Source organism: Lissotriton helveticus, chromosome 7 (genome assembly GCF_964261635.1).
Source record: "Lissotriton helveticus chromosome 7, aLisHel1.1, whole genome shotgun sequence".
NCBI classification, from domain to species: Eukaryota; Metazoa; Chordata; class Amphibia; order Caudata; family Salamandridae; genus Lissotriton; species Lissotriton helveticus.
The window spans coordinates 727,083,892-727,155,980 of NC_136068.1; positions in this window are offsets into that span (position 1 = coordinate 727,083,892).

The following is a 72,089-nucleotide window of genomic DNA, read 5'->3' on the forward strand; positions in this document are numbered from 1 at the left end:
TTCATGTGAGCTTTTGTTCACCCTTCTCCCTATCAGGCAGTGTAGTTTACACTTCTATGCTTGTTCAGTGGTGTGATGTTGGCGGGTTGTGTGACTTGTACTCCTTGTTGGTGTGTTTCATTTTGGCCATGGTTTGTCTGTAGTTGTGCTGTACTTAATTGTGCATGTGTGCCACTGGGGCCATCTCCCCCCTTCCCCTACTCCCTGCTTGTTCCTCTACGCGGTGCTGTTGTGTCTGTAATTTTGTTCCTCCACACATAAATATATGTAAAGAACAAATTAGAATAATTTCTTGATCCTTTATATTGCAAAACTTCTCTCTATTGTTTTTTTTAAATTTCCCATATAAACAGTTTTTTAAATATTCAAGGACACAGAAGTCAGAGTGCAACGTATTCTACCAACACACTTCTAGAACATTCTACAGGTGCAGGTTAAAAGTTCATCAATTTTTTTAAACCTAACAATATTTTTTTGCAACATTTTCTCGAACATTTAACGGCGCATGCAGGTTAAAAGTTCACTATTGTTTTAGGTTTGAACAGTGCCTTCCAAATACAACTAGCAATATGGTTGAGTTGAGCAAATTTTATCCTATGATATGTACTCCACATTTAAACAGCTTTTTCTTAACCAATCACAAAGATGCTTTTCCACAATAGGAATGTGCGAGCAACGATTGCAAACTGTTGCAGATAGGAGAAAGATGGCGGCCGGTCAGTGAGCCCGGTCGGGAGCTCCGTGCTGCTCCACGCCAAAATGACCTAATACTCTGTAAGGAATCATGCACACAGACTCATCCGAGTGACAGCATGCCGCAATAAGGGTCACGTATCTCTACAGAATCTTTCGTTCTTTTTTTTCCATTGCATATCGGGATGACTGGCTGCCTGAATTAAGGGATTTTCACCCGGACCACCGCCAAACATTGTGAGCGGAGCCGCCGCCTTCCGCCGCCACTTCCTATCTACACATCACCCTGAGGACCACAGAGGATCGCACAAAAGGGGGATGGCAAAAAAAACATTGGACCTACCTGCCGTGTCTGTGCTCCGTTGGATAAGTCCGCCGCTGCCTGGTCCCGGACTCCAAACGCACGCTGGCCGGTGGGAGGCGGCATCTGAGGCAAACAGGAACTGCCGGAGGGCAGTGCAAAGAATAGCCGTCTTCTTCCGGGGGAAAGGAGGAGGTGACAGCACACACAGCGGCGAGAGCGGAGGGAATACAGCAAGACCGGAGCCCTATGTGGGGGTGAAAGGCTGCAAAATTGACTCGAAGGGCCGGGTCAGAGTATCACAGACAGCGGACACGGAGAAGAAGAGCCCCTGGGGTCCGGTAGCCCAGTACATGAACCGGGTAAGCCAGGGACAAGGTCGGAAGGTGGAGGGAGGAGTGGGGGCAGAAGACGAAGAGAGTAAGGTCGAAAAGCGTGGTTCCCAGGAGGGAAACAAGAAACAAAGCATACAACAACAAGCTATCTGCTTTAGGTCTGACCCCTGTTTACCTGGCGAAAAGGAGGGGGAGACAGCTCTTGGGGTGACAGGAAAACCGGAAGAGCCAGGTCTGACCCCAGATTCTAAGGGGAGATCCACTTACTGCCTAAGAAATAGGCAGTTCTTTAAAACAAACCAGCCTCCAACCACTAAACATCCTATTGCCCCCCGAAGCACAAAAAGAAAACCCAAGAAACCCCCTAAGGTGCAAGTAAAGGCAGGAAAAACACTAAAAAAAACGGGGGGTACAGCAGACGTGCGGGAGGGGCCAGACAGTGCGAAGATTAAAATAACTCCATCGTTAAGATCTTTCTTTAAATTACAAGAGCAAGGCCAGGAAAAGAAACGGGAACAAGATTCACAACCAAAATTACCTGGTCCTGAGCAGAAGAGGTTGGGAGACCCCCTTATCTCTACGCATACTCTACCCAAACCGACAACAGGCCCAACTATGCCAGCAACGGGGGAAGCAGACGCAACCAGCCAAGCCCAACGTCCAGACCAAACCGAGACTCCAACCCCAACCTTAACCCAAACTCTAAGTCAGACGAGAACCTCCACCGATATACTCCTAGAAAAAATGCTAGAAGAAATTAGGTCGAGATTTGAGATTTCAGAAGGAAACCAAAGCAAGATCCAGGAGGCATGCAAACTTCTAGATACAAAACTAAATGCCTTAGGAAAAAGAGTAACAGCAGTGGAGGCAGAAGTGGTCTCACTAAGCAGAAGAGTTGAGTCCAATCAGAAAGAAATTAGAACGCTGAGAGAAACAGATAAAACCATCACCGATAAGCTCGAAACATTGGAAAACCACTCCAGACGAAGTAACTTCAGAGTCTTAAATGTACCAGAAGGCAGGGAAGGTACGGCATGAAGAAATTCATCGTCTCACTTCTGGAGGAATTCTTTCCATGGAGCAAAGGCCTTGGTTTAGAAGACGACATTCAGAGGGTACACAGAGACCCATTTGGAAAAAGTAAGGAAAGGAAAAATCCGAGGAAAATATTGGTAAATTTTCGAACATATTCTCTCAAAGAAAGACTCCTAAGTGAAGCTTTAAAAACTGGATCATATAATAAAGATGACTGGTCCTTCAGGATACGCTCTGATATATCAAAAGCAACACAAGATAGGCAGTGGGAGTTGGGGCAGATGATGCCTGAGTTGAAAGCACTTGGTGCTACAGTCCAGATGAAATTCCCGGCCTCCCTCCGGATCATGTTGAGGAATAACATGCATAATATCAGGGACCCTAAAGAAGTCGAATCTTTCCTAGAACAGCTTCGCGACCAGACGCAGAAATAAACATCACTGGATAATTACGCCAGAGTATTCTCAGTTTAAAATAAACAAGGCACGGAGCTCAAAGAGGGCTATCAACAAAGCCCAAGTGAAGAAAACGGGAGGTTTCTCAAGGGTAGGGGGGACTTTTTAATTTTAACTCACACACTATGGGAACAAAAAAAAAAGAGAAACAGAAAATAATCATGCACGGGAGATGGGAGCAAGTTAGGGGAAAAAAGCAGAAATATGTCCTTAGCAACACACAGAGTAAAAAAAAGAAGGGGAACTCGGAGGCCGGCAAAAAGAAAAAATGCAGAAAAAAATGAAAAAAGATAAAACACATGTGAAAATAACCTCCTGGAATGTAAACGGATTAAGAACCAAGAGTAGGAGAAGGAGAATACTAGAATACTTAACAACAATAGACAGCCAAGTTATAATCCTCCAGGAAACACATCTGCTAAAAAAGGAGTGGGACGACATTATGAAAAAATTACATTGGGTAGACTTGTACATCTGCACAGACCAGGAGTGTGTTGTTGAGGGGGTTGTCATCCTTTTTACAAAGTCTTTAAAAGCGAAAGTGGAATCAATAGAAACAGACCCAAAGGGGAGATGGGCACTGGCTAAAGTGAGGATATGTAACAATGTCCTAACAGTGGCAGGTTATTATGGTCCAAACACGGACGACCCAGTCCCCTTACAAACTCTGTATTCACAATTGCTCTCAGTTTCGTCACCCATCATTCTGGGCGGAGACTTCAATATTATACTCGATCCAAAAAGGACCATCTCCCCAGTAGAAGACAAACAAGCCTACCAAAAATGAGAGACTCGTTAGGGGTGTACAAAAGGGATCTGTGCTTAGTGGACATTTGGAAAGAAAAGGGTGATAAACAAAACAATTTCACTTTCAAAAATAAAAAACTTGGAATTCAATCAAGAATAGACTTCCTCCTCGTAGATCAAGGGCTAGTCGAAAAAACAGTAAAAGTAGAACATATTCCTGCCCATCTCTCAGATCACTCAGCGGTCCTGATCACCTTGAAACTAAAAGTTGGTATGGAAGGTTCAAGATGGACCATGGATCGCACAATCCTCCTAGACCCCCAGATTGCTGAGCAGCTCAAAGAACAGACCGAGTTCTTCTTTGAAGATAATAAGGACGGCACCTCAATACAGACAACCTGGGATGCATATAAAGCGGTGATTAGGGGGAATAGTCTCAGCCTAGCAGCACATAAATCAAGGGGAATAAAAGAAGCGATCCAAAAACTGGAAGATAAGATTAAAAATCTTGACCTACAAATAGCTGCGGCAACATCTCCTTCTCGCAAAGAGCAACTGGAGGCAGATAGATCGAGTCAAAAAGAAAGTATAGTAGAAATCTTGGAAAATAAAGTTAGAGAAAAATGGGAAGCTAGCAAACTCGCCCACTACGAATATGGGGAGGGCTGTGGCAAGATGCTTGCATGGAAAGTCAAGACAGATCAAGTCAGGAACAAAGTTGCCTGTATTGACCCTCGAAACCCATCTGAGAATGGATCAGAAGAAGCTATAATAAAACAAGAATTTCTCGCTTTCTTCGCAGATCTCTACGAGGAAGATTGCAAACCCGAAATTGGAGAAATAAAGCATTTCTTAGGGGTCCTAAACCTTCCAACCCTGACACCAGAATTGAGAGAGGAATTAAATGCAGAAATTACAACCCAGGAAGTAGAAGAAGTATTAAAAAAACCTCAAGAGAGGCAAAGCAGCTGGTCCTGACGCTTTGCCAAACAAATTCTACACAAAATTAAGGGAGCCACTAGTTTCCCCTTTAACAACTCTGATGAATAAAATCTTCTTGGAAAGAGGTTACCTCCCAGAATCATGGAACAAAGCCACAATTTCTATCCTTCTAAAACAAGGTAAAAGCCCAAAAAAATGCGAATCATACCGCCCAATCTCCATCTTGAACTATGATTACAAGATCTTTACACAGATTATGGCTAAGAGATTGGGGAAAATAGCAGGGCTACTAATAAATAGCAACCAAAAGGGATTCATACCCGGAAGACAAATACAAGATCTAACACAAGAACTGTTTGGCGCCATAGATATAGCCACCAACGAGAAACTTCCTCTATCAATAAATACCATCGACGCAGCCAAAGCGTTTGATAGAGTTAACTGGGTATACCTGAATGAAGTACTGAAAAAATTCAATCTGGGTACAAATATCCTGAATATGGTGGCAAAAATCTATACTTCCCCTAGAGCACAAATCTTAATAATGGCAACCTTACCACAAACATCCAGATAAAGAGAGGAACGAGGCAAGGATGCCCCCTCTCCCCCCTGCTTTTCAATTTTTATATTGAACCAATGGCAGAGTGTCTAAGAAAAGATCCATCAATATCCCCCTTCTCCTTCCAAGACTGGACCAAGAAGATAGCCCTGTATGCAGACGATCTGATGATCTTCACAGATAACCTAAGTAGGTCCCTAACAAAAATAGAAGAGACCCTGACCAAATTTGGAAGAATCTCTGGCTACCAAATCAATCAAGCCAAAACGGAAACTATGAGCTGGATTGACAACACTACCAGCCCCTACAATGAGGATAAAATTAGATACCTAGGTATAGACCTTGTCAAAGACTTAGACAAAGTAACACAAATCAATATCTAAAGAATTGAAAAGGAAGTTAAGAAGCTATTGAAAGTGTGGGGAGGACTACCTCTGACTCTACTAGGCAAATCCAATATAATAAAAATGGTAATTATACCGAAATTTACCTTCGCTTTTGGTACCATCCCTTTGGAGTTCAAGAGAGAATCAATAAAAAAAATCCAGGGAGAAATCTCAAGCTTTATCTGGTCTTCAAAAAACCCTAGAATCGCTTGGAGTAAGCTAAGAAGGAAAAAAAACCAGGGGGGAATTGCCAGTCCCGACCTCTTCGAGTACTGCAGAGCATTCCAATTTAAATCAAGCAGGAAGTTGCTAAGTACATTCGAAAGTTACCCGCCATACCTCCAAACAATGACCAATAAAACTAGCCATTTCTTATACAAATTTGGGCACCCAAAATTTTTCAAAAAAATCAAACTTAAGATGCTGAAGTCAGCGGCTAAATCTTGGTACAGCATAAGATGTACTCTAAATATCCCCTATTACAGTGATTTGGCCCCAATATAGGGCTCCCCAGGCACTCCCGAGTGTCTCAAAGATAAACTAGCACTCCCGATAAAAATAGCAGGAATAACAGAGTGGGGACAACTCCTGTCTCGGAACAACATAATGGATTGGGAGACTCTATCTTCAATAACAAATGCCTCCATAGCAAAATTCAAATACTACCAGCTCTCAAGTTGGGCAAAATCTCTAAAAGAAGTCAGAGCGGGAAACATAACTCTGGAAAAAGAGATGCTGAAAAAGGACGCTGTACGCAAAGAAATCTCGTATTGGTACTGGGCCTTGATCCTAGCAGGGGAGGAAGAATTCCAGATACCTGAGAGAGTATAGGGGAAAGATCTGCCGACGCTGGATTTAAAAAACCAATGGCAAGTATCTATGAGCAAATGCTGGACAATTGTAACATCAGCTGCCCTAAAGAGAAACCATTTATTTACATCTCACAGAGTTTACTGGACCCCGAAAAAGTTGTCAAAATTCACTGGGGCAGCAGTGAAGGCTTGCCTGAAATGTGGACTGGAAAACGCCGATGACCTCCACATGTTTCGGCAGTGCCCCATTCTCGATGGTTTCTGGAATGATGTGGGTAAGACACTAGATGGGGTGCTAGGAAGACATCTAAATGTGAGTATGGACCTAATTATTTTTGGGGTAAAGAGTTCAAGTGTCCCAGAAAAACTCACTAAAGTACAGGATAATCTACTCTTCTTATTAATATTATTAGCTAGGAGAGAGATCTGTGTGAAATGGGTAAGTCCAGTCCCCCCGCTACACAGTGAGTGGCTGATTTCAATATTAAGAATATACAAACTGGACAAAAGAAAAGCATCTAGCAAAAAGTTTAAATTCTGGGAGATTTGGGAAAACTACCACCTAGGACTAACCTAGACTGTTTTGTGGGATAAACCGCATGGGCAATGTCTCAATGGTGGGGCCAGAACAGATCCGTCATGCACAGTCCAATGATTATGTGTGAGCAATAAAAAGTCAGGAGAAGGCCTGCATGAGTAGCCAGAATGGCTAGCTCCCCCCCACTCACTAAATCCTTCAACAGAGTAATGGAAACAAGGGGACCCTCCTTTCTTTCAAAACAACACAGGGGTACTGTCCAGATCCGCTCGTTTAGTTTACATGGCAGTGAAGGCAAAGAATAAAGAGAGAATGGGGCACCGAAAACTCCTTACTAACAATATTGCACAAATGAGGACTAAAAAAAAGAAAGAAAAAAAAAAGGAATGTGCACCCTACTTTTAAAAAACAATGCTTTTCATCTCCCAGTCAGTTATCATTTTTTATGGGGAAAAAAAGAAGTTCCCCATCTTTAAACATATCTCTTATTCTACAAACGGACTGCATGAGCTACAGACATCTATCCATACCTCCCAGCCTTCAAAATGCTAGTGTGGATCGTAGGACATAGCTATGTTTTCTGGTGCAAAAGGTATGCAGAACAGAGACGTATTGACTTAGACCTAGGTTTACAAAATGTGGACATTAAATGGTTTGGACAGAGAGAATTGAAATGGCACCAATTGTTGCCTTTGGTTAAAACCTGTTTGCATCTACAACACCCTGACCTCATGATTGTGTACTATGGTGGAAACGACCTAAGCACATAGACATAGAGGGTAGGTTTAGAAATGCTAATGAAGGACACCTTTAGATAATTGATGTTGCGTTTGCCTCAAACTGTCTTTGTATATTCCAATATATGCCAAAGCCAGAAGTGGAAATGGTCAAACCAATTTTGTCTTCAGATTGCAAAATCGAGAAAGAATGTCAATAAAGCTGTGTCTGCATACCTCAGAGACCATAGAATGGGGTCGATCTACAACAACAACATACGTTTTGATATGGCTGATATCTACAGAAGTGATGGAGTACACTTCACATATCAGGGAAATCGAGTTATTCTGAATAACCTGAAGCTGTGCATCTGCACTTATATGTAGCTCCATCTAATAAACACAAGGGCTCTTTTTTAGAGCCGCCTTATACTCCCAATATCGGTTCGCAGAGTGACAGCAGCAATCCGGCTAGCACAGGCAGACCTGCGGGCCATCAAGCAGGCTGGCAGAGAGAGAGCTGTGGCCCGTGGGCTTGGCCCGCACAGTGTAAGCTACAGGCCGTCAGCTCGCAAACGCACACCAGCGTGCTGTCTCGCAGAGGGAGGCAATAACACGAGTCTAACTCGCAAAGGGACACCAACGGGCCAACGGCCCTGCTAACAGACTGACTTGCACATGTACAGCTAGGGACACCACAGCTTGCAGACGCACAGCTGCAAGCCGACAGACTGGTACTGTTTTATGCTTTAGGGTAGTACAATAGTGTTTGTGTACTGTAGGGGGTTTGGATAGTGTAAGAATCATGCTGGAGGTAGTGTTGTATAGTTTACAACAATGTACTAATGTTTGGGCAGTGTAATGGGTCATGCTAGGAGTACTGTTTTGGGGTTAAGGGTAGTGTAGCGGTGTTTGTGTAGTGTAGGGGTCATGCTGGAAGTAGTGTTTAAGAGTTTACAACAGTACAGTGGTGTTTGGGTGGGAAACATCCTTAACAACGAAGTGTTTATCACTACTTACCTGAACAACGAATCCTGAACCACGACTTTTTTAAAGCACAACTTTCCTAAAGCACGACTTTCCTAAAACACGAGTCTCTCCCCTCCGCTCCTTCTGCCAAGCGATCTTCGCCCCCTTCATCCTGCCAGCTTGGTAATAAGTGGCACGTATCTGCAGAGGCATTGCCCATAAATCATCCCATGAACTTTGGTCTTCAGGGTTATGTAGAGGCTATGCTGGTCACAGAAAAGCAAAGTCAATTGTATGTGTTTAAAGGAGGAAGGCGCAGTTCGTAAAAAGAAATGAATCGGTGAGAAATGGTCTGAGGGGGGCCAAAAGAAGGATGTTCGTCAGTTTATTCTTGTTGTTTGAGAGAAGATTTCATCCCAAGCTCTTCGGAAAAACAAGCCAATAAAAGAATGCTTTTGGCAGAAGCTGATTGGTAGAGCTAGTTTATATTTCCATATATCCCTGGTCAGTGCCATAACACGAGTAAAAAAGCAATTTGAACTGAATTCTTGAGCACACACTACAAAGTAACATTTAAATAAATATTCCATTAATAAACGTTATCATCTTCAAAACAACCCTCATAAATTGTGATTTAAATGTTTCAATTTAAAAAAAGAAATGTTTTAAAGTGATTGTATCATATATTATTAAAACATATGTTTTACAGAACACATCACATCATTAGGGCATTATTCTTATATCTGTATAAACATTTAAAGGCAGTTCTGAGAAAAGTGAAAAAGAAAAAGAACTCTTAGCACAAAACAAATCAAATACTACAATTTTTTAATCACACACAGAAGTATTGTTATTACAATAGTGCCATCTATTGGCCAGTCACGAGGTGGATTAATTCGTGGTTTAGGAACTCGTTGTAAAAAATGTAGTGATTTGACATTGGTAGTTGTTAAGCCTTCGTGGTTAAGGTATTCGTGGTTTAGGAAGTAGTTGTTAAAACATACATCCATTTGGGTAGTGTAGGGGGTCATGCTGGGAGTAGTGTTTTAGGGTTTATGGCAGTGCAGTGGTGATTGTGTAGTGTAGGGGGTCATGCTGAGAGTAGTGTTTTTAGAATTTAGGGTACTGCAGTGGTGTTTGGGTAGTGTAGGGTGTCCTGATAGGGGTAGTATTTTAGGGTTTATGACAATGCAGTGGTGTTTGTGTAGTGTAGGAGGTTGTGCTGCCGGCAGTATTTTAGGGTTTAGGGTAGTGCAGTGTTGTTTGTGTAGAGTAGGGGGTCCTGATGAGGGCAGTGTTTTAGAGTTTACAACAATGCAGTGGTGTTTGAGTAGTCTTTGGGTAGTGTAGGGGATCGTACCGACAATCTGGCTCACAGAGCTCCGAGCCGACGGACGGGCTTCTAAAGGCATACCCGTGACCTAGTGATATGAGGAGAGGCAGCGTGAAAGGCATATCTCACACAGACACAGATGCCAGTGTTGCCTCGCACAGGTAAAACTGCGGACCCAATGGCTTATACACGGAGAATTGCAAGCTGACAGAGTAAATCACAAATTGGCTGCCAACACTTCCTGGTTTCAACCATTCACAGCCAATAAGCCACACACTGGTGCTTGTAACCCCTCAGCCAATTACATGTCAGAATTTCCAAATATTGATATCTGTCAAATTTGATATTTCTCAAAAACGATTTACTCCATTTAAGCAAAAGCATGCTTTATGGACCATCACCTTTCTCCCTGCCAAATTTGGCGTAATTCTGTTCAGCAATTTCCCCTGTAGTCTTCTGAAAAGTTTTGTATGAAAATTGCATAAAGGAAACACGTTTTAGGACCCTCTTTTTTCTCAGCCCTTCCTACACCATTCACCCCCAAACGTTCAATATAGAAGCTAATAAAAAAAAGGCAAACTTTTTGGATAATTTCATAAAGATTCGTCAAACGATGCCAAAGTTACAAGTGCATAGAAGACTCCAGAAGGGGGGCAGCGCTACACCCCTCCCAACATAAGTGAAGCCCCGGGGCTGTGCGGACCCCAGCGGACCTCCACAACTCCTGCGAGCCCCTGCTATTATTTTTTAAGAAATACCCCGGAACCTTTCCCACCCAAGGGCCTCATTAAAATAAAATGCGAGAACCCGTGACCCCAGCGCACATTTTTGCCGATTTTGTATTTTTTTTAATGATTTTTTGGGACCCCCTGAGCAGACCTAGGGTGTCAGGGTGTTTCTACCATGCCCACTTCTCTTGTTTTGTACCTTTATTTCTCTGTTTTTGTGTGACTCGCTTCTACCGAGCCACAAGATGGCTGGCAACACTTCCTGGTTTGGAATGCTGGCAGCCAATCACAGTGAAGTTCGTACATGCGACTTAGCCTCCGCCCAGATATCAAAACCTTTATTTTTCAAATTTCTCAGCAACTTCTGAACAGATTTACACCATTTTTAAAAAGGTAACTTTCTGGCCCAAGCACTTCCGTTCTGCAAAATTTGAAGTCATTCTGTTCTGTAGTTGCGGCTGTAGCCTTGCACAAAGTTTCCTATGGGAAATTGATTTTTTCACTCTTATTTTTTGAATTTCTCAAAAACTACTGAACTGATTTACACCATTTAAAAAAAAGGTCGCTTTCTGACCCAAGCTCTACCCTTCTGCTCAATTTGGGGAAATTCCGTTCAGCAGTTCGGGCTGTAGCTCGTCGCAAAATTTTCTCTTGAAATTAACATGGGGAAAACACGTTTTGGGCCCCTCTTTTTTCTCAGACCCTGCTTGACAAATCACCCCCAAACTTTCCGGATAGGAGCTGAAGTGGATGGACTATTTTCTTGAAGAATTTCACAAAGATTCGTCAAATGACGCCAAAGTTATTAGCAAATCAAAAAAATGGTTTTCCTATGGAAACTAGGTTCTAACTGTCAGGTTGTGCTCGGCAGGATCCGGTTGATGTAAGTAAGGGTTCACCTCCAGATGTTACCAACACCCTGCTTATACATACAGGGTATTTGAACCATCAGGTGAGGGAAAGGAAAGGGAAGGAACAGCAGGGAAGGAGACCTGAAACATCAAAAGACAAAAATATAACCAGTGCATAAGATAAGTGGCTCCTCTCATTTGATCTCACTAAGCTCACGTATACCTGTATTATAAACAGACTCAGTATTCAACATGATCTACGGCCAAGACTGTTTTCATGGTTCTATAAGCAATCTGAAATAAACAAAAGAGGGTCTGAGAATCTCACCAGCACTTTAACCTTTATACACAGCCACAGCACTTGCAAACCACAAACATACCATAGACTCTAATCAAGCCTTTTTCGTATACTGGTGTATAGTCTCTTTTGATAGTCCTTTCCCTTTCTTTATTGGCCAATGAAATTATATAACAGGATTGTTTGATCATCCCTAACGTATAAAATCAAGCAATAAAAGGTTAGTTGTTCGAAATGAAAAAATCCCAAATATGGTGTACTGAAAGCAAAGTAGTCTGGCCAAATAATTGGTTCAAGTCACCGATTCTACAACCCTTCCTTGGTTATTTCAGTATCCTAGAATACTGTAACGCGTGGCAGCCACCACAACACTCAGCTTCTTATGCCAGAACAGAAAACACACAGAATAGGGTAACACGTGGCTTCCTACCACCGTGCTCTCATTAATCATCACCAATACTTCTTCCACAAATAATAAAGCCGGTAACGCGTGGCTGCGACTGCCACCGCGTTCCGTTTTATGCTCAAAAACAGGATAATCCACAAGAAAAGACAGCAGCACGTAGTTAATAAATCACTACTGCGCTCTGCCTCATAAATCAGGAAGCAATGTGGTCTCAAACGATAATCACAAAGGAAAAACGGCAGTGCGTGGCTTCCTACCACAGCGCTCCGCTTCTGAGCTCTCCTACCATGTATCTCCAACGTCGGTCACAGCTTCGCTTTGGAACAGGAAACAAGCTCGGGAAACAAACACACGGGGCAAACAATCCTGCCGGCACTCCGACCTTCAAAGCAGAACTGGAGCCATGAAATGAACAAAATTAAATGCATCCTCCGATGCGCTGTTCTCGCCTAAGTACTTCCTTTCCCACAGGATCATGGGAATTGTAGTTTAATCGTATTTAGGCAGGCGCAGCTAGTTCAATCCTCACACTAACTATAACTACCTGCTGGCAACCACCAGTAGGTAATATATATATATATATATATATATATATATATATATATATATATATATATATATATATATATATATATATATATATATATATATATATATATATATATATATATATATATATCACAAAATGATGGAATTGCTTTGCATGTAATTTTGCATACTGTCACTAAAATTTGACATAATTACACTTCAGCATATTACATGAATTTCTCAAACTCATAGAAAACAGTTAATGCTTGACAGCCCTACTGTGGAGGCTCCCCAACACTTATGGTCCTAATCTCTAAATGGTAGGCAGACAGACCTCACAAAACTCCACCCAGTCTTATCCAAAGAACCAATTCGAACCACATGGCCTTCTTCACTCCAGAAGAAACTGTCTCCACCAGCAAGTCCATCAACTCAGGGGCTCCAACATACCACTTTCCCCACCACACCTAGTCCAGAGGACTGTAATCCATCAGCACCATGCTCACACCCATTATGAATGCTTCCACTTCCTTTGCAACCTTCCCAGATACTTGAAAACACACAACTCTCCTTCCATAGCTGAAAAAACCCTGCACTGACCCTTCAAAGCTTGCCAACTACAGACTGATCTAACTGCTATCATTCCCAGCCAAGGTCTTAGAGAAGATTGTCAAAAGACATAGCACCGAATAGCTGAACGACCACACCTCCTTAACATCACTCAAGCTGGTTTCAAACCCAACTAAAGCATGGAAACTGCCTTCATTCCCACCATTGATGAAATAGAAATGACTCTAGATGGAGGAGAAACGTCCTCACTCTTTTGGGCCTATCTGTAGTGTTTGACACGGTGTCGGACTCAGGCTGCTAGAGCTCATGAGATTCCCAGCATTTGGATAAAACACATTCTGGGCTCCATGCCAGCATTCTGAAGACCACCGGTGTACTTTACTAAATCCTTGACGTTTGGACGGGCGTGCCTAAGATGGCGGCACGCCGGTACAATCGGCGCTATAGTCTCTCGTGTTTGGTCACGAGCGGGGTTGCAGGCACAGCTGTGAAGTGCGGCCGCGGGGTTCTAAGCTGCCCACTTCACCATTCTTTTTTTAGTGACAAGACTTGTGCCCCCATAGCTCTTGTAGTCAGTCAGAGTTATGTAGTTAGTTCCTTGGCCAGGCTTTAGGCGTAGGTTAGTCTTGTTACGTTTCGTGACAGATAATTAGTTAGACCGAGTATTACTGAACTTTTGACAATTCATCCTTACTGAGTTATTCCTTAGAGGCATCCCGTAGGGTGGTTTTCTCCTCAATGTCTCCAGTCAGAAAATCCAGTCTTTCATCCAGAATCGATTACTTTAAGAAACCGCAAGTATTCTCCTGAGAGAAAGAATGAATAACATGTCATTAATGGATTACATGTAAAATACAGAATTGACTGGTCATTTCGAGAATAGTCACTGTGTTCTAGTATACTTAACACAACTTGTATTCTGAATTTATGACAATTCTGAAAACCTAAGAAAGAAAAGATAAGACATTCATTTCTAAAGGAAAGCTAGAATATTAATTAACAGAAGAGAAGCAATTGCCAGACGCTAGAAGGGTAAGGAGTGATAGAACTTAGAAAACATTATCTAAAGAAGTTATTTTGAAAGTTATTAATGTTATTGTTTGTCTTATAGTTCACCAAGAAAGAGAGAATAGAGACTGAAGCGAGTTACAGAAGGAGAAGCAAGAAGGAGCAGAGAGAGAGAGAGTTGTGAAGCAAAGAAAGCAAGGCAGTCTCTTCTTGTCCCTTACCCCTTTCCCCCGGCACGGTTCATGCGATCTCCTGTGTATTGGGGTTCTTGGGAAGGCCTGTAGGGGGAATTGGGAATTCACGACATTCTGCTCCAGTGAGTACCAGAATTGAAGTGAGTGTGCTAATGAGTAACTTAACACACAGTCTATCACCCCATCCTCATCAAACGCCTACACAACATACAAGGACTACATTCCGGTGGATGTATTCCTTCCTGACTGGAAGGACCCAGACAGTCGGCTTGGCACAGTACACCTCAGTCACCTGCAACCTCACCTGTGAATTCTGCAAAGGATCCTGCCTAAGCCCGACACTCTTTAAAGCATATATGATCCCTCTAGCCAGCATCTTCCGTTCTCACAACATCACCATCCTTTCCTACGCTGACGACATACAACTCATTCTATCTCTCATGGACAAGAGGCCCTGTACCTAGACCAAGTTCATTGAATGCTTGACTAAAATCACCCAATGTATGAAGTCCAACAGTCTGAAGCTGAACACTGACATGACCAAAATGTGGATTTTGGGAACAGCACTTCACTGTGGAACTCCACCTGGTGTTCAACGGATCTAGGACCGACACCAATGTTCACCACCCATGACAAGGGTCTCCAGAATATCATCAACAGAAAATTTAGGTATGAGAAATGCGGATTCATAAATGGCTTCTACTGACACTGGCCGCACCTGGGGAAACCTGGCACCCTGCACTGGACATGTAATCTGCTGCATAGCCTACAGAAGTACACAGAGGATGTCCATTGCCTTAATCGTATATCTGCCATGCCGGCTGAGAGCTAAACACCTCCCCTCTCCCTCTCCTCACCCCCTCTTCTTTCCCCCCTTCCCTCATGTCCTCCCTTCCTGAACTGGTGGAGCAACAGACACTTTGTTATTAAGATTTTTCATTGTCTTATTGTGATACACAACATACTCACCAGCTCTTGATTGCATAGTTTTGTTGTGTTGTCCTTTTTGCATAAATTTAAATAAAAAGATTTTTTCTTTAAACCAACTAACTTGACATCACCACTTAAATCACCTCCATCAAAGCTTCATGCTTCCACACTCTGCAGGTGCTGAGGAACATTTCTTATATAGCTTCCGCTCAGCACCCAGAAAGCAGTCATGCATGCCCTGATCAAAAGAAAGCCGGACTATGGGACCACCTATATTGCCAGAATTTTTTTTTAAAAAGATCACCCGAATCCTCGAGGTCATTCCGAACCTGATGTTCAGAAACACTCTTAACCTCTTACACCACACTCACATCACCTCACACCTAAAGGCGCTCCATTGGCTCACCATACACAAATGAGCACAATTCAGTTTCCTCATTCACACTACCAATGCATACATAACACTGTACCAGCAACTCTCAACAGTCATATCTGCCCTGCATATAGAAAACCACATTCGGTGGTCAAGGTTTCCCGTATATCACGCCTAAACTTTGGAACAACCTGCTGCTACACATAAGAGGCTCCTCCTCACTTCTTGAATCCCACAGCTAAAGACCTTGTTTTTCGAGTAATCCTACTAGGCCCGAGGTTTAGCTAGACACACACCTCCTCAGCGCCAGAATACCTTCTTGGGTAATTATGCGCTCTACACATCTGTATAATGTAGGAGTTATGCTCGTGGGAAATTAGAGAGTGGAGGCCAGGCAATGATTTTCCCAGTGGGCCAAATGACTGATATTTGTCTGTCAAATGGTCCTTTCTCTCACCCTATTTTTTTTTAGCTTCATTGACATTGAATTTTGCAAAGTTGAGTGAGTTGAAAAAAATGATGTGAGGTTCCACAGCTTTTCACACCCTTCATGCAGATTAACAAGACTCCTTACCAGAAGTCTTTCATACCAACATTTTTTTCACAAAAAAACTTTGGCCGTCATTTAAGTGGCTAAAACCACTGTAACTGTATTGTGATTGGGTTATTGTACATTTATTTGCTTCCTCTTAATTGGAGTAGGGTCACTTCCTAGCCCAATAACTTTTCATGAATATACCCTTGACAGGAGTGATCGACTATCTTTCTCCTATCTTCTACAAATTTCATACGATGCATTTTCAAATGCATATGTGCTGCATAGGCAAAAAAAACAATCTATTGTTTACCATATACACCTACAGTCTTATTCATAAATAGAAACTGCCCATACTTGCAGATCCTGGCTTTACTCAGAGACTGTCATCTGCATGCATTTCCATTTCATTTGCTCGCATTCATGAATAATTCCCGGCATCTGAATAGCTCTGTGAGAGATGTGCTAGAAAACAGAAAAGGGGAAGAGTAGCCAGCTGACGATTATTCACTACATGCTTGGCTAATGCTGGTATCAAGTGTTCGGAGCACCATTAAATCTTGCCTTAGTTATATTGGCGTGTTTTTTCCTTTTGACCTGTTTTTGACTGTGTGCTGCCTTTTATTTTTGCTGGTTTTAGAACTTTAGGCACTTCACCACTGCTGATCAGTGCTAAAGTGCAAGCGCTCCCTGTGTAAAATATGATTGTAATAGGTTATCCACGATTGGCAGATTTGATAAGTCCCAAGAAAAGTGCACTGTGTGTGCCCAGGACCAGTAACTCGAATGCTACTTGCGGGACTGCAGCACTGATTGTTCGAAGCACATGAGTAGCCCTGCAAATATGCCTCAGACCTGCCACTGGAGTTTTTGTGAGTGCAGTTTTAAATTGCCATCTCAAACTGGCAAGTGCACGCCCAACTCGTTCCTAATACAACATGTAAAGCAACCCTAAGGTACGCCCATGGTAGCCCCTTGGGCAGTGTGCATTGTATGTGAAAGGTATGACAGGTACTGGTGTGTTTTACATGTCCTGATAGTGAAGTACTGCCAGTTTTGTTTTTCACTGTGGCAAGAACTATCTCTCCAATGGGATATCACTGGAGCTGCCTTGTAACATCCGACAAATGAAACTTTCAATTGGGAAGCGATCGAGATTTGAGGTGTGGGCTACGTCAGCTCAGAATTTAAAAATACATCTTTTAGTGAAGGTGATTTTTTAATTATGTGTTTGAAAATGACACTTTTAGAAAGTGGTAATATGCTTACTTTACCACTCAGTGTCTTTGTCTGCCTCAGGTCTGATTTAGAGTAACAGTTGGGCTGTTTGTGCATTCACTCTAGACAGTCACACAAAGAGAGCTAAGGTTTGCCCTCCGTATCCTGATGACCCATCACCAGGCTGAAGGGCCTTCCTGTGCTAGAGTGGTGGGAGGAGTTGTAACTGATACCTGAAGAGGGCTGTGCCTGGCCGCTCACAATGCTGTCTCCACACCCTGTAGTGTGTCTCGAGCCAAGACAGAGTCCGACAGGATATGTACACTACAAAGACTATCGTTTGAAGTATGCGTACATCAAAGGCTAAAAGGGGTATAAGTACTGGACCTATAATCCCAGACTTTAAGAACACTTCTGTATAAAGAAGAGACTTTGCCAAGAGGAAGAGCTGGAGAGCTGTCAGTATTGCTCCTTGCTGTGTTTGCTTTGCTGGATTGGCATGCAGTTTCTGCTTCTGACTTGGAGAGACTTCGGACTGGAATTTTGCTTTGATATCCTGTTTGAGAAGATTCTCCAAGGGCTTGTGTGTACTTGCATCCAGTTAAGAAGTCTCAGGGCCACCAAATACTTCATATGCACTCCTGTGCTGGGAGTTCTGACCTGCCAAGTGGTGTCAATACCAGTTCTGGGACCTTGAAGGTGGCTTCTGCTGAAAGAAGAGCTGAAATTCCATGCATCACCCTTCAGTGCCATTTTTCCCGCCACAAGCTTGCCGTGCAGTTGAAAAATCAATGCATCACCACAGTGCGGCAGAAAAGATCGATGTAGCTCCTGTTTATGGCCAGAAGAACCACTGCAGCTTGAATCTAGAGCACCGTGTCCGAGACCCCCGCTCCAACTCTAATGCCTGCCCTGATTTGCGGCTAAAGGAATCAACGCATTACCTGCTCACTGCTTTAAGAATCAATGCAGCACCTGTGTCACCACTGCATCAACCCCAGCACATTTGGATTTGCCACGCATTGCACCTGTGCCCCACAACTACATCGATGCTGGGCTTCAGTACGGAGCCAATGCTGCGTGTCCGGAGAACCAACGCATCACCTCCCCTTCCAGTAAGAAACCGATGCACAACATCTTCTCAGAGCAAGGAACCGATACATCACCGCTCCTGTGTAGCAGTAAGTAACCGATGCCGCACCTCCCCTGGGAGCAAGGAACCGAAACATCACCTTCCCTGTATGTAAGGAACCAATGCATTGCTTGCATTTCCATTGCTTCACCTCCCAGGGTCTGTTTTTGTCTTTGATTTTGATGCATCCCAAGTACTGAGAGCTAAAAGTGCCGCTTCCAAAGTTTTATATGGAATGAAAAGTTTTAAATCTTTAAAAGAGTTATCTTAATTTATGTATGTTGGATTTGTTGTCATTTTGGTCCGGTTTGGTTTAGATAAAGATTGGTTAGTTTTCTAAATTGGTGTGGTGATCAATTGTAGTGTTTTCACTGTGTAAAACCAAAGGGGATGATGGACAGAGTGTTGAACTTTGCAAGCACTCACCCCCAGTCAACTGACCTGGGTTTAATCCATCATCATTCTTTAGCTCACTCCGCCACCCCAGTTCAGACATGGCCATGTGCAAATCAGTCTGACCCTGTGCCTCATGGGAACAGTCCAGCCTGAACAGCCAAGCCATGTCTTCCCTGGACCGGCAACAAGTATCCTGGGACCGGTTTCTGGCTAATCAGTCGTCGTCAGCCAGGCTAGCTTGAATCCAGTGGCAAAGTGGCAAAGTGAGCAAGGAACTCAGGTCTGGGCATACCCTGCCAACTTAGGGGGAACAAAGGAAAACCAAAGGTGACCGCTCAGCCCTCCACAGGGCTTGGTCGCCCCACTCACTGCTGCCGCTCCTGCCTGCCTTTGCCGCCTCCTGCCCGCAGATACCTTCGCTCGCTGCCCGCTGCTCCTGGGAATTTCCCACTGCTCCTGGGAATTTCCCGCTGCCCGCTGCTTCTTGGAATTTTTTTTGCCACTGCCTCCCTGCGGCCCCGCCCCCCTGTGATTCCATTCGCCGCCCTGCTCCCGCCACCCAGCTGCTCCTCCCTCCCGGCTCCTTACTTATGACGCCCCCAGAGCGACCGCGCAGCGGACGCGCGCAGCGGGAGCACCGATTGAGCGCCGAAGGTGCGCCAAAGGTAAGCCCGTCTGCGCCCGTCCGCGCCTGGCCCGCGCCCAGCGCCAGGACCCCTGGCCCTCCCCACCGAGGCAAGACGACCCGACTGACCTACGACGCCGCAACTCTCAACGCACTCAATGCCGGCCGGACCCACGCCTGCTGCCGAGCCACCCCGAGACGCACCCACGGACCCTTCACCTTCTGCACCTGCAAGTTCACCTGCCTCCGAACCTGCCCCGCACCCGCCAAGACAAACACCAGCAGCAACCACCTCAAGTGCATCCTGATCAACACCCGCTCCGTCCACAGACACGCCGTGGAACTCTGGAACCTCCTCGACGCTACATCACCGGACGTCGCCTTCCTCACGGAAACCTGGATGAACACCTCCTCTGCACCCGACATCGCCATCGCCATCCCGGACGGGTACAAGATCATCAGGAGGGACCGCATCAACCAGACCGGAGGTGGCATCGCCATCGTCCACAGGAACACCATCCGCATCACGACCGACGCCAGCGACTCCTTCGCCGCAGCCGAACATCTCCACTTCCAGATTCACACTGACCCTAAGACGACCCTCAGAGGCACCCTCGTCTACAGACCCCCGGGACCACGCACACAATTCAGCGAAGACATCACAGACTTCATCAGCCGGCACTCCCTCCCCTCCACCGACTACATCCTCCTCGGGGACCTCAACTTCCACCTGGAGAACAACAAGGACCGCAACACCACCGCCCCACTGGAAAACCTCGCCAACCTCGGACTCAATCAACTGGTCAACACCCCCACCCACTACGCCGGCCACACGCTTGATCCCGTCTTCTCTTCCAGCAAGTACATCACCTTCAGCCACGCCACCGGACTCCACTGGACCGACCACAGCTGCGTCCACTTCAGCTTCAAAAGATCCATGACCCACCACCACCCGCAACAGGTACCTCACAGGAATTGGAGCAAGATCACCGCAGACCAGCTCACCACCTCCCTCAGCCAGAGCCCACCCGCCAACACAACGGACCCCAACGAAGCAGCCCGCAACTTCACACAGTGGCTGACCGCCTGCGCCGATGACCTAGCGCCACTAAAGAACCCTCCCAGCAGACCCAGAAGCAAGAAGGCATCCTGGTTCACTGACGACCTCAAGGATTCCAAGAAGACCTGCCGCACCCTTGAGAAAGCCTGGCTCCTCGACCGGACCACCGACAACATGACCGCCCTCAAACACGCTACCCGCAAGCACCACCAGCTCATCCGCACCACCAAGAAGAAATCCCTGAAGGAACGACTGGACAACAATGCCCACGACAGCAAAGAGCTCTTCACTATCGTCAAGGAGTTCTCCAACCCCAGCACCGGCACTAACGACATCACTCTGTCACAAGACCTCTGCGACTCCCTCGCCTCGTTCTTCCACCGCAAGATCGCCGACATCCACAACAGCTTCGGCGCCCCACCCACGCACCCAACCGTCGAACCAACGCCCCCTACCGTCACCCTTCACACCTGGACCACAGTGACCCCCGAAGACACAGCCCGCACGATGAACACCATCCACTCCGGATCACCGACCGACCCCTGCCCACACCACGTCTTCAACAAGGCCGACTCCACCATCGCACCCCAACTCCGGAACATCATCAACGCCTCCTTCAACACCGCCACCTTCCCGGAGAGCTGGAAGCACACCGAGATCAGCGCCCTCCTGAAGAAACCTACAGCGGACCCCACCGATCTCAAAAACTTCCGCCCCATCTCGCTCCTTCCTTTTCCTGCTAAAGTCATCGAGAAGATCGTCAACAGACAGCTGACCGCCTTCCTCGAGACGAACGGATCCCTCGACCCCTCGCAGTCCGGCTTCAGAGCCAACCACAGCACCGAGACCGCCCTCATCGCAGCCACCGATGACATCCGGTCCCTGCTCGACAAGGGGGAAACAGTGGCCCTCATCCTCCTGGACCTCTCCGCTGCGTTCGACACGGTCTGCCACAGCACCCTAGTCCAGCGCCTCCGCAACATCGGTATCCAAGAGAAGGCACTAGAGTGGATCATCTCGTTCCTCGCCGGAAGAACACAAAGAGTCCGCCTCCCCCCGTTTCGCTCCGAGGCCACCGAAGTCATCTGCGGCATCCCGCAAGGATCTTCACTCAGCCCCACCGTCTTCAACATCTACATGAAACCTCTGAACCTGCCTACATGAAGGGATGAAAGACGTCGCCGAGTAGATGAAGGACAGCCGCCTGAAACTGAACTCGGACAAGACGGAAGTCCTCATCCTGGGATCTTCGCCCTCCGCCTGGGACGACTCCTGGTGGCCTGGTGGTGGAGAAGTGTGGCTGACTGGTTAGAGGAGGCAGACCTGGAAGCAGAGGTCAGCCCGGGACCAGGGTTCAATTCCCGGCTCGGCGGGGTCTTGAGTCCTAAAATGTCCATGGACTTGACAATTCTCGCTCCGGTGCCTACTCGATTCACGGGTTCACACTCTGCGACTCTGGGCAATAGCTTGCTTAATCTCCACAACGGCCCCTCGCGGCGGGATGCCTGGCTTTCACCTTGCGGATACCCTGCCGGGGTTATCTCACAGGGGAATACCAGGACGGGTTCCCTAAGCAAGCGCTTAGAGACCGCTTGGTGATTTGCGCTATATAAATTCCTGTACATTTACATTTACATTTACATGACGACTCCTGGTGGCCCCCAGCCCTGGGCACCGCACCCAAGCCAACCGACCACGCACGCAACCTGGGCTTCATCCTGGACCCCTCCCTCTCGATGACCAGACAAGTCAACGCCGTCTCCTCATCGTGCTTCAACACCCTGTGTATGCTTCGCAAGATCTTCCGCTGGATCCCGACCGAGACCAGGAAGACTGTCACCCAGGCACTCGTCACCAGCCGACTGGACTACGGAAACGCCCTCTACGCCGGAACCACAGCCAAGCTACAGAAAAGACTCCAGCGCATCCAGAACGCCTCCGCCCGACTCATCCTGGATGTCCCCCGACGCAGCCACATCTCCAGCCACCTGAAGAACCTGCACTGGCTCCCCGTCGACAAGAGGATCACGTTCCGGCTCCTCACCCACGCACACAAGTCTCTCCACGACCTGGGCCCCAAGTACCTCAACGACCGCCTGACCTTCTACACGCCCACCCGCCAGCTACGGTCCACCAGCCTCGCCCTCGCAGCCGTACCACGCATCTGAAGAGCCACCGCTGGAGGAAGATCCTTCTCTTACCTGGCTGCCAAGACTTGGAACTCCCTCCCCATCCACCTACGGCTGACCCAGGACCATCTCGCCTTCAGGAAACAACTCAAGACCTGGCTGTTCGAGCAGTAGCATACCCCTCCCCCAAGCGCCTTGAGACCCTCCCGGGTGAGTAGTGCGCTATACAAATGGCATGATTGATTGATTGATTGATTGAAAGGTTATGCTCAGACGTGAGTCCGGTGCTCTCCATGCCACTGGAATCAAGCTATTCTGGCTGATGAGGGCTGATAGCCCAAAACCGGTCCTAGGATGCTTGTTTCCAGACCACGGAGGACCTGGCTTCACAGTTCGGGCTGGACTGTTCCCCTGGGGCACAGGGTCAAGACTGATTTGCATATAGCTGGGTTCAAACTGGAATGGCATAGTGAGCAAAAAAACGATGGATTTAGGCCCAGATCTTTGTACTGGGGTGAATGTAGGACATTGTTCTGCATTCTGTCCATCAACAGTTGTTTTTGCATTTGTCACCCCGAGTGAGACGGGTATGTTCAGACGTGAGTCTCGTGCTCTCCATGCCACTGGAATCAAGCTATCCTGGCTGATGTGGGCTGAAAGCCCGAAACCGGTCCTAGGATGCTTGTTTCCAGACCAGGGAGGACCTGGCTTGGCAGTTCGGGCTGGACTGTTCCCATGGGGCACAGGGTCAAGACTGATTTGCATATGGCTGGGTTCAAACTGGAATGGCATGGTGAGCAAAAAAACGATGGATTTAGGCCCAGATCTTTGTACTGGGGTGAATGTAGAACATTGTTCTGCATTCTGTCCATCAACTGTTGTTTTTGTTTTTGTCACTCCGAGTGGGATGGGTGTGCTCAGACGTAAGTCCTGTGCTCTCCATGCCACTGGAATCAAGCTATCCTGGCTGATGAGGGCTGAAAGCCCGAAACCAGTCCTAGGATGCTTGTTTCCAGTCCAGGGAGGACCTGGCTTGGCAGTTCGGGCTGGACTGTTCCCATGGGGCACAGGGTCAAGACTGATTTGCATATGGCTGGATTCAAACTGGAATGGCATGGTGAGCACAAAAATTATGGATTTCGGCCCACATCTTTGTACTGGGGTGAATGTATGACATTGTTCTGAATTCTGTCCATCAACTGTTGTTTTTGCATTTGTCACCCCAAGTGGAACGGATATGCTCAACCGTGAGTCCTCTGCTCTCCATGCCAATGGAATCAAGCTACCCTGGCAGATGAGTGCTGAAAGCCCGAAACCGGTCCTAGGATGTTTGTTTCCAGTCCAGGGAGGACCTGGCTTGGCAGTTCGGGCTGGACTGTTCCGATGGGGCACAGGGTCAAGACTGATTTGCACATGGCTGGGTTCAAACTGGATAAGCATGGTGAGCAACAAAACTGTGGATTTAGGCCCAAATCTTTGTACTGGGGTGAATGTATGACATTGTTCTGCATTCTGTCCGTCAACTGTTGTTATTGCTTTTTTTGTTTTTGTGTTTTCACTGTGTTTGTATGTACAAATTCTTTACATATTGCCTTTGAGATAAGCCTGCATGGTCATGCCAAGCTACCAAGTTGGGACTAGGGGTTATCTTGGGTGTGTAATTTCCTTACACTGACTAGAAGGAATGGTCCCTACTTAGACAGGGTGCAAGCCATTGCCAAATAGAGATCCCCATTTCTAACAGACTGCGTAAAGAGTCCAGTGCATGAATAGTCCTAAGAAATGCTGGTTACCAAAATATTCAAGCTGGACTACAAATTATTTTATTTCCACATAGGGGCTGTTTAAAAGGCATACCCGCAAGGAAGAAAATACAAATCTATGCATTCTGGGATTAACTGAAAGGTCAGTGCCTGTTTCGATTAATTAAATGCTACCTGCTAAGTGGAGAAAAGCAGATGCCTCTCTGGCTGCAGCAAGTCTGCAAAATAATCACATAAATATGGTATTGAACAAAAACCTGTTTGCATGTTTTGCAAAATGTTCTGCACATTTAATGCATTGTATATGTGGAAAATATGCTCATATAACATGTGGAAATACGTTTTTGGTTCATATTGTTTTTTTTCCCCACTTTGTTTTAGTGTTTTATGGTTGCAGTAGTGGTATAGGACAAATCTCAGTCCTTATGCACCGTTTCCCAGTGACCATAACAACTATTTCTGCTATGGCAGAAATTCAAAGACACAGTGAGTCATATTTACAAGGAGTTAAAGCCACCAGAATGTCACATTTTCTGACATTCTGGTGGCATTAAATCATTCGCTTTATTTACAAGGACAAGGCGGGCTTGAGCCACTTAACATGGTTTAATGTCACCTTGTGAATAATGCCCCTATTCACACAGCACTTAGCGTGATAGGGCCATGCAATTGGTGATGCTGTGGGCATTCTGTGGCAAAACCCATTGCATTTTGAAGCTGCCCCGTATTTTCAAAGTATCGGGCAGCGGGCACAATACCTCCAGGCGATACGAAAAGAAATATTGTATTTCTTCTAATATTTTACTCTTTCCAAGTGTGCTGCAGTCTGCAGCACACAAAGATAGAGCAAATTGGCTGTAAAGATTGTCTATATGCAGGAAGGTGTCTCTTCCTGCACATAAACAGTTGCCCCTGCAGCGCAGTCACCCTCGCAAACTGGTGCTAGGGTGCCTACACTGGGGATAGGCACCATTTTTAGGGCCAGCGCTAGGGGTAACGCAGGGGTGCTCTACATTCTTGTGAATACGGAGCATCCCTGAGTTTTGAAACAGTTGGAGCGCTACATTCCCAATTTTGGCATAACACTGTGCTCCGCCAGTTTCTTGTAAATATGCCCCCGTGTCAGTCGAGAAGTGGAGCCCTTCAGTGTGGTCCTATCAACTACAACATTTAAAGCATCTGTCATCACTGAAATTGGTGGTAACATTCAAGCGTCCGAATGTCAGCGACAGAAGGTATATAAGTCTCTTATGTAGGAACAATGCATCGCCTCAAAGGGACAGAGTTAGTTCTAGGTGTTAGTAGATAGAATCCTCAGTAGCTAAATGAGGTGGAACCAATGCCAATTCACAGGCATGGTGGTATCTGCAGGTAAGAAGCACTGTGACCACAATCAGTGTCACCAGCCTCTTTTGAACTGATCACTGGAACACAAAGGAAGAAAGAAAGCTCAGGGCTGTCATTACCAACTGTCCCACCACCAAGGATGTTTTTCAGTGGTAAGTCTTCTCCCAATCATCCAATAGTGGAAACTTGACTGTAAGAAAGTGAATCTTCAACATGGAACTGATGGCGTGAGAGTAGATTGAGGAGGAGGACACAAGGAATAATGCATCCAAGCATGGATTGGGGCCACTTTCCTCCAGCCCCTCCTGTACTATAATGATAGGGAGATCACCAGTGCTGAGAAGGGAGTCTGGAAGGAGCTATAGTGATAGAAATTGGGTAACTGTTTGAGGGGGTGAACCCAATCTCAAGCAGCAACCACAGTTCTTCTCAGGGTAAAGTCACAAGCAAACCCTAAATTAACATGTGTTCAATCCTCGGGGACTGTGGCACAGAGCAGTCATTTTTATTAAACAAAACAAGACCAAATATTCAAAAATCTAATCAGTAGGATAAGTAAAGATTTTAGTGAAAATGGCACCAAAATGTGCAAAGCGCAAACTGAATATATGGTTGTGCTGGACCAGGAAAAAAGTCACAGGTTCAGGCCGATCGTAATGGAGTGATGGCTGGTTGCAGGCACCCAGTTAAGCCTTCTGAGCAAACTACAATAATTGCTGGTTTACAGAACGTTATAAAGATCCACGTCAAAGATGCATCACACAGCCAACACAATACGTCAGTTCTGTGGTGTGGTGAGGCTGCGCTGCAAGGTCCTGCATTGAAATTGAAAATCCAGTCAACAAGGGCTTGCAATGTGATGTCCAGCATCAAAGACACACAGAGGATCAGCAACCACTATATGTTGTATTATGTATGGTATGTTACCTTTATAACGCAACTTTTACAACGCACTACCATTACAACGAAACTTTTACACCGCAAAAACTATTACAACGCATGTATTTACAACGCATGTTTTTACAACGTAGGTACCTTTACAACGCATACCATTACAACGTAAGTATTGGTAAGTATATAATTATAATTAAAATGTTATATGTTTGGTTTTTTTTAAGGGGTATTTTTAGGGTTCAGGGTCAGTTTTGGGTTTTTGGGTAAAGGGGTATTTTTAGGGTTCAGGGTAAGTTTTGGGTTTTTGAGTAAAGGGGTATTTTTAGGGTTCAGGGTCAGTTTTGGGTTTTTGGGTAAAGGGGTATTTTTAGGGTTCAGGGTCAGTTTTGGGTTTTTGGGTAAAGGGGTATTTTTAGGGTTCAGGGTCAGTTTTGGGTTTTTGGGTAAAGGGTATTTTTAGGGTTCAGGGTCAGTTTTAGGTTTTTGGGTAAATGGGTATTTTTAGAGTTCAGGGTCAGTTTTGGGTTTTTGGGTAAAGGGGTATTTTTAGGGTTCAGGGTCAGTTTTAGGTTTTTGGGTAAAGGGGTATTTTTAGGATTCAGGGTCAGTTTTGGGTTTTTGGGTAAAGGGGTATTTTTAGGGTTCAGGGTTAGTTTTGGGTTTTTGGGTAAAGGAGTATTTTTAGGGTTCAGGGTCAGTTTTGGGTTTTTGGATAAAGGGGTATTTTTAGGGTTCAGGGTTAGTTTTGGGTTTTTGGGTAAAGGGGTATTTTTAGGGTTCAGGGTCAGTTTTGGGTTTTTGGGTAAAGGGGTATTTTTAGGGTTCAGAGTCAGTTTTGGGTTTTTGGGTAAAGGGGTATTTTTAGGGTTCAGGGTCAGTTTTGGGTTTTTGGGATACAGGGGTATAGGGTAAAAATAAAGTAAAATTAAATTTACATTAAATTAATTAAATTAAATTAAATTAAATTAAATTAAATTAAATTAAATTAAATTAAATTAAATTACATTACAATAAATTATATTAATTTCAATTAATTTACAATTAAAACATTGATATATATACTTACCAATGCTTACGTTGTAATGGTATGCGTTGTAAAGGTACCTGCGTTGTAAAAACATGCGTTGTAAATACATGCGTTGTAATAGTATTTGCGTTGTAAAAATTTCGTTGTAAAGGTATGCGTTGTAAAAGTATGCGTTATAACGTCATACATCCATTATGTATATATGGTCTTTTCTGATCCAAAAAAGTTAATAAATTACAACACAGATTTGAACACTATTCAATTAGCCAAGTTTGCTTCTGGTTTTTCCCAAGTTTATGAAACTGGCTTCAGACATGTTGTGTGTTGAAAATTCTTTATTGTTTGTATAAAAACATATTCACATCAATGTAGCCAACACGTTTAGTCTCCTTACGGGAGACTTCTTCAGTGCTACCAAAAAACCACACAAATAACATATATACCTATTAAAATTATGTACAAACACGACAAATTTAAAACACAGTGCCAATTACTTGAACACTGTAGCAGACATCCATATGTGCTTCTATCAAACATTGTGCAGGCACAAACACATAACCCGGAGTTGTTTAACAAATGTGATTTTTCATTACATTTGTACTCGATGATACCCTCATTGTTTGGGCATCATATTACTAATGTGCATTAATTTTGTTTATGTTTAAAAGTCACTCTTCATTTCTAGAGATTCTTGTTACCCTACGTGGCATAACAAATTGTGGGTTATGTATTAATGGATTGGTGGTTCATCCATTAATGTGAAAGGGATGGTTGGAGTTTTTTCAATATTTCAAGCAAGGCGTTTTTTAATGCCCTTTACTATATACAACTTACCAAGGAAGAGGGAGCTGTTTCAATCATGGATGCGATTAAAAGGTGTTGCGCACAAGTGAATGTCCATGTTCAAAAATGGCAGCTCCGTTAAAATGGGCTGTAGGAATATCAGGGACATATATGTATAAGGAGGCTCTTATGTGCTTATAATACAGCCTTGCCTACCTGACTTAGAGTAACAAGTATTTTAAAGAATCGCGGATCCTATCCTGGTCACCAGGAAATGGGTTAAAGCATACATTTCAGAGTAGCTCATCAACAAAATGTCAGTCAATCAACAGAGCCCCTCAAACACGGTTTCTACCAGGGGTTGGAACCAACACTTTTAACTTCATTTTCAACATGTGTTCACACTACATACAAGGGAAGAGTGAAACATGACCTTGTTGTTTTCTTACAGAGCGGGCCCCCTTCCCTGAGTTGTTAACAGGTAGAGGTGGGTCTACTTGTCCACCGATCTGGGTGAGTAGAGCTGGAGAAGATAATTAAGACCACTCCATGGACATGTCTTTCATGCCTATATAACACTTACAATGACAGAACGGTACTGTATTGTTGCCTGATTTGTCGCACTTTCTTCTTTTTTTGTCTCAATTTCACAGATAAGTCTCAGTAGTACCAAGCTCTAAACATTGGATTACTGGTTTTGTAACCCTATACTTTTTGGTTTTTCTATTTATAATTTTGTCACATTTGCAGCAGCATTGTTTATATGGTCCTGATGAAAGCCTGGTAACTTTATGACCAATTAGACTGAAACATGTTGACTGACCTTGCCAACTTAGCAGTCTAATTCACACTGCTTTGCACTGCTTTTTAACCCTGCCAAGTTGGACAAGCCAATAAAAAGTCCTCTTTTTGTACCAAATTAGGTAGTTTTAACATCACCTCTATCTTTTCTACCAAATATAGCGCTGCACCCTCACAACACCAAGCACTCACATATGGGATTTTAGCATCCTCGCACACCTTAGGATGAACAAGAAAACATCCCAGAGCTCCTACCTCACAGTGAGGGAGAAAACATTCCAGAGTTCCTACCTCACAGTGAGGGAGTTGTGGCCCTCAGTGGGACTAGGTTTTTCCACTGGGAGGAGAAGCCCATATGATGAAGCATGCACCCTATGGTGGGTTAGGGCATTCATCCTGAAAGGGATTGCTCCCCAGATTAGCTTTTTTAAGAGACACATTTTCTATGATTGACCCGAGAAGTATTTTGTTGTGACATATTTGTATTCCCATTACATGGGGATTCAGCGTATGTGACAAGATATGATGGGATTCGCATTATCTTTAGATCTTTGGTTATTTGTCTTCACAATATAGAATTATTCAATATTCAACAATGATGTGCACACTGACCCATTAAATATGTTTAAATGTTTTCTCACTGATTGGGTATTGACTGATAACGTGGTTTTAAATATATATAGTGAGCAACTAAAATATGCTCACTAAATATGTTTAATGTTTTTTTCACTGACTGGGTGTTGACCAAGAACATGGTTTTAAATAATAAATAAAGTGAGCAATTATAAAATGCTTGCTTGCTTTGCCCGATAATGAGGTTCTAAATATTAAATAAAGTGAGCAATTATAATATGTTCCCTTGCCGTAGTTGACCAGAATGGAATTTCCCTTCACTTCTGAATCCTAACAATAGTATGTCACACTATCTTGTATACACTTATTGTGTTTTCAATTATGATTAGTTCTATACGTTGCAATCAGCCAAATGTGAAGGCTTAGGAGTCAATAGTATAACATTCCCTCTCCTATGTATCTAGACAATCTAGACTATAGAATGTTACATTGTTTGGTGTTGAGTCTTTCTGTACAAATTTATAACTAGTCTCAGATATTGCAATCAGCCTAACATGAAGGCTTTGTAATCAATAGTATAACATCATATGCAACTGTAATTGAACTAGGTCTACCAAAGAGATAGTAATCTGCACACAATGAACCTTACAGTTGATAAATAAGAGATAGTAGTGGTCAAGCGTTGGTATTGATTTAGTGTCCTTTTGATTGTATCAGGTTTAAATGCCGACATGGGCTAGAAAATTCTAGAATTTCCTGATATTGTATTCTTGCTTCTTGAAACAAAGATCTCTATTCTAAAAATCAAGGTTTGTCTGGACAATCAGTGTTATGTAGACTTTTTAAGGTACATTTGTCTGTATAGAATAGATTCATGACTCAATGCTTCTCATATTGTTACCACAATTTCCCTGAATTATTCAATACAAGCAGATGCTGTGAGAAAAACTTCTCCACTAAGGACAAATGTAAAAATGATGGGATTACGATTAAGGTGTATTGCTTTTCCCTAACATCATGGATGCCCTGTTTTGATATAATATAGGCACTAATGAAGTGTAGCATTAAGAATGACATACATAGACTCCACAAGATCTGCGAATAAAAAGATGGCTAGTAGCCTAGTATATTAATGTGATCGCTATGTTCTGTTTTCTTTCCTCTCTCTCTTTATTCCATCACAAATTGGAATTCTAATTGGATTTGAAATATAAAAATATGATCACAAATCATGTAGATAATTTGTTATGACAAGTAGGGCAACAAGAATCTCTAGAAATGAATAGGGACTTTTTAACATACATAAATGTAATGCATATTAGTAATATGATGCCCATACAATGAGGGTATCATCGAGTACAAATGTAATGAAAAATCTAATTTGTTAAACAGCTCTGGGTTATGTTTTTTTGCCTGCCAATGTTTAATACAAGCACATATGGATTGGTACTAAAGAGTTTAAGTAATTGGCACTGTGGTTTAAATTAGTCATGTGTGTATATCATCATTTTAATAGGTAAATATGTTATTTGTGTGGATTTTTTGTAGCCCTGAAGAAGTATTGCAAAACAAGATGAAATGCGTTGGCTACGTTGATGTGAATATGTTTTTATGTAAACAATAAAGAATTTTCAACACACTACGGCCCCCATTAGGATGGCGGGTGGATCGCCCCCGCCATGAGCCCCCGCCATAATATTATGGCTGGGGTTCCGCGGCAGACGGAAAGACCGTCCGCCGCTTTTCTGCCCCGGTCGCCTTGCGACCAGGTGGAAAAGGGATCTCTATGGTGGCGGTGTCTATCAGACACCGCCAGCCATATTAGTATGGGCATTGCCGCCATGGAAAGGCATGTGGAGTCTGCTTTGGGGGCCCGTTGTGGGCCCCCATGGACTCTGGGGGGGATGGGGGGTGCACATGGGGGGTACCTATGGTACCCCCCAGCATTTCAAAAAACAACGTGGCAGTCACAGCGCGGTGCCTATCGCGTTGTGCTTTGAAATACACTACATGTATTTTTACCATTGCGGCGGGCAGTGCTTTCAGCACCGCCCGCCACAATGTTAAAAATACAGGATATGCCCGCCATTGTGGCGGGTGCATCCTAATTTCCCCCACGGACCCCCGCCCTTATGGCGGGCAGTCCCTTTCCACAATGGGTTGGCGGGCGAGCAAAGTCTGCCCGCGATCCTAATGGGGGCCTTACATGTCTGAAGTCAGTTTCATGAACTTGAGAAAAAACAGAAGTAAACTTGGCTAATCTAATAGTGTTCAAATCTGTGTTGTAATTTATTAACTTTTTTGGATTAGAAAACACCATATTTACATATTAACACACATATAGTGGGTTCTGATCTTCTGTCTTTATAAGTGTGTGGATCTTTATCCATTTATGGGGACCCAGGAGGCTGTATTCCCTTGATCTGTGCATCATTCTTCTGGATTATACCCATATCTTTGATGGCTGCTGTATAGAAAGTCTAGGCCTCTTTTTGTAAATCGCTTCGAGCATCAAAGATGCGTTGCATAGCCAAAGCAATACATCAATTCTGAGGAGCTGACAGGCTACAATCCAGGTTTGGAATCTTCATCGAGGATGCCATTGATGAGAGATGCGAGGGACTGCGCTGAGGAGGCATGGCACAGCGGTGACTCAGAAGAGGCTGCAGAGATGATGCAGGTCTTTGCAAGGGGTCCAATTCATCCAACAGCGTTGATGTGTAATTTCTGCTTGGGGTTGCACCGTGCAACAGAGGAGATGTTCCTCGATCCACGAATGCTGACAGAGCACATTAGACCAACTTCCAAGGCTACAGGACTAGGGTGGCACTACTTGGCAGGGGAGACTGACAGATGGCAGAGTCCAGGTCCTCGGGTCGAGGTTAGTGGGAGCCTTCTGTCCCTACGGCTGAAGTTAGGAGGCCAGTGAACCAGCCCTTGGAGTCACGCTGGGATCCTAGGTTCAAGGGATGAAGGTCCACTTCTTCTTCTCCAAGCGAGAGCGCCGCAGGCAACAGGTCAGCTCAGCGTGACAGCAGTCCTTAAAGAGAAGCAGTCCTGCAGAGTTGCAGTCTTTTAAGTAGCACAACAGTCCTTCTTCTTGCCAAAATATCCACAGGTACAGAAGTGTACTGAAAAGGTGATGTCTGAGGTCCAATATTTATGCCTGGTGCCCTTCCTTTGGAAAGTGGGAGAAGCTGCTAGAGGTTTCCCTCTGAAGCCCCCGGCATTCTGATTTCCCTGTCTGGGTTCTAGACTAACAGGAGATATACAGCCCTTTGTGTGAAGCAAGGACTCAGCCTATTCAAGTGGAAGTATGACTGGGCCTCGCTCTGCCCTCCCATCCTGCCAGTGATGCCCATCCAGGCACACATAAGCTCTCTATTTTGTATGGCTGTCTAAGAGGAATACACAAAGCCCAACTGTCAGCTACACAAAGCCATATGGCTAAAGACAGGCTACAGGCACTAAATGCATAAGGCAGGAAAATGCCAACCATCTAAAGGTGGCATTTCCTAAATTGTAATTTAAAATCCTACTTTTCCATGAAAGAGGATTTTTCATTACAATTCCAAAGAAACCAAACATGAACTGTTTATCTGTTCCCATTTGTAAATGATAGCTTGTTAACTGTAATAAATATAACATCAATGTTATCCTACGGGAGAGGTAGGCCTTGCAGTAGTGAAAAACAAATGTAAGAGTTTTTCACTAACAGGATATGTAGATCTTAAAATTACATGTCCTAGTTTTGAAATACATTGCACCCTGCCTTGTCAGCTGTTTAGGGTCTACTCTTGGGGTGACTAATATGTATTAAAAATGAAGATTTGGGCCTGGCAAATGGTTTACAAGCTGCACACACAGGCTGCAATGGGAGTTCTTAGACAAGTTTAAAGGGCTATATAAGTGGGTGGCACAATAAGTGCTGCAAACCCACTTGTGAATAGAAATACAGTATCCCAACAGGTAATATTCAGAAAGACAATTACTGTAGTATGCAAAAAGCATTACAAAAGCAAGCAAATAAGGAGACAACATTCAAATGATTTATACATAATAATTGCTTATATATTTGATTATGTAGAGAAAGTAGGACAAGATAAGGTTCAATAATTAGAGCAGTACAGGGATCAGAAAATGTGTTTCAAATGACAACCATATAAAGACTTTGTGCTCAAAATATATACAAGTGGTGTAACGTGACGCAAGTGATGAGGTGCACAGCGTGGACGGCGCAACGTGAACAAGGTGAGAGAATTATACAGTGGGTGGCTCAGTGTGTGACATCATTAATTTCACTTAGAATCACAAATCACAGTTTCAATTGAGCCAAGCTGAATATTGCGTCATAAATAGCGATGTGGGGTTGACGACGTTTTGGTCCCTGATCAATTAGGACCATCCTCAGGACAGGGTTGTCTCATTTTCAAGGCTGTACCAAGGGTGAAAATTCGGACCTGCGCGTCAGCAGGTGCGCGTGAAGAAACCGGTGAATCTGGGGGAGTGGTCAAGCGACGGGGTGCCTTAGCGCGGGCGTCTTGGCAATCAAGGCTGAGGAGGGGCTCCGGCGGACAAGACCGATCGAGGTCGGGATTCAGTTAAGGCATCAAAGATCCGATAATTGGAGACAGGCGGCAGTCACGTCTCTCCGGTCGGTGGGACCTGTGGTAAATACGGGTCCAGGGCACTAGTAAATCCAGGCGAGATGCTAGCGAACGGATCAGGCAGGCACTGACTTCAGCCTTACACCACTAGTATATATTTTGACCACTGTTGGGATACTGTATTTCTATACACCTTTGAACCCTAATCCCGACTTGGTTTATGGGTCACACTCCTGTGCTCTTTGCAAACCCACTTGTAGCATTTAATTTACAGGCTCTATGTACATGTAGTGCCAATTTACTAGGGACTTCTCAGTAAACTAAATATGCCAATTGTGTATAAGCCAGGTTTACCATGTTTTGAGGAGTGAGTGCATAGATTTTAGCACTGGCTATTAGTGGTAAAGGCTGTATAGTCCTAAGGCCAGCAAGAATGAGATCAGCAAAAAGGGAGAAGAAAGGCAAAAGGCTTGGGGGGAACATCCAAAGGCTGACAGGTCTAACAGGTATCACATGCTAAACACAGGCATGCCTATTACTTAGTTTTCAAACTGCTGGTAGGTGGCACTGCTTTAAGCTGTCTCTAAATCAAGACCTACATTTCTAGTTCCTAACCACAGTAGAGAAGTGCTTACCAGTATATGCTGTAATTCACCATTTAAACACAGACATAGGTTGTATCAAACCTTTTTTGTTGTCAAGTACTTGGTACTTACGAGCTAATTTGGGTACTATGGATTTTAGGGTAAACACCCAAAATATCAAATTTGAAATATCGACTGGCCAGAATATAGAATTAAAAATATAGAGAGGCCAGAATATAGAATTACCAAAATATAGTTGGATAGAATATGGAAATTGAGGTTTAAAATATCGATTTCCATAATATCGAATTTAAAATATCGTTTTCCATAATATCAATTTATTTTAGTGTTATATATGCTAGTATATGTGTTAAAACTATATATCATTTTTGTAATGTATGTTTAATTTTTTTTAAGTAATGAATGTTATGTGTGGGTGGTGTGGAGTGCAAAAAAACGATGGATTTAGGCCCAGATCCTTGTACTGGGGTGAATGTATGACATTGTTCTACATTCTGTCCATCAACTGTGTTTTTTGCAATTTTCACCCCGAGTGGGCTGGGTATGCTCAGACGTGAGTCCCAGGCTCTCCACACCACTGGAGTCAAGCTATCCAGGCTGATGAAGGCTGATAGCCAGAAACCGGTCCTTGGATGCTTGATTCCGGTCTGGGAAAGACATGGCTTGGTAGTTCGGACTGGACTGTTCCCATGAGGCACAGGGTCAGAGCTGATTTGCATATAGCCAGTGTCTAACCCAGGGTGGTGTGGAGTGCAAAAAAACGATGGATTTAGGCCCAGATCCTTGTACTGGGGTGAATGTATGGCATTGTTCTACATTCTGTCCATCAACTGTGTTTTTTGCAATTTTCACCCCGAGTGGGCTGGGTATGCTCAGACGTGAGTCCCAGGCTCTCCACACCACTGGAGTCAAGCTATCCAGGCTGATGAAGGCTGATAGCCAGAAACCGGTCCTTGGATGCTTGATTCCGGTCTGGGAAAGACATGGCTTGGTAGTTCGGACTGGACTGTTCTCATGAGGCACAGGGTCAGAGCTGATTTGCATATAGCCAGTGTCTAACCCAGGGTGGTGTGGAGTGCAAGAAAACGATGGATTTAGGCCCAGATCCTTGTACTGGGGTGAATGTATGACATTGTTCTACATTCTGTCCATCAACTGTGTTTTTTGCAACTTTCACCCCGAGTGGGCTGGGTATGCTCAGACGTGAGTCCCAGGCTCTCCACACCACTGGAGTCAAGCTATCCAGGCTGATGAAGGCTGATAGCCAGAAACCGGTCCTTGGATGCTTGATTCCGGTCTGGGAAAGACATGGCTTGGTAGTTCGGACTGGACTGTTCCCATGAGGCACAGGGTCAGAGCTGATTTGCATATAGCCAGTGTCTAACCCAGGGTGGTGTGGAGTGCAAGAAAACGATGGATTTAGGCCCAGATCCTTGTACTGGGGTGAATGTATGACATTGTTCTACATTCTGTCCATCAACTGTGTTTTTTGCAATTTTCACCCCGAGTGGGCTGGGTATGCTCAGACGTGAGTCCCAGGCTCTCCACACCACTGGAGTCAAGCTATCCAGGCTGATGAAGGCTGATAGCCAGAAACTGGTCCTTGGATGCTTGATTCCGGTCTGGGAAAGACATGGCTTGGTAGTTCGGACTGGACTGTTTCCATGAGGCACAGGGTCAGAGCTGATTTGCATATAGCCAGTGTCTAACCCAGGGTGGTGTGGAGTGCAAGAAAACGATGGATTTAGGCCCAGATCCTTGTACTGGGGTGAATGTATGACATTGTTCTACATTCTGTCCATCAACTGTGTTTTTTGCAATTTTCACCCCGAGTGGGCTGGGTATGCTCAGACGTGAGTCCCAGGCTCTCCACACCACTGGAGTCAAGCTATCCAGGCTGATGAAGGCTGATAGCCAGAAACCGGTCCTTGGATGCTTGATTCCGGTCTGGGAAAGACATGGCTTGGTAGTTCGGACTGGACTGTTCCCATGAGGCACAGGGTCAGAGCTGATTTGCATATAGCCAGTGTCTAACCCAGGGTGGTGTGGAGTGCAAAAAAACGACGGATTTAGGCCCAGATCCTTGTACTGGGGTGAATGTATGACATTGTTCTACATTCTGTCCATCAACTGTGTTTTTTGCAATTTTCACCCCGAGTGGGCTGGGTATGCTCAGACGTCAGTCCTAGGCTCTCCACACCACTGGAGTCAAGCTATCCAGGCTGATGAAGGCTGATAGCCAGAAACCGGTCCTTGGATGCTTGATTCCGGTCTGGGAAAGACATGGCTTGGTAGTTCGGACTGGACTGTTCCCATGAGGCACAGGGTCAGAGCTGATTTGCATATAGCCAGTGTCTAACCCAGGGTGGTGTGGAGTGCAAAAAAACGATGGATTTAGGCCCAGATCCTTGTACTAGGGTGAATGTATGACATTGTTCTACATTCTGTCCATCAACTGTGTTTTTTGCAATTTTCCCCCCGAGTGGGCTGGGTATGCTCAGACGTGAGTCCCAGGCTCTCCACACCACTGGAGTCAAGCTATCCAGGCTGATGAAGGCTGATAGCCAGAAACCGGTCCTTGGATGCTTGATTCCGGTCTGGGAAAGACATGGCTTGGTAGTTCGGACTGGACTGTTCCCATGAGGCACAGGGTCAGAGCTGATTTGCATATAGCCAGTGTCTAACCCAGGGTGGTGTGGAGTGCAAAAAAACGATGGATTTAGGCCCAGATCCTTGTACTGGGGTGAATGTATGACATTGTTCTACATTCTGTCCATCAACTGTGTTTTTTGCAATTTTCACCCCGAGTGGGCTGGGTATGCTCAGACGTGAGTCCCAGGCTCTCCACACCACTGGAGTCAAGCTATCCAGGCGGATGAAGGCTGATAGCCAGAAACCGGTCCTTGGATGCTTGATTCCGGTCTGGGAAAGACATGGCTTGGTAGTTCGGACTGGACTGTTCCCATGAGGCACAGGGTCAGAGCTGATTTGCATATAGCCAGTGTCTAACCCAGGGTGGTGTGGAGTGCAAAAAAACGATGGATTTAGGCCCAGATCCTTGTGCTGGGGTGAATGTATGACATTGTTCTACATTCTGTCCATCAACTGTGTTTTTTGCAATTTTCACCCCGAGTGGGCTGGGTATGCTCAGACGTGAGTCCCAGGCTCTCCACACCACTGGAGTCAAGCTATCCAGGCTGATGAAGGCTGATAGCCAGAAACCGGTCCTTGGATGCTTGATTCCGGTCTGGGAAAGACATGGCTTGGTAGTTCGGACTGGACTGTTCCCATGAGGCACAGGGTCAGAGCTGATTTGCATATAGCCAGTGTCTAACCCAGGGTGGTGTGGAGTGCAAAAAAACGATGGATTTAGGCCCAGATCCATGTACTGGGGTGAATGTATGACATTGTTCTACATTCTGTCCATCAACTGTGTTTTTTGCAATTTTCACCCCGAGTGGGCTGGGTATGCTCAGACGTGAGTCCCAGGCTCTCCACACCACTGGAGTCAAGCTATCCAGGCTGATGAAGGCTGATAGCCAGAAACCGGTCCTTGGATGCTTGATTCCGGTCTGGGAAAGACATGGCTTGGTAGTTCGGACTGGACTGTTCCCATGAGGCACAGGGTCAGAGCTGATTTGCATATAGCCAGTGTCTAACCCAGGGTGGTGTGGAGTGCAAAAAAACGATGGATTTAGGCCCAGATCCTTGTACTGGGGTGCATGTATGACATTGTTTTACATTCTGTCCATCAACTGTGTTTTTTGCAATTTTCACCCCGAGTGGGCTGGGTATGCTCAGACGTGAGTCCCAGGCTCTCCACACCACTGGAGTCAAGCTATCCAGGCTGATAAAGGCTGATAGCCAGAAACCGGTCCTTGGATGCTTGATTCCGGTCTGGGAAAGACATGGCTTGGTAGTTCGGACTGGACTGTTCCCATGAGGCACAGGGTCAGAGCTGATTTGCATATAGCCAGTGTCTAACCCAGGGTGGTGTGGAGTGCAGGAAAACGATGGATTTAGGCCCAGATCCTTGTACTGGGGTGAATGTATGACATTGTTCTACATTCTGTCCATCAACTGTGTTTTTTGCAATTTTCACCCCGAGTGGGCTGGGTATGCTCAGACGTGAGTCCTAGGCTCTCCACACCACTGGAGTCAAGCTATCCAGGCTGATGAAGGCTGATAGCCAGAAACCCGTCCTTGGATGCTTGATTCCGGTCTGGGAAAGACATGGCTTGGTAGTTCGGACTGGACTGTTCCCATGAGGCACAGGGTCAGAGCTGATTTGCATATAGCCAGTGTCTAACCCAGGGTGGTGTGGAGTGCAAAAAAACGATGGATTTAGGCCCAGATCCTTGTATTGGGTGAATGTATGACATTGTTCTACATTCTGTCCATCAACTGGGTTTTTTGCAATTTTCACCCCGAGTGGGCTGGGTATGCTCACACGCGAGTCCCAGGCTCTCCACACCACTGGAGTCAAGCTATCCAGGCTGATGAAGGCTGATAGCCAGAAACCGGTCCTTGGATGCTTGATTCCGGTCTGGGAAAGACATGGCTTGGTAGTTCGGACTGGACTGTTCCCATGAGGCACAGGGTCAGAGCTGATTTGCATATAGCCAGTGTCTAACCCAGGATGGTGTGGAGTGCAAAAAAACGATGGATTTAGGCCCAGATCCTTGTACTGGGGTGAATGTATGACATTGTTCTACATTCTGTCCATCAACTGTGTTTTTTACAATTTTCACCCCGAGTGGGCTGGGTATGCTCAGACGTGAGTCCCAGGCTCTCCACACCACTGGAGTCAAGCTATCCAGGCTGATGAAGGCTGATAGCCAGAAACCGGTCCTTGGATGCTTGATTCCGGTCTGGGAAAGACATAGCTTGGTAGTTCGGACTGGACTGTTCCCATGAGGCACAGGGTCAGAGCTGATTTGCATATAGCCAGTGTCTAACCCAGGGTGGTGTGGAGTGCAAAAAAACGATGGATTTAGGCCCAGATCCATGTACTGGGGTGAATGTATGACATTGTTCTACATTCTGTCCATCAACTGTGTTTTTTGCAATTTTCACCCCGAGTGGGCTGGGTATGCTCAGACGTGAGTCCCAGGCTCTCCACACCACTGGAGTCAAGCTATCCAGGCTGATGAAGGCTGATAGCCAGAAACCGGTCCTTGGATGCTTGATTCCGGTCTGGGAAAGACATGGCTTGGTAGTTCGGACTGGACTGTTCCCATGAGGCACAGGGTCAGGGCTGATTTGCATATAGCCAGTGTCTAACCCAGGGTGGTGTGGAGTGCAAAAAAACGATGGATTTAGGCCCAGATCCTTGTACTGGGGTGAATGTATGACATTGTTCTACATTCTGTCCATCAACCTTGTTTTTTGCAATTTTCACCCCGAGTGGGCTGGGTATGCTCAGACGTGAGTCCCAGGCTCTCCACACCACTGGAGTCAAGCTATCCAGGCTGATGAAGGCTGATAGCCAGAAACCGGTCCTTGGATGCTTGATTCCGGTCTGGGAAAGACATGGCTTGGTAGTTCGGACTGGACTGTTCCCATGAGGCACAGGGTCAGAGCTGATTTGCATATAGCCAGTGTCTAACCCAGGGTGGTGTGGAGTGCAAAAAAACGATGGATTTAGGCCCAGATCCTTGTACTGGGGTGAATGTATGACATTGTTCTACATTCTGTCCATCAACTGTGTTTTTTGCAATTATCTCTACATCACAGCAGGTAGTGTTCAGTACATGGAGTATATGGAGTTCATTCACATCCACTGCCAGGTCCGTTGGCTCCCCGCCCAGCATCCCGAAACTTGGCCGTTGACTCGAGGACCGCTTCCGAATCAGAGGCTTGCAGCGTGCCATCATGTCTGACTAATATCCGACCCAGGCACATCATCCTTTTTTGTGGTTTCTGATGTGTGGATTGTCTTGGGCCTCTCGAGGATGACAGCGAAGATGGTGTCCCACTAGAACCCGTAGAAGGGACCAGGTGTCTCCCATCCGGGGCTCTGGCATCCAACCAGTCACTCGCCTCTCCTGCAGAGAAGCAGAATAATGTTCGTCCCTCATTCTCCACCCTTAGCTTCGCCGGGACCATGAGGCTGTATTTTAGATTTAAGTCTCTAACAGGCACATGCATCAAAGGATTTTGCGATTGCAAACGGTGCGAATCGCAAAAATCGGCCGTTTGCGATTGAAAAATCTGCTTTTGGAATGCATGAAGGGTGAAGACCCTCGCAATTTGAGAATTCGCAAATATTTGCGAATTCTCGAATTGCGATTGCATTTAAGGAATCGCATTTTGCGATTCCTTAAATGCAATGCATGAAACTTAAAAAAATTGCGATTTCGCAATTAGGGGGAGCAAATTACTATGAGGTTGACCCTCATGGTAATTTGCGAAAACTTTGACAAATGCATTTTTGTGCATTTTTCAAAGTTTCATGTTGTGCACACACATGCCCTAAGGGCATGTGTGTGCACAACATATGTGCACAAATTGATTTCAGGGGTGCAACAGGGGGTCCTTTGGACACCCCTGCACCCTTGAAATCGCATTCTCAATTTGCGATTCGCTAATTGCTAATCGGAAATTGAGAATGTCTTCCCATTCATTCCTATGGGCCTCTAGGCCCATAGGAATGAATGGGGAGGTATTCCTTAATTGCGACTCTCAAATTGCGAGTCGCAATTAAGGAATATTAGGAAATCGCAATTTTTTTAGCAATTTCTTGATGCATTGCATTTTGCAATTCCTTAATTGCGATGCCTTATTTTTCGCAATTAACGAATTGCAAAATGCAATATTGATGCATGTGCCTGTAAGTCTCCTTTTTACACTGATTAAGGTTTTCCCGCTGTTCCTGAACCCTTTGTGTATAATCCGGGAATATTGCAATGGAATACCCCTCAAAGAAATAGCGTTTGCCGCTACGCGAAAGCTGAAGTAAAAGGTCCCTATCGCGAAGTTGAATATTTTTGCAATGATGGCGCTCCAGGTCTAGAAGGGGCAGCCAGCGCTCTGTGCACCCGTTCCACACTGAAGAACTTCGACAAGTTTTTGGGAGCCATTTCTTGAATGATCCAGTCCTCCAAAAATAGGCCCACATCCGGACCTTACACTTTCTCCGGAAATGCAACAAATCATAGATTCCCCCTCTGGGGCGACCTTCTGCGTCTTCCGCTCGATCGTCAAGCTTGATCACCTGACACTTCAGTTCCACCACTGTTTCACTAAGATCCTTTACCTCTTTCTTGAGGGCCTCCTTGTCTTTCTAGGTGATCGTCACCGTATCAGAGACCTTCCTAAGATCGCATCGAAATAGATTAACATCCATGGCCACTGCGTCGATCTTCCTATTCCTATCATCCCTAGTGGATTGGACGGCCCTAATAACATCCAGCAGCGTTGGAGCATTCTCAGCAGGTTCCTCCAGTGGTCCTCTTTCCAGTATGGGTTCCTCACTTCTGTTCTTCGGACCATGGGAGATGGGTTGATTGTAGTTTGAGATCTTGTTAGATTGTGATTTCGCTGTTTTTGTCTTTCTCCATATTGGTCTTCGAGCTGTAGCAGGGCAGTCCACTCACTTCGTCCTTGCGAGAGGTGGAACCAGTCTATATCACACCTTACCAAGACGTACCGCAGGAAAGGTCCTGCACTTACTCAAGTAAAGCACCACTCTCCCTAACCTATGCTGTCAGGACACCAGGCAGAAATGAACTATTCGACTAGTTGTAGTTCCGTGGCAGGAATCTCCCTACAGCCTTACCTCCCCTTCGTCTTTCAAGGTGGTGAGCCCATACAAGTCATCTGTCACCGCTTACGAGGGTTCTTTCAAGGATCTCTTCAGAAACCTCAGTCTCGTTTCGAGCCACAGGCGTGGGACCCTGAATCATCTCTTCTACTTCTTCTTCCACCAGACATCACATGATTCAGGATGGGAAACATCCTTTACAACACAACTTTTACCACGCAGTGCCTTTACGACGCAACTTTTACAACGCAAACCATTACAACGCATTGCGCTGGGGGGTGCTCCAGAATAGGGAATAGGTTTAATTTACTATCCAACACCTTCCCTACTATCCACGGGGACTGGAGTTGGAATAGTAAATTAAACTATTCACTATCCAGCGCCCCAAAGCACATTGTAAAAGCAGCGTTGTAAAGGCATGCATGATAAAAGCATGCCTTGTAATGTCATACATCCTTCAGGATGCTCCCCTCTAAGTCATCATAGCACCACTATTGTCCACCGCCCTGGGATTGCGCTGTTCTAGGGTGTATCAAATCTCCAAGTCATGCTGCACAGTTTTCACCTCTGGTACCATCCCCCAAGGCATCCTTCATTTATTCCAGGAACATCCCCTCATGGGACAGTTTAGGTCATAGCATGACAGATCCACTCAGAGGTCGCGCCCCACGCCAGATGCCACTCGCCCTTACTGTGGAGATTTATTTCACCATTTAAGTCCTGCCAAAACAACAAAATGTGAGGTATCTTAAGTTCCCCAGCACAACCGGGCAAAGTCCACTGCAGGGTATTGTCACAGGAGTCGTCAAATAAGGTTGGTGGAGGGTCTAAGGGGAAGAAATATTTAAAGACCAAGAAGACAGACTAAACCCCCTATTCACGATATGACTATACAAAACAAGACTGTCAATGGTCTCTACAGCTAATATGGGCGAAAACAAAAAGAGAATCTGTGTCTACCTATGGAGTGTGTACAACAAAAAGAAAAATGAATCCCATCAGCCCACCGATATGGCAGAGCATCATCATCTGGGATAAAGTCAAAGGTGATCCGGTTGAGAAGTGACACACCAATTGGTATTGTGTGTTTCTCCAAACCAAAAGGACCAAACAGTGATGAATCATACCAAAAGCCAAATCTATATAATGGTGTGGGTGCAAAGTGAAAGTCAAAACCAGATATCATCCTTAATAGACAGTTATAATTTCAAACTGCCTCACACTTAGTTTTAACATTGACACCATGACTTCTCCCTAATAAAGTTTTCCATAGGTCATGGTGATAGAGCGCGCGAGGCCACCCGACCAATATTTTCGCCGTTTCCGGCTTCAGGGCCCATATACTTTTCAAATCACCATATACATCGATCAGGTGACTTCACGAGCTCTACCAAGTTGGTGTCTGTGTGTTCCCTGCTACCAATTTCCGGTGCACCCGACTTACCATCCACCGATGCGGGTGCCTAATGACCACAATGAATCAGGGAGCTAGCTGTAAAGGAAAGGCAACAAAATACAAACCCAAACAATAACATTCAAATACTGTTTAAATGACCACGGACAACTGGAAGTTTTAAAATGTTTATCTAAAGTTAATTATTTTCTTGCATGAGGTACAATAAAACAAGGCAATCAATAACCAAGATAGCGTACATCACATATGCATAAAGAAATAATGGCAGAGTAATCATCAAGGTACTAATAAAATGTAATGAGAAAAGATACTATGCAAGTCAGTATTATCCAAACAGGGATAGCCTAAGTGTGGGTGACTATAGGAGAGCTTATAATGAATAACACGCTTCACTTAAGGTGAAGGGGCCTTTGAACAATCTAGGCAACGAAGTTCTAGACCATATCAGGAAATGACATACTGCTATGCAAAATATAATTTCTAACAAATGAGAAGACATAGGAATAAACTTATGGAAAATATAAATGACTTTCAATAGTTGCAGAAAAACATGGAAAATATCACATATGCAATGTTGAACTTTATTAAAGCAAAAGTTAGAAATTCAGAAGGTGCAAGAATTTCAAGAGGTTCAGAGCAAATTTTACCTAGAAAGGTGTGGAAACCAAACCCTGGCCACGGGTCAGTTAAGGACAGGAAACCCTCAAGGAAGGATACCCCTCAAAGGACAGCAGGTGCAGAATGGACACCCAGGACAGGACAGGATACCCTCGGAATAGGAATCAGGACAGGACCCTCAGGACAGGACAGCAAACCCTCCTCAGGACAGGACCGGAACCCACAGTTCGGAAGCAACGCCTGCGCTCCACCCGCTCTGCAGCTATCGATCAAGACCCCGATTGGGTCAGCGAACTCCCAGCTAAGTGCTTGCCAGCACTTTAAGGTTCAGTAGAACCTCAGTCTATGGTCAAATTCGGACAGAGTGCTCCGCAGCTCTCTGTATCTTCAGTCACCTATTGAGTGCGTTGGGTCAGTGACAGGTCAGCTAAACCAGACAAGTCGGACGGTTCACTAGGTGAACCCAGGGTAGATATACAGTTTTGGGACAGTGTACCACCCCCCAATGTTGCAAAGTGTCAGAATCCCTCAATTTCGATTGGTCCTAAGGTAGGTTTGGGTAACACACCAATCACAATACACGATTTGAAGCCTTCATTAACATATTTGGGTACCGCCTAGCAGGTTTGGGGTTTCTCATGAAAACTGTGCAAGAATTTAACATTGTAACATATGAGGAGCAACATTCGCCGTTCTCGTAGCGCAGAGGTGGCTTTCCCAGGCGCATCTTGACTGTGGCTGCCAGCTGGCTGAGTTCCACTGTCCAAAGTGGCCACCTTTCAATGCTTCCTGGTCATGCGCAGAAGAGACCGTCAATATGGCTCCCAATCAGTTTGGACCCCCATTCCCCGCGGTACATGAAAAGTAAGCGAAAACAAATTAATACATAATAATGTCATTATGAAAATACATCACAGTGTTTGTACCTTTAAATCGTCATCAAGAAATAAACTTATTGCAGTAAATGTTAGCTACATTGACACGGACACAAGAGCAGTGGCACGAGCAGTACCACATGATAAGCACAGCTATGAATTACGCATGCGCATAACTTTCCCTCCACTTCTGCAGACGCGTCAGGACACGTGAGTGTGGCTGACGCATGCGCAGTAACTAAAATACAAGCGGCGGCCATTTTTAGGGACACGGATTAATTCATTAGAAATACACATAGGCAAGCTTCGGGAACTTTGCTTAAACAAAATAAATGTTAGTAAAACATACACTTTTGTTACCTTATTACACATAAACGAGGTTCTTGATTTCGGCAAGCCGCAAAATATGCGAAGCTTTGCTTCATCAATCCCCTCTTTGATGATATCTACTATCATCACAAATTATAATGGAACCAGATGCCAACTTTCTTTCACACTTTATAAAGTTCTATTTCTTCCAGCAGCCGTTCTAACTTTTCTCTCTCAGTTTTAGCAGGGTGAGAAGTCTTCACCTTTTTGTATATCTGATCATTCACTTCCTCTAATTCAATCTCATCCACACTTCGTTTCACTCCTCTTGCATTTACCTCGTGCTTTTTGGTGCGCTTGCGGTATTTACAGCATAAGAAAATGGAAAGTATAATAAGACCTATAATACCAATTGGCATCAGAATTTTGAATAATAAGCTTTTACCTATGCTAGCAAGCCAATGACCTACATTTGAGAGACCATCTACCAGTCTCTTCCAGGCACTATCAACCTCGAGTGGTTTGAGTTCCTTTGCCAAATTAGTAATGTTTTTCACATATCTTTTGATCTGTACACTTTTATCCGGAATATAAGTGCAACAATGTTGCGCCTTCAACATCCGGCAGACTCCGCCCTCTTTCGCTAATAAGGTGTCAAGAGCAAGTCGATTTTGTAAAACCATTGATCTGATCGCAACCATTTCGGTATTGACCAGCAGAAATCCATGAGCTGTTTCAGTAGACAGCACATCTACTATAGTAGACAATTTGCAAATTCTGTGAGTGTTCAGAACCACTCCCACTCCAGGTATCAGTGCACTGAAAATACTACCCATAATTTCACCTATACTTTCTCTTTTACTACGCACTAAGCCATTAGTATCTTCATTGCTTCCAGCTTTTCCATTCACATGGTATATTTTCGGGAAGACAATGCCAAAGTAGCAGCTTCCATACCAGTGATCCGGCAATTTGAAATACGCCTTGTCCCCACAAATATAATAAATTCCAGGAAACACAGGCTCTGACCCATTTTTGAAACCCCAACCTCCAATTACCTTGTAATTATGTTCGCATTCACTGGAACCAATGAAAACATTATTATAATAGCTAGTCTTCTCGCGGTGAAGACATAGCTTGCCTTTCTTTTCAAAATCCAGCAACAGAGCAGGACCCGCTCCACCAGATGAGGTGCCTTCCATGTTTTCTGCCCATTTTGGCTTTTTCTGACTTTCGTCATTAGCCTTCTTCTGAATTTTAATTCTCCTTTTCTCTGCCATGTTCAGGAACATCTTTTCCTGCTCACGCAAAGAACAAGTCAAGTTATCTCTGTGTGCGTCTGCTATGTCAATGTTCCCTATAGTCAGAAAGTAGTCTCCCATATATCTTATGGTGTCAGTTTTGGTATGTACAGGATTCAAGTTCCCACGTATAGGAAGTTCAGAAAAGATCACGTCATTGTTAGAGTAATAGTACTGTAACGGTCCTCTTTTATAGAATAAACTAGCTAAAATGCTACAGGAGATTCCATATGTCAATGGCAGATGATGGTATGTCACGCCTTCAGCCACAGAAGTAGGTAGCTTCATGCAGACATAGCAATCTTCAATTTCCATAGTCTCTACATAGTGTATTAATAAGTTTGCGAAAACATTTAAGTGTGTCCTGTTCTTCATGCCATGATAATGTAGTCCTCCCTCATCTGATGCTTCTAAGTCTCGTTTTGTTTGTCTCAGTGCTCTCTCATGTCTTTCTACACTCTGTGTTGTCAACTCCTCACTGTCAGTATTTACAGTTTCAGTAGGGACAATGTTAGTATCTTTACTTACAGCAAAGGGAATGAAAATTGTTAGTCCTATCCAGATGACTATCAGTACTACTACACTACATATACACACCTTGCAACACGTCTTAAAACGGCTGCAACTAGGTCTACCATTCACTGTTGAATCAGACATTTTGGCTTAGAAGGAGTGTTCTCAAACCCCTCTTTTTGGCTTTACACAATTAGCTTACTTTGTGCAAATTCACGGTGGTTCGTCTTCCTCTTCAGCTGAGTACTCTGGGACGGGTTCTCCGTCGCTCACGTCAGTTATATCAAGATCTTCAAGCTCTTCCAAAACCAGTGTCCATTCAGGAGACTTGTACTTTTTGTTTTGTCTTTTTATTCGTTCACTCCTTCTTTTGGAAGAGTTTTCTTCCTGATTTGCTATCCGTGCACTTCTCCTCTCTTCTGCACGTTTCTCTTCAACTGTCTTTATCCTCAGCCTCAATCTTTTTACAAACCTAGGCTCAAGATTGTTTCTTTTCTTTAGTCTCTTAGTCGGTACTTGGACTTTATTTTCTTCTCTTATTCTTTTATTCTCTTTCGCTGGTGGCAATTCTTCTTCACTTTCTTCTTTTTCTTCCCTTACCTGGCTAGTTCCAGGGCTAGCATTAAGTTCTTCTGCCTGGTTGCTAATCTGGCCTTGTTCAGGAATATTTTGTTTTTGGCTTTCGATTGTCTCTGTTTCTGTTTCTGTTTCCTGAACCCGTTCTTCTAACCCTCTCTGATCCTGTTCAAGCACTTCGATCTCTTGATTTTCTTCTGCTCGAACTATCACTCTATTTCTAGTCTCTCCCTTATCTGCATCAGGTGTTCGCGGTGGTGTATCGAATACCTGCTCTGTCCCTGTCTGACCTTCTCCTTCCTCAGTTTTGATGTGAATCTCAAGCGGCTGAGGTTCTTCGCCTGTGCCTTGCTTTTCCTGACTAGTCCACTCTCTACCTTCACTAAGTCGTTCTCTTGTTCTGATAGGATCTTCAGTCAGATCAATCATCGGTATCCATTCTTCTGGCCATATGCTTGGCAGCTCGTCTTCAGCTACTTCTGGCTCAGTTTCCTGGACCTCTTCAGCAGGCTGGATTCTTGGCAGTTCGTAGTCAACTACTCCTGGGCCAACGTCTGCTGTTCCTGCACCCTGACTGGTGCTGGGCTGCTCGTTGTCAGTTGCTTCTGGTCTGGCTCCTTCAGGGTCCTCTGCTGGTTGCCCTTCTTCTTCAAATCCTCTGTCTGGCAATACCTTCTGGGTGTGTCCAGCGTGGATCCACTGGGGAACACCTGCGACCTTCACTGCAGTGGTTGTTACCAGGATTACTTGGCGTTTCTTTCCCCACCTTGGTGCCAGACAGCTTGATCGAGTGTGCTTCTTTATTTTGACCCAGTCTCCTGGAACCAAGCTGTGGAGAGGAGTCGTTGGATTGAGGATGCCGTCGTCTCCAATCTGGCGAGAGATAGAACGCACTTGGTCACCCAATCTTCTGCAGTATTCAAGCACCAAATCATCAGTAATACTCAACAGTTTGCTTCCTGGCACCCATGCTTGTCTCATCACTCTTCCCATAATGATTTCATGGGGGCTTAGGCCTGTCTTGCGGTCAGGAACACTTCTCAGTCCCATCAGGACCAGGGGCAGGGCCTTCACCCAGGTCATGCCAGTAGCATCTGTCAGCTTTGCTAGTCTGTTTTTGATAGTTCCATTTACTTGTTCCACTATTCCAGAAGCCTCTGGATGGTATGCGCAATGGAGTTTCTGCCTTATTCCAAAGGCCTTACACAGTTCAGCCAGTATTTCATTCTGGAAATGTCCACCCTTATCTGATTCAATAATGCATGGTATTCCGAATCTAGGTATCAGTTCTTTTAGTAAACACTTCGCTACTGTCAGTGCGTCACTTTGAGGAGTAGGGTAAGCTTCTACCCATTTTGAAAATACGCAAACAATGACAAGGACATATCGTTTCCCTTCACAACGGGGCATGGTGATGAAATCAACCTGTATCTTTATAAAGGGACCCCCTGATCTCCCAATCTTGCTCAGTTCAACCATTGTCCTCTTGCCTGGGTTCATCTGTTGACAGGACAGGCACCTCTGGCAGAGGGACTCTGCTACCTTCCTGAACTTTTTACTGTACCAAGTCTGTTGAAATACCAGGATCATGGCATCCCTACCAATGTGTGATCCTTCATGTATTAATCTTGCCATTGTGCCAAGCAAGTGTCGGGGTAACACAGGCATACCAGTTGGGCCCAAAATTACACCATCCACACGTCTCGGTCTACACCCATCCTCCTTCCACTTCTCTCTTTCTTGCCAAGGGGCCGACTCTTGCCACTCTCTCACTTCATCCCATGTAGGCACTTCTTCAAACACCTGAAGCTGGCAGCTGGTTCCTGGCCCCCCTCGTTTTGGATTTACAATATACCGATCTTTGGCACACCATTGGGCCACTCGATCAGCATAATCGTTTCCCAGTGATACTCTGTCCATGCTCTTTTGATGAGCAACACATTTTACCACTGCCAGTTCTTTAGGCAACTGGATGGCCTCCAAAAGATCATGAACAACCTTTGCATTCCGAATGGGAGTACCTGAGGAAGTCATGAATTCCCTTTGTAGCCATAATTGGCCAAAGTCATGCACAACACCATAACAGTACTGACTATCAGTATATACTGTTATGCGTAAGTCCTTCCCAATTTTGCAAGCCTTTATCATGGCTATCAATTCGGCTACTTGTGCAGACTTGATGTTATATAGGTAACCTGCTTGTTCAATTTTTGTGAAGGACACTACTGCATAAGCAGCACTCAAACCTCCTAGTTCATGTCTTAGACAGGAACCATCCACAAATAGTTCTTTATCATGCTCAGGCAATGGTACTTCTTTTATGTCTGGGCGTGGCTTAGTACTGAACTCTGTCAGGTCAATACAATCATGTTCATCATCATCCCCACCTTCCATTTCCAAGGGGTCGGGGAGTAAGGTGGCAGGGTTCAGAATACCGCACCTAACAATGCTTACATTTGCTGCACCCACAAGAATCCTCTCGTATTTAGTCAGCCGACTAGGGGTGAGATACTGTGTTTTAGTTCTGGTCAATAGAATTACCACTCCATGTGAAACATACACGGTCACAGGATGTCCCATGACAATGGACTCACTCTGTTCCAAACTTGCACAGGTAGCAGCTACTGCTTTCAGACAGCCTGGTAACCCAGCAGCTACTGGGTCCAAAGTGGCAGAGAAATAGGCCACAGGCCTTCTGGTCGTGCCATGTTCTTGAGTCAGGACTGACAATGCGCAATTATCGCGAGTGTCACAGAAAAGGGCAAACTCTTTGGAATAATCTGGCATTCCCAATGCAGGGGCTGTACACAGACAGTTTTTCAGTCTGGTGAAAGCCATTAGACTTTCATCGTCCCACTCTACAACATCTGGCATTCCTCTCGTGGTCATTTTTATCAAGGGCCTGGCTAATGCTGCAAATCCCAGAATCCACTGCCTGCAGTACCCTAATACACCCAGGAACATTCTGACATCTTTTTGAGTACGGGGCAACTGCATCTTTTGAATTATTCTCACTCTTTCTGATGTGACTTTTCTGACCCCCTTTTCTATCTGGTGTCCTAGATATTTCACTGATTTCGTACAGAACTGTAGTTTGTCAGGGGCCACTTTATGCCCTTTCTCACACAGATGATTTAGGAGGGCAATGGTGTCAACTACACAGTCCCTGTGACTTTTAGACGCCAGTAGAAGGTCGTCTATGTACTGCACTAACACAGAGTTTCCAGGTAAGATCAAAGTCTCTAGACATTTTTTCAAGATCTGATTAAAGATAGAGGGGCTCTCTGTATACCCTTGAGGGACCCTGTTCCAACAATACACGTGACCCTCGAAGGCAAATGAGAAAAGAAATTTGCTGTCGGGGTGCAGGGGTATCGAAAAGAATGCATGACATAAATCAATCACAGTGAACCACTCAGCATCCCAAGGGATCTGGTACAATATCACTGCAGGGTTCGGGACAATAGGGCAGCAAGGAACTACAATTTTGTTAACCTTTCTCAGGTCCTGCACTACCCTATACTTGCCACTAGGCTTTTTGATGCCCATAATCGGTGAGTTACATGGGCTGCTCATCACTTCCTGTATGATGTCTCCTTCTAATAATTTTTGTATTTCCAGAGTGACACCTGCTTTCACTTCAGCATTCATTCGATAGGGCCTAGTGTTAGGATATACTGCATTGTCCTTGATGGCTATCTGTATGGGGTCCACATCTTTCATCAACCCCACATCCTTTCCAGTGAAATCCCACACCTCTGGCTTTACGGCTTCCTGTAGTTCTTGGGGCAAGTCCTGCAGGGTCAATCTTTTAATTTCTGAGTCAGGTCTAAGTAACAATAATTTATAAATGCCATCTTCATCTGGGGTCTGTATTTCCACACCTTTTGGTGTGCAAAAGATGGTACAGTTCATTTTGCACAACAAATCACGACCCAGTAGATTCACTGGACTGGTGTCACAGACGACAAACCTATGCATCTGTTTAAAATTTCCAATTGAAATCTCCATTGGTTCGGTAACAGGAGTTCTAATCAATTGATTAGATACACCCACTACTTGGATATTTTCTCCCGAGAGGGGTAGGTTTGGAACGTCCACTGTTCTTACAGTAGAACGGGTAGCGCCAGTGTCCAACAGAAAGGTGACATCATTTCCGTCAACCTTTCCTTCAATATATGGTCCAGACTGGTCTACCGGCAAGGAAGCGCCAAGTACGCACTCCTCGTCCTCCCCTCTCAGGCCCCGTCAGTCCTGCTCATTACAAAGGAAGGTATCATTCAGCAGATACTGCGAAGTTGCTGTATTTCTGTTCTCCCCGCTTTCCCAAACCTCTATCTCTTCATCTTCTGCCTGTCTTCCCCTGTATACCTGCTTGGGTGCTCGAGGCACCTGAACGGTTTTTACCTGGGGTTGTGTCTTTCTTGGTCTTTCTTTCTGCGTCTGTGGAGTTAAATCAGGAGTTTTTTCATTAATATCTACTAATTGGGGACACTCGTTTCGCCAGTGTCCAATTTCGCCGCACTGATGGCAGGGAAATTTTTTCATAGCCTCCTCCCTGCTAAATTTGGGCCGGGGCTTTCCTCCACCCCCTCCCCCAGGACCTTTGTTCTCAGCATTTTTAACCATGTTACTCAATTGTTTTTCCTGCTGTTCTGCGAGCTTCACCTGAGCCCACATAACCTTCTCCTTAAGGGCCTTTTTCTTTTCTGCCATCTCGTCCTCGCAGTACTTAGCGTACCGCAGGACCTCATCCATTTTCTTAGTATGCCAACAGATTTTATTATCTTTTATCCACTGACAAATTTCAGGTCTTAAACCATTTACAAACCTGTAAATAAAGTGCGTCATGTCCTTCAAATCGATGTTGTCAATACCACTGTATGTTTTAAATACCTGCAATAACCTCTCATAGAAGGAGTGCACTGTCTCGTCCCTTTCCTGTGTTGTTCTATCTATTTTTGTCCAATCAGTTTCCTTTGCGGGCACCTTTTCTTTCAAATGCTGAATTACCTGCTCATATTTTCGCATGACATCCTTTGATGGCTCTCCAGTTTCCTTGTTTCTGGGGTACTCCTCACTCGGCCAGTCTATGTTTATTTTACACTGGGTCCATAAATCTACTGGAACCACAATGTCGAAAAACCCATCCAGGTCTTTCCACAGACATTTCTGTACCTTCACGAACCTCTCCACCTGCCTGTACCAGTCAACTGGCTTCTCTCGTAATTTTGGAAAATCGTTCGTGAAGGACACAATATCCTGCCTAGACCAGGGGACATGCACATATTTTCCTCCTGGAACTTCGCGCATGGGGCATAACTGCTCAGGTTTTTCTACCTCTCTTAAAGCAAACTCGGGAGTCACTTGTCGGGAGCGAACCTCTTCCCTCTTTTTCGCCCACCTGCTTCTCCATCTTTCCACATCCCCCCATTTCTGCAGTACCCCCATTAATTCTTTAACCTGCAACTTCTTCCCTGCCACATTCAGGTGTTCTATATCCTTGTCTGAGAAGTCTGCTCTGTACGGTTTCTGTAAGGGCTTGGATTTTGAGATATCTACCCCCATACTAACCGCTGTTTCGGTCAGTTTTTCGTGGAGCACTCTGGTGTTCCTTGTAAAGCTTTTACATATGAACGCCAATTCTTCTTCAGAGTAGGTATTCAATCGATCCAACCCCACATTTCCTGCCATTAATTCTTCTATTTCGACCCTCAGCTTGTAGAGGTCTAAAGGCTTTGTTTGCGGAGTCTGCTTCTCTAATTCACGACTCCAACTCTCAATTTCATCCGGAGTTACCAGAGAGACATTCCTAGTACCTGTTGCTGTCTCTAATTTAATTTCTTTTGTATTAAAAGGGTTATGCCTCTGCTGTATTCCCTTTCCAGTCTGTTTGTTTGGCAATTCCAAAAATGCAACTTCAGACTCACACTCACTGGACTGATCATCTATAATGATCGGTTCCTGTCTCGGGGTTGCCATGACTGGGGTCATAACTGGAGTAATCGGATTTCCCTGACCATTTCCGTATAACGGGACCACCGGTCCGATAGTTACTGGAATAGTCAATGCCTCAGGACTGGTATTTAACTGGGAAATTTTCTGAATTATTTCTGTTCTTTGTCTAGCTAGAGCCTCTTGCTCCTTTTCCACTAGTACCCTTCTTAAAGTTGTGTCATGTAATATCTGTGGGGTCAATGGAGGAGTAAAACTCGGGGCAGTAGGATGCGTTTCACTTGGTCCTCCCCCATAATTTGGTTTCGGGAATAAAGTTCCAGTATTAAAGGACCTGCGCTCTTCCCCATATGGAGGTTGAACAAAAGGCAGTCCTGAATTCGATGGTTTCTCTTCGCTTTCATACAAGGGTCTGGGAAAAAAGGTTTTCGTACGTGAATATTTTTCTTCCTGGCTTGCGGGCATTTTGGGATATATATCCCTTGTTTCCGTCGGTTCGGGTTTTTCAGGATAGGGCAATACTTGACCACCCCCTCCCAGTCCCAGGGACCTGTCTTCTTCCTTTAGGAAGTGGCGTCGGGGAACATCTCCTACACTGGAAGGTCGGGTTCCCTCATTGTAAGGTGGCGGACTTCTGGTACAGATGTCATCTATTAGTTCATCATCTGAATCCCCCAGGGCCCACCAATGCTTACATTTTTCAGTACTTTTCTCACCCGCTCCAATGTTATGACATGCCGGCATCATGGGAAACAGACCCTCAACAATCATGCTCTGCCTCCACTGTTTCATCCTTTTATCCCTAGATTCCTGTTTCTGCCTGGGGTACCACTTGGTCAAACCCTTGTCCATTCGGGGTCTTTCTCTTTCAAAAGCCTCAATCTCCCATTCCTCTAATGCCTCATACTGCGTTAGTCTCGGTCTGGGATGCAGTTCATTCATTCTGGTTCTTAAATTAAATAAGATCCTACCATTGAAAGTACCATCTAACGGAAAAGCCAATACTCCGTCATCTTTTGTGTACTTCACCCAATTCTCCAGCCACACACAGGTATTGTACCCTCGGTCAAACATCATGAATGAGGCGGGAGTATTGGGTGCTGGGACAAGAACACCTTCCCTAGATTTAATCGGTTTGTCTGTTTTAAAATAATTTTTCACCTTACTTATAAGGGACATTTTTCTCTTGGTTCCGTACATAATATCGTATCTATTAGCCTTCCACTGATCCCTTTCAAACCCTAGATGCCTTGGATCAGGTCGAGTCTCTGTAGTCTGCGAGTGCCACATACGACTTCTGCGCTAACTTTGTTTACAAACTACCTCCAATCAGAACGCGCTTCAGAAATTCGTGCAACCAATGGGTGCGCGACACTAAATAAGCTCCGTCAATGGGTGCGCGGCCCCTTCGTGAGACAGTTCCCACGCTCCGGCGCTCACCCCTCCTTTACAATTCCAGCTCCGCTACCCGCCCGCTGCTTCTACCAATCCCAGCGCGGCACAGAGTGACGTCAGAGGCGCTTCGCGACTGACTCCCTCCCTTCACAAGGTAACGGAAACTTTCTTTCTTTTAAAGTGCTCAGTGCTTGGTTATTTTTACAACAAATACACATTCGCCACAGTGCTCAAGTGTCTAGACAGAGAAAGAATTCTTTTACTGCAAGTAAACTACTTCCATTTACTTTTCACTCACTGCGGGCAGATCTCTTCCGCCTACCCTTCACTCTAGCATCGGTGAACCTGTTATTCCCCTAAACTCATCCACTTCTTTCCGGGATATATTCCGAGTTTTAAGGTTTCTCAGCGGACCCCTCTGCTTTCACGCTAGCTCCGAGGAACCTGCTACTCTTCCGATGTGACCCTTACTAGGTTACGCCACTATGGGAATTTTGCCAATGGACCCCGTTACTGTCATTTATTCACACATGTATTCAGAAAACCCTAGTTAGTGCTTCCCGGTTATCCTAACCTGCACCTAACTTTCCTCGAACCTGTGACCTCAGGACAATGGATTCTATTCACCACTTGCCCTTTCAATTCCCCGGGGAGTTCGGACAACACTTAACGATTCGATTTACAAATGCATGGATTAGTACATATAACAATATAAGAACAAGAATAATAACAATACAAAAATTCATGAATTTCAGCAGCGTATTCACAAGAGAGTGATCAGTTCCCTCAGAACAGCCGCTCTTATAGCAGCATTAATATAATAGCAGCTTCCGACTTAACTAGTCCAACTAATCCCTGCCTTACTCTCAACTAGTCCCTAACCATCCTCTAGCTACCAGAAAACTGATAGAGCGCGCGAGGCCACCCGACCAATATTTTCGCCGTTTCCGGCTTCAGGGCCCATATACTTTTCAAATCACCATATACATCGATCAGGTGACTTCACGAGCTCTACCAAGTTGGTGTCTGTGTGTTCCCTGCTACCAATTTCCGGTGCACCCGACTTACCATCCACCGATGCGGGTGCCTAATGACCACAATGAATCAGGGAGCTAGCTGTAAAGGAAAGGCAACAAAATACAAACCCAAACAATAACATTCAAATACTGTTTAAATGACCACGGACAACTGGAAGTTTTAAAATGTTTATCTAAAGTTAATTATTTTCTTGCATGAGGTACAATAAAACAAGGCAATCAATAACCAAGATAGCGTACATCACATATGCATAAAGAAATAATGGCAGAGTAATCATCAAGGTACTAATAAAATGTAATGAGAAAAGATACTATGCAAGTCAGTATTATCCAAACAGGGATAGCCTAAGTGTGGGTGACTATAGGAGAGCTTATAATGAATAACACGCTTCACTTAAGGTGAAGGGGCCTTTGAACAATCTAGGCAACGAAGTTCTAGACCATATCAGGAAATGACATACTGCTATGCAAAATATAATTTCTAACAAATGAGAAGACATAGGAATAAACTTATGGAAAATATAAATGACTTTCAATAGTTGCAGAAAAACATGGAAAATATCACATATGCAATGTTGAACTTTATTAAAGCAAAAGTTAGAAATTCAGAAGGTGCAAGAATTTCAAGAGGTTCAGAGCAAATTTTACCTAGAAAGGTGTGGAAACCAAACCCTGGCCACGGGTCAGTTAAGGACAGGAAACCCTCAAGGAAGGATACCCCTCAAAGGACAGCAGGTGCAGAATGGACACCCAGGACAGGACAGGATACCCTCGGAATAGGAATCAGGACAGGACCCTCAGGACAGGACAGCAAACCCTCCTCAGGACAGGACCGGAACCCACAGTTCGGAAGCAACGCCTGCGCTCCACCCGCTCTGCAGCTATCGATCAAGACCCCGATTGGGTCAGCGAACTCCCAGCTAAGTGCTTGCCAGCACTTTAAGGTTCAGTAGAACCTCAGTCTATGGTCAAATTCGGACAGAGTGCTCCGCAGCTCTCTGTATCTTCAGTCACCTATTGAGTGCGTTGGGTCAGTGACAGGTCAGCTAAACCAGACAAGTCGGACGGTTCACTAGGTGAACCCAGGGTAGATATACAGTTTTGGGACAGTGTACCACCCCCCAATGTTGCAAAGTGTCAGAATCCCTCAATTTCGATTGGTCCTAAGGTAGGTTTGGGTAACACACCAATCACAATACACGATTTGAAGCCTTCATTAACATATTTGGGTACCGCCTAGCAGGTTTGGGGTTTCTCATGAGAACTGTGCAAGAATTTAACATTGTAACATATGAGGAGCAACATTCGCCGTTCTCGTAGCGCAGAGGTGGCTTTCCCAGGCGCATCTTGACTGTGGCTGCCAGCTGGCTGAGTTCCACTGTCCAAAGTGGCCAGCTTTCAATGCTTCCTGGTCATGCGCAGAAGAGACCGTCAATATGGCTCCCAATCAGTTTGGACCCCCATTCCCCGCGGTACATGAAAAGTAAGCGAAAACAAATTAATACATAATAATGTCATTATGAAAATACATCACAGTGTTTGTACCTTTAAATCGTCATCAAGAAATAAACTTATTGCAGTAAATGTTAGCTACATTGACACGGACACAAGAGCAGTGGCACGAGCAGTACCACATGATAAGCACAGCTATGAATTACGCATGCGCATAACTTTCCCTCCACTTCTGCAGACGCGTCAGGACACGTGAGTGTGGCTGACGCATGCGCAGTAACTAAAATACAAGCGGCGGCCATTTTTAGGGACACGGATTAATTCATTAGAAATACACATAGGCAAGCTTCGGGAACTTTGCTTAAACAAAATAAATGTTAGTAAAACATACACTTTTGTTACCTTATTACACATAAACGAGGTTCTTGATTTCGGCAAGCCGCAAAATATGCGAAGCTTTGCTTCATCAATGGTAGTCAATTTTATATTTCACTTTTTTCAAATATTTGTTTTCACAGCAATTGACAACCCACACCATTACATACATTTGGCTTTTGGTATGATTCATCACTGTTGGACTGCAGAGTCCATGCCATGCAGGAACTAGCTTTCCTGCTCCCTTTGTGGTGCCTTTTTCAAAAGTGCTACCTTGGGACTGCCAAAGGACCGCTCACCAGACAAAGAGAAAATTCGTAATCTGGCGGGTGGCCAGCGGTGGACTGTGGCTAGGTGTGAGCAGGCTGGCAGCATGGCCACATTGATAATCAGGCCCATAGTATTCATAGTACAGAGCGACAACCAAAGTCCTAGGAATCTAATTTTGTGAGGGCTCCAGGCAAATTTGGATTGAAAACATTAAATATCGAGGGGATGGATTTCGCATGTATCATGCTTCAATTTATAACCACATAGAGTGGAAAAGATTCAACTTCTGCAAAAAGAGGTGGAAGAGAATATTCTGGTTTGGATAAAAACAAAAGTATATAGTCAGCATAAGCACATAGTTTAGTGTTAGTATTTCAATTTAGAAAACCAAGATTATTAGGATTTTGTCAGTGTACAACAAGGATATTAAAGAGATACATTTTGGACCAAACCAGGAAAGTTTCTGTAAAATAAATGTCTAATCCATGTGATGGATGGCTTTTTCAGCTTTAAGGGAAATAGCCACAAGCTAGTGGATTTATTTGTTAGATTTAGATAGTATATTTGAAAAAGGCTTGTGTTATCAGAAATATATATGCCTTTTGTTAAAAACCTGATTGTTCTTCACCAATGAGAAGTGGTCAAAAGAGATCCAGACTGAGAGCAAGGAGTTTCACAAATATTTTGCAATTAGAATTTATTAAGGAATTTGGTCTATAATGTTTACTAAAATGTTTATCTTTTCAATCCTTAGGAATGAGACAGATAAGTGCCTCTCGAAAGGTACCACAGGATGCTTTGGAGGCAATAAAATGATTGAATAGGTGATTAAGTTTTGGAAGCAAAAGTTTGAAAAAACTGGTCCAGGAGCTATTCCTGCTTTACTAAATGTATTTGCTTGAGAAATATCTTTAATAGAGACGTCTACTTACAATGAGGAAAAATCTATTGTAGAATCAAATTCTAAATAGGGAAAAAAATATTGCTGTTTGGCATCTGTAATGAATTTGGTGGTATAAAGAGTAGTAGAATGTTTTAAATTAATCTAAAATGTCTGCATCTTTGAAAACTGATTGGGAATTTGCTTTTAAAATAGATTACATTTTTTTTTATTCTTTTCTAATGTTACGGTAGGTAGCAATCAAATACCTGCTTTGTTTTAGCCTCCATAATTTTTAGTGCTCCCTTTAAGGAGATAAATAGCAGCATTTTCTGTGCAGAGTTTAATGTATTTAATTGTTTCCGTAATATGGGTATTAAGATGGAGAATGGAATTAGTGGTATTATACAGAGTTTCCAACTGTTTAATGCTTTTCAAAATATCAAGTGCTTTCTGAGAATTTAGGGGCATATTTACAAGCCCCTTGTGCTGCCGGAGCATCACTTTTTGTGCGCACCGGCAGCGCAGTGTGGTGCTCCATATTTACAAGGACACGTAGAGCCACCCTGCGTGGCTTTTCGTTTCCTTGTAAATACAGCCCCTTTTCATGCAGCACTATGAGGGAAAGGAGAATTCCATGGATGTTGCTATGGATGTTCCCAAGCAACACCCATGGATTTTGCCGCATTCCCTGATTTACAATGTTTCATAAACCTGGGAATGTGTCAGAATCCTACACCTCCCTAGGGGAGGCGTAAGAAGGCGCAAAGAGGAGAAATATTTTATTGCTCCTTGTTTTCTCCCCTTTTTGCATTCTGCAGCACACATAGAAAGAGGAAAACACCTCTTTAGATTGTTTTTGTGCATGAAGGTGCCCGTTCCAACACCAAAAAAATCATCCCCTCAATGCAGCCACCCTTGCATCATGGTGCAATGGTACCTGTGTTGGCGCATAGCAGCCAATTGTGCGCCAACGCAGGGAAGATCAGGAACGAAAATGGGCCTCCTACCGCTGTGGAGCTGCGTTAGCAGGCAGCAATCTTCGTCGGCATCAAGTCATGCCCCAATTCAAGGGTTTTTTCATATGATAACAATTAATTATATATGAACAATTGCTCTCCACCAATGCAACAAATCATGTTATCTCTAAAATATTCATGTTTTGTTGGCTACACAAATATCGCACCAGAAAACCATAAACAAATGTCTAGACTAAGGGGCTACGTGGACAAGAGCAAAAAAGGGCACTAGACTCCCTAATTAACTTAGAGTGTCCCAGGTGCAAAAGACCTGAAGAGGCAGTTCTAAGAATATTTAACATTTATTGGGAGGATATATTGCTCCATTCTGAGGCCAAATACTTTTGAGCCACAGGTATGTGAGCATTCCCCATTTCCAAATGCAATTTGTGTCAGCTTTCAAGGTCCAACATGTAGGGAACATGAGAGAGAAAAGCTAAAAGATAAGGTTTTAATGTAATTTCTACTTATCCGTGGGGTGGGGAGGCATTCCATGTGTATCATTTCTGCAGGATATCCCCCACCCATCAAGCAACTGGCAACTGGAAAATTAAGATACCAGATGAGTAACATAACCAGGGATTGAGATACCTTTTCAGAAAATGATTATGATTTTCTGGTTTCTTTAGGCCTCCCACTAACTCAGGCAACAGGAACATTTAATGACAGTAAACCTAATTGAATCGACTTGTGATATGGTAGGCTCAATGATGGCTCTTCCCCAAAGAAGTTAAGAATATTCAGAAAACAATTAATTATTTTATAGATTGTTTCATGAAACCATGTTTCAGTAGCCCAGCATATTCTGATCTATCCTTTGCAGACTAATTTCTGGGTTTAGGCTCTGAAGAGCTTTCTTTTGTGTTTTCAATGAATCTTGAGGAATAACAAGATTTTTACAAACAATCAAATGGCAAACGTCAGACATTATCTATCGGGCTAGGATGTGTGGATTCCTGAATCTGATAGGTGAAAACCCTCAAAATGTATAACTTGTATGCTGTTCCATAACAGACCACTGTTGTTGATTATTTCAGATCCTGAATTCAAACCTAAAAATTGTTCCATGAAAACAGGCTCAAATATTATCATTTTGTGACAGATGTGATTTGTTCCTGGGGCTTAAGGGAATGGGGAACAGTGAAGACAAGTGAACCCCTCTTCAAACTATTACATCAATCACAATACATTACTCAGTTGAGAGATCTAGATATTCTTTCACACTGACATCCAGAAGGGCAGTTCAGATGTAATTACTCTATTGTTACCCAACTCTACCTGACTTGAGGGTTGATTGACTGATTTGTTCGCCCCATTCACTCTTCTGATAATACACTTGTCAAAAACAGGACCTACCATATTTCTCAAATTATCATTGATAACATAAAATGTTGGCAGCCAGGCTTAGGCTTTGGAGGAGTGATTGAACCATCCCTGAAGGAGAATAGTGATGTGTGCACAATAATATGTTTATGCACTTCTCGGAATATACAGCATTCAGAGAAGTTATCCAGAAAATATATTCAGTCTTTTCCTGGAGCTCATGAGCTTGTGAACAAACCAGAAATGCATTGGTGCCTTAGGATGTTTGATATAACCGGTGGTTATAGGAATCTTATTATAAGTGATACCCAGTAGTTATTATAACTATTCACCCTTGATATACCAGGTATCAGAACTATCAACACATGAAAACCATTATCAGTTTCCGGGAAAACACTTTGATCTGAAGAATGGCCTTAACTGTTTTCAAATTGTGGTAAAGCCCTGGCATGGATGATACTTCAGTTGTTGTTCATGCCTGGTAGGATCATTTGGTACGGTGCAGGGAGAAGATCAAGCACATCAAGGGAATCTCATAAACAGCAACATTGACTACCAAGTCCTAAAGTTGTTATTTTGGCCTATCATGTTGATAGAGGCAAGGTGTGTTGCCTTCAAGCCAATTTCAATGCAATCACTAACTGGGAGCCACAGATGAGTCAGACACGGAGGAGGTGATTGCATTTATAAGCTTCAGTTGATCTCACTGAAAAATTTAGAGCACATACAGCTCGTGCTCCCACTAAAATAACAATCGCAGTAGGCAGATTTGAGCCATGGGGCTCCGAAAATACTTGAAAAGGAGTTGAAAGCTCCATACAAAATTCAACCAACACATGAGATGCCTCCTCTTGGTCAATAACTTCTTCAAAAGTGAAAGTATTAGAAAAAGGTGACTATGCACACTGTTGTTTGGGCCACTACTTCTCAATCTTAATGATTGAGTTTACTGTGGTGCTGAAAACACAGTGAGCAGACCCAGAGATGTTCATGAAACATTGACACAATAATTGTTTTTGGGAGATGAAAAGCTTAAGATAGCAAAAAGAGAGAGAATAGAAACGTGTAACTATAGGATTCATCATTATTGGCATGGCACATTAGACTAGATAAAGGCGATGAGTTATTCTATTCACATGGGGTGCTCAAACTAGTTACCTCCATAATAAAGTGACACGCAGAGTCCAAGCGGTTAATCTGTGAAATTGGAGTGCTCTACAGTGTGAGTAGAGAGAATGTAATAGATTTGTGTAGTCAATCAGCATGTCATGTATGTCCAAAAATGTTTCTGGCTCATTTGAAGTGGAATGGGCTATTGAGTTAACTGGCAACATTGATAGCGTAATGAGTATGTGTGGTACACAGCTGTCTTCATGATGTGTGGTCCAGGTATGAGGGATACAACAGAATGAACACACGGATCATCGTTTCTAAAGTTATTTGCATGTGTAAGTCAGACTTACATATGCAAATACGGTGATCTATTAGTGCAATCCCACTTTCCAATTCAGGACAGTTGTTTTCACATTTGTTAATTAAATGACTCACACTGAGAATTTCGGTGAGGAAATCTGCTCCTGGGTGTAGGTATACTAGGGCAGCACTGCCTTAACAATTTTTACACACCCACAAAGTTGAACATTAGTGTGTATTCACAAACCATTTTCCACCCCTTCCCATCCTAGAACGGGTTGGAGATGTACTTATCTCACATCCTCTTCCTGGGTGGGGAGAGGAAGAGAGCGACACAACGGTTTGTATCCGGCGCCCTCTCCGAACAATCGTACCAGTCGCGTAGTACGATCCGTATTCCGTGAATCTGTCTGAATCGTCACAATCCGTACGTATTGCAAGGCTGAAACCGTGAACCATATGACTCGTACACATGCTGTACGACCCGACGAGTACGATCCGGTCTGGGGTATAAGGACACGATTCGTACGGTCCACGTCAGGTAAGGGCGAGTCGTATGGAAAAGCACACAAACACATACACACTGTACGGCCGTACCCCCCATGATCGCAGGGGTACGGTGCATACCCCTGCGATCATGTGGTGTACGCACCGTACCCCATGTACGATGGGTGTACGCACCGTACCCCATGTACGATGGGTGTACGCACCGTGCCCCATGTACGATGGGTGTACGCAGCGTACCCCATGTACGATGGGTGTACGCATTGTACATGGGGTACGGTGCGTACACCCATTGTACATGGGGTACGGTGCGTACACCCATCGTACATGGGGTACGGTGCGCACACCACATGATCGCAGGGGTACGCACCGTACCCCTGCGATCATGGGGGGTACGCACCGTACCGGGGGGGGCATTCTGTACCTGTTTCAGCGCGAACTCTGCTTTTACGGCTGTTTTCAGCTCCCGTAGAAAAAGGGTCGTATGGTGCGTCCCCGACACGTATCCTACTTGCTGCGTCATAAAACCAGCTGCGAACCGTACAGATGTTGTGTACAGTGGGTTCCGAGGGAGAATCGTACGGAGATTAGAGTCGTACGGTCTCTGTACGACTCGTACAGAGTACGGCTCCTGGTACGAATCGTACTTCGTCGTACATACGGGGGACGTTGCAGGGTACGATTCGTATGGGAAAACGCTCATACCGGCTATTGGGAGCAGTTTTTTCCGAATCGGAATCGGCCCCAAAATGATTTGAGATGTATTGGAAGGTGATTCTACAAGGGCAGACATATTTTCCCAATTAAGAAAAGCAGCAAATGGTGAAGATTTCCTGGCACAATCGATTGGAGATTTGTGAATTCCTGAAAAGGATACATTTGCACCCATGAGGGTTCAAATCTCCAGTTGAACATTTGATAATTTCTATAGGAATATGGCCCTATATGCAGCGCGGTCGGTAGGGGAGTACCTGCCATGGGAGGGACGTGGGGAGGGGGAGGGGCAGGGTGGGGGTTAGTAATGTATGGATAATGGAGGTTTGCAGGTAAGTAAACATTTAAATAAATCAAACGAATTTTGTTGCGTGCACTACATCCTCAAATGCAATGCAGTGAATGCAACGAAATTAGTTTGATTTATTTAAATGTTTACTTACCTGCAAACCTCCATTATGCATACATTACTAACCCTCACCCTGCCCTTCCCCACGTCACCGCCCCGGCAGGTACTCCCCTACCGACCGCGGCTGCCTATATGTTTTATAGTTATTAACATAATTCAGAATAATTAAATATGTGATCCAGCAATGCTCTATGAATGTAGCCCCCCTGCAGGAATTGCTGTGAGCTACTACCATTAGTGAGTCATGACGATCTGCTGATGTACCCATGCTGTAAGACTAAGGTAACATTTGAGCACTGATTAATAAAATGTTCCCAAAAAGGAATTGGGAATTTAACATTTGGAAAGAGAGTTCTGAATACAAATGCAATATTGCAACTTCTACATTTAGAATGTTTTTTTTCTTTTCCATGGGAGCATATTTGTCTAAATGACAGTTGACATTAGTAAACATAAATTCTGATTCAGTATCTGGAGGCACATAGAATAAGCATGACAACACTTATGCACACCATGAAGCACAAGCAATACTCTCGTTTAGTGGCTCCTATACTGCAGTCTACTGAACCATTGGGGTCAGCAACACTAGCTCAGGAGGTATGTGACAGTTGGGAAAATTAAAAATTGTAAGCAGATTAATTAAGTATATATAAATAAAAAAGCTAAAACAAATGTCAAATGAGAATTGTAAAAATATTATGTAAATTTGAAGGAATTTGAAATTGCAGACTATAAATTTAGGGACAGATTTACAAAGATTTGTTGCAACACAATGCAGCAAGACAACTTGATGAAATGCATCAAATGGAGAGGACAGGAATGTGCCATTTCTACTCAAATAGGACACAGTCCTACTATCCCTCTACGCTGGCACACTTAGTGCAGCCTACCTCCCACTCACCATGTGCAAGGGTGCCTTGCACCATGGTACAAGTGTGCCTGTGTTAGAGGCAGGATTGTTTTTGTACAGGAAGGTGCACCTTCCTGCACAAAAAACAATCCTTTGAGGCATTTTCTTCTTTCTATACGTGCTGCTGAAAGAAGAAAAAACAAGGGAAAATAAAGATATTTCTCCTCTTCATGCCTCACCTGGGAAGGCATAGCATTTTGATGTATTCCTTGGTTTACTAGTGTTAGTAAATCTGGAAATGTGCCATAAACCATGGGTCAATGTGGGGGAATGCCATCCTTGCGCAGAGTAATGGAAGGCAGAGACTTGTGCAGCCTTGCGCTACCCCAGATTTACTATGCCATGCAGACCCACAAAATGTGGCTCAGCATGGTACAGTAAATCTGATTTAGGGGCTTGTGTTGACTTGTGTGAAGTAAGGGCAAAACAAGTCCTTAATAAATCTGTCCCTAAGTGGAATACTTGGCTTAATTTGTGGGAACAGCACAAATGCAGCAAACACAATTTAGTATGAATGATGGGTGACCTCACATGAAGCACTGATGAAAAGGGAGCATATACTAGTAGTAAAAAATAAAAAGCCTAAGTGAAATGCCAGTGTCTCGCATATTGCTTCATCCTTCTGAATTTAAATTCAAATTTAGAAATGCGACAATTTTCCCATTGAAATGAAAATTTTGTTTTCTCTACATTTCTCTGTGAATTAAGCAAAATATTTGATTGTTTGTGTATTTGTTTGATACTCCCTTGTTTCTGTCATTATGTGTATTGTTTTGAGATTTAAATCATAAAAATTGCTTAGGCTAGAGACTCGGTCTTTAATAATAAATCAGTGGGAGTCCCCAGATGCCAGGAATGATTAAATGGGGATCCCTGGAATCCAAATAATGATCAAGTGGTGGTCCACACAAGTCAAAAGCTTAAGAAGTGCTGTTATAGTTTATTGTCACATTAACCATGAAGGAGAATAATGTAATTAATGTTTGGAAATAATTACAAGTAAAACAGTCTGCTTTTTGTAAATTTTAATATAGTATGACCACAGGAAAAGAAAGCAATTTCATCATTCACCAAACATGCATGTGACTTTTCAATGGCTGTCTTTAAAAATGTATTTGCCATCATAATCTATACTTTTTTGTATTCGTTTAGGGACATATAGCTTTCAACTCAGTGGTCATGACCGTTGGAGCAACTTACATTTTTTTATTTTGACTGTGCAGCTAGTAATTTTATAAAGAATGAAAAACGTCCTTGCCAAATATGTATTTTCTGTTTCCACTGAGTTTTCAGCTGCTCATTTGGATACGCCATGCCTAGCTTCTAGGGTACTTGGCAATAACTGGTGCATTGTGTAACAATCGATTTCTGTGACGTACTGTGAAAACTGACATTTTCACACTCAGAATTTGAGCTGTTGACCTTGACTACAGATCATGTTTCTTGGCAAACATGATCTGTAGCTCAACAACCCACTTCTCAGGCTGGTCTGTGATCCACGTCCATGCGCCTGTGCGCAAGGGAACTCGGCAGCTGCTGGCCAGCACACCCCTGGTTAAAATAGAGTTATTGGAACAGACAGGATATGAAGGGAAGGCAGATGCTCGAAACATCTGATTCAATTTGCTCTACAGAGACATGAAGTCCTGTATGGTAATACACTGTCATTGACCTCCATGGGGCCTTAAAAGTAAAGATGGGCAACATGAATTGTATTAAATGAGAACTAGGTGAAATTTGACACATTTCCCCAAAATTTCACAGAAATCCCAGAATCCTAGCCTTTTTTCCATTCAAGAAAAGTAGAGTATTAAAAATAGCCAGTATTTGACAACGTATGAATGAGGTAAACAGTTGTGAAAATAAGTGTGGTGAGTTTGAAAGTAAAGGCAGGCTAGTTTTACAGTAGCTAACACATTATAAGCACCATATATACACATTTAGGGCCAGATGTAGGAAGCCCTTTACCGGTCGGTAACGGCCGAAAATCGGTATTTTCGGCCGTTACCGACCGGTATTGAGCTTTCGGGATGTAGGAGACCGAAAATCGTCCGAATCGGTAAATTTACCGAATCGGTAAAGTTACCGGTTCGGTAAAATACCGAATCGGTAAATTTACAGAATCGCAACGGTTTGCGATTCGGTAAATTTACCGAATCGGTAAATTTACAGAATCAGTAAAATACCGATTCGGTAAATAAGAAGTGGTAAAAATGGATATTGAGATGTAGGGAAGCTCTGAAATACCGAATTTGCTTGAAATTCGGTTTTTAAGAGTCGGTATTTACCATGGATTGGAATCAGGTGGTAAACAGGTGCAACCTATAAAAATGGACCCAAAATGCAATTCTTCTTGCACAATGGCGGCATTTTATGTCATTGCAAGACGGCTACGGCTACAGGAGGAAGGAGAGAGGGAATGGCAGAGAGAGGAGCAGGTCTACAGACAGAGGATAACCCTGTTCATGCTCAGAGAGGCAGAGATACTCCAGAGGTACAGGTTGGCCCCAGACACCATCACGGAACTCATCAGGGACCTTCACCCACTGTTGGAGCATACTACCCCAAGGGCACACGCTATTCCTCCCCACGTGCAGGTGCTGTGCAGCCTACACCTGCTTGCGTCTGGGAGCTACCAGAGTGTTGTTGCTGCGGTTGGTGGGGTGACCCAGAGAAGCCTGTCAAGGTTTTTCCACAAATTCCTTGACGCCATGTTACAGAGGATGGAGTATTATATATCTTTTCCTGAAACCCATGCTGAACTGGTCCAAACAAAATCTGACTTCTACCAGATGGCACGTTTCCCCAATATAATTGGCTGCATTGATGGCACGCCCATTCCCATTTGTCCCCCTGCTGCCACCGAATATATATACAGGAATAGGAAGTCCACCCACACCATCAATGTGCAGGTGATCTGCAATGCAAAGTTCGCCATTACTGACCTTGTGGCAAAATTCCCTGGGAGTACCCACGATTCCTATATATTTCAAAACAGTGGCATCTATGCACGGCTGACTGCAGGGGAATTTGGTGAAGGATACCTCCTAGGTAAGACACAGTGTGCGACCCCTATAACACATATTGCAGTAAGAAGTACATGTATGCATGTTAGTAATGTATTCCCATTTCCTTTTAGGAGACAGTGCATATGCCCTCTGCTCCTTCATACTCACCCCCTACCTCAACCCCTCAACACCCAGCCAAAGGAGATATAACTGGGCACACAAGAGCACACGGAATGTTGTAGAGCGAACATTTGGTATCTGGAAAAGCAGGTTCAGATGCTTGCGCAAGAGCGGAGGTGCAAGGCAGTATACCCCCATCACCTGCTGTAAGATCATTGCTGCCTGTGCTATGTGGCACAATCTTGCTGTGAAGAGGGGTACTGAGGTGGAGTTGTCAGACTATGAGGATCATGACGATGACATTGCTGTGCCTGAAACACAACCTGCTGGAGTGTCAACACCAAGTGATGGCAGATACAAATAACACGCAACTATTTCTGAGTACGTGATGAGACTGAGACCTATATTGAAAGCACGAGAATTTGTTTTATTTAGTGTATTTCTAGGTATGTTAAAGAACAAAAGTGCAACAGTAAGCATTTCACAGCAATGCTCACAGTGAGCAAACACACACAGACAGGTGTTGAATCCACCCACCGTAGTTGTATATTGTCCCTAGGCAGGTTTAAATGGCACAAATGTGCAACAAAAACATTATTATCTCTAAATTCAATGTCCAATGGCAGTAGGCCATAGTATTAACTGTTCATTTGTGCCCACGCTTTGCACTGGCAGGTGTATGTGACTCACCCTGTTCACTGGGCGTTTGGCCTGTAGCCTCACCCTGTCGCCTGCTGCTCCTCCTTGTCTCTACGACATGGAGGCTTGACGTGCTGCTCCTACTGGTGCTACCTTCAGTGTCCGGCACGTCAATAGCATCAGTTTGTGCAGGTTGAGCATTGAGTAGAGCCTCCAGCGCACCGGTCATTCCGGCTATGCCCCTTGTCAGCTGATTGCTGTTTTGAGTCAGGACATCCTGACTATTCATGCTACGCCTGCATAGCAGGGATGTGGCTGTTGCCAGGCGGTGGATAGATTTCTCAGTTCTCTCTGCACGCTGCTTCTCCCTGCGCCTTGATGTTATTTCAGAGTCCAGTTTTGTGCACAGTTGCTGCATGGATTGGGTCATGTCATGTATGCCTGTTGCCATACTCTTGTTAACTTCCACCAGTTCCCTGATGCCCTTACCAATTTCCTGCATGTTGATGTTGAGGTTGCGCATTTGTCTTTGACAGGACATGATGCCCTTGCCCTGCATCCTCTGAATCCTGACCATGGATCCCTCCAGGCCTTGGAAGACACTGGACCCCTCCCCACGTGCACCTACACTCCTTCCTTGTACTGTGCGGCGTCTAGTGGTACTTGGTACAGGCTCTGCGCTGGCCTGCAGTGTGGCAGAGATGTCAGCTTCAGGCAAGTTGTGTGACTCTTCACCCACCATTTCACCAGCAGCTGTCTCCATTTCCATCAGTGGGGAAACTACTACTACTGCTAGGGTGTGCAGCAGGTGTTTCAATTTCAAAGGATGCTGGCATTTCGGGTGACGAAACCAATAGTGGGGACTGTGAAGGTCTTGGGGAGGCCTGCATTTCTTCAATGATGTCAGGTTCTTGGGAAGGTGGCTGCCCACTCGGAACACCTGTGTCCTGTGATGCACTGAGACCTGGCTCATGACTGTCATCCCTCTCGGGTGCCGTGCCTTCTGCCTCCTGAGACTGCCTTCTGGATGTGTGACCTGTGGACATATGAGCACATATCAGCTAGGTGCAAATGTCTCACAGCCACTACAATTAAACTTATGAAATTGCACTTATTACATGCTGCCTGCCCTTCATTATGTCTGCATTCATTTGCCTGCCTTGGTGGTTACAGTGCTGTGTGACATGCTCTTTCATTAACTGACTACATGTACCATGATGCATTGCTACTGTTTTGCACATACACACTGGGACTGGGGTAACTTAGCTGCAAGGGGTGAGGGATGGATGAGGGTGTGAGGGGGATTGCTGTGAATTGCATCTTACCTTTTCTAGTTGCAGCTTTCGCCGAGCTGTCCACTTCTTCCAGTCCATGGACGCTTTCAGGCTCCAAGGTTGTGGCTATCATCTCCTCCAGGTCAGTGAGGGGGGGGTGCTGTGTTCTTTCCTCCACCTGTTTGCGAGGCCTGTTTGTGGTGGTCAGCTATTTTTTTTTTTGTGAGGCTCCTTAGGTCATAAAACCTCTTTTTTAAATCTTCAGTGACTCTGGTGGTGACTCCCACTGCATTGACTTTCTCTAGGATTTCAAGCCAAAGCTTCCTTTTTGCTGATTCAGGCACAGAAAGGGATTGCCTTCCAAACAGTCTGTGGTGCACCTTTACCACCTCCTCCACAAGGACCTGGAGCTCCATGCTGCTGAATTTGAGCTTTCTTTTTCTTTCTGTCTGCTCTGTGTCCTTGCTGCTTGCCATGTTTAAATTTTAAAAGAGCACAAACTCTGTCTGCTGCTGCTCCCAGTCTCTCTGCTCCAACTGCCTCTCCAGAACCTTCTAATTAGTTGCAGCTGCCTGTGTAGCCACTTCCTGGTAGGAAGGGGGAGGGTGGTTGGACCTGATTGGCTGTTGTGTTTAGTTTCACTTTTGCTTGCTGTCCGATTTGGTATTTACCGATTCGGTATTTACCGATTCGGTATTTCCAATGCATTCCTATGGGCCTTTTGGCCCATAGGGATGAATGGGAAATACCGATTCTTGCTGTCCGATTTGGTATTTACCGATTCGGTATTTACCGATTCGGTATTTCCAATGCATTCCT